Consider the following 68,200-nt stretch of genomic DNA (forward strand, 5'->3'; position numbering starts at 1 on the left):
CAAAAGATGACATCATACTGTAGGATGCTGGCGGCTCGCAGCGTCCGGGCATATTGGAAGAACGATAGGTCTCGTTTGTTGTCACATTTATTTTAGGACGATTGCCCCTGCTCGGGGTTTAAATACAATACCCTGATTGCTGTGTGTGATCTGTGGGTCAGAGTACGCTTAACGTGTCCTATTGTAAGAGGTGTGACAACATGTTACCAGCTGGCAAACCATGAGTTAATAACGTATATTAAATTGAAATAATGCCTACAAATGTAACAAAAAAAAGTGTTTTGTTTCAAATTTTGTTGGATCTCTCCTCATCTCCCTGAAACGGTATCTCGGATCGTATTTAGTGTAGAATTTAAAGATCCGGTTCGGATTCTGCCTCCCCTCATTTTAATCGCCTCTCCCCACAGACCTTCTTTCCGACAGGAGGCAGGGGGCTGCAGGTAACGGGGTATAGCCAGACGAAGGACTTGTCACTACTGGGGACCCGTACTTTAATATATTTATTATAGAAAGTCTTCAGGGCACGGTCGGCCTTTTTGCAGATCATGCAGAGCGATGGGGCAGCCCTTCCGCCTGGAGCAATTAAGCAAAGCAGAGGAATGCGCCAGGGTCTGGCAGCTGCAGTTTAATGTTGATAAAAGTGATATAATGCATTTGGGCCATAAAAATCCCGAGGCAGAATCTAGCATCAGGGACGCTGTGCTGTCAGTGACGACGGAAGAGAGGCAAGCAGACGGTGCGATGCAGGGGAGGAAACGACGAGTGGGTGTATAGGGGGGGCATTAGTAGCAGGCAGAGATATCGGGTCAGACCTCACCTATTGTATTGGGGCAGAGACCACAAATCTTTATTTACACGTTATTGGGGCTTTTAGGGCTGTAGAACCCTGTGATGCCCTCCTACCCAGCTCGTCTGGGGCTGTTGGGTAAATACTTGAATAACTGGTGGGTAAATATTTGGGGAACAGGATAAATACCTTACACGTATTGGGTAAATGCCCCCTCCCTCTGTGATTGGGTGAATACCCCCAGGGGCTGGGTAAATGCCCCCAGTTACCATTGTGTCCCCATTTACTGACTCCTTTAAACCCATCTCTAGCCTCCCATCTCTATAGCAACAGCTATCCAAGCGATGATCACACCCACTGGCACACCTGCTCGCAGCTCCACCCCTGACTCACCACTGACGTACAGGGAAGCTCTAAACACCAGAGACTAGTAAAAGGACAGAGTTCTCGGTTCCAGCAACTACACGGAGAGCCCAGACGCACTGCACCGTAGAGAACCCCCCCCCCTCACGAAAACAGGGCTCACGTGCTTAGCACTCGATCATTACAGCGCCTGCCCGACCACGCCCCTCCCTGCTCGCACGCCCTGGCCCCTCCTTTGGTCTCGCGAGGTTTACACCTGACAGACATGGCGGACGCGGTGGGTCTATGGTGAACGGAACAATGAGCCAGGGAGCCTCCGAGAGCGAGCCTGAGGCCAAGGCGCTGCACACCAAGAGGCTGTACCGGTGAGAAAGACCGGACGGGGACACTGAGGGCTGGTACCGGGGGCAATAAGTAGGACTGGCATAATGGGCATCATATATTATCTGTACCCCCATATCCCTCCCGCCCCTACCAAGATCATTTTATCTGATGCTTCAGTTATTCAGGGATGAATACATAACATGAACACAGCTGCCTTCTGTATTATATGACCAAGGAGCTTACAGTCTAGCGGTATAATGGCAGACCCTGTCCCAAGAACTTACAATCTAGCAGTATAATGGGAAGACCCTGTCCCAAGGAGCTTACAGTCTAGCGGTATAATGGGAAGACCCTGTCCCAAGGAGCTTACAGTCTAGCGGTATAATGGCAGACCCTGTGCCAAGGAGCTTACAGTCTAGCAGTATAATGGGAAGACCCTGTCCCAAGGAGCTTACAGTCTAGCGGTATAATGGCAGACCCTGTGCCAAGGAGCTTACAGTCTAGCGGTATAATGGCAGACCCTGTGCCAAGGAGCTTACAGTCTAGCGGTGTAATGGCAGACCCTGTCCCAAGGAGCTTACAGTCTAGCGGTATAATGGCAGACCCTGTCCCAAGGAGCTTACAGTCTAGCGGTATAATGGCAGACCCTGTCCCAAGGCGCTTACAGTCTAGCGGTATAATGGCAGACCCTGTCCCAAGGAGCTTACAGTCTAGCGGTATAATTTGAGACCCTGTCCCCAGGAGCTTACAGTCTAGCGGTATAATGGCAGACCCTGTCCCAAGGCGCTTACAGTCTAGCGGTATAATGGCAGACCCTGTCCCAAGGAGCTTACAGTCTAGCGGTATAATTTGAGACCCTGTCCCCAGGAGCTTACAGTCTAGCGGTATAATAGCAGACCCTGTCCCAAGGAGCTTACGTTCCCTTTCAGTGCTGGGAGCTCAGTGCAGGAGGTTACACTTTGTTACACTCTGACTTGTTTAATCATTTTCTGTCCGTCTCTCGCGGTGTATGGTTCCTGTCTGTCCAGAGTTGAAGGGGTTCTCGGATGAGGCAGGGGGTCTCCTCGTGCGCCGTTCATTCTCTTGTATTCAGTCCTGAGGGGGTGTTTTCTTTTATTTCGCAGGGCGGTAGTGGAGACCGTGCACCGACTGGATCTGATTATTAACAACAAGACCGCCTACCAGGAAGTGTTTAAACCTGACAATATCAGCCTCCGGAACAAGTGAGTTCCTCGGCTCCGGCATTCAAATTCTACCCGTGTCCCGCTACATTAACTATACATTATACGGGGCCAGCTCCTGCAGGAGAAACGCGCAGGGACCAGCCCGTGATAATGCAGCGCAGAGTTAGGGGCTTGTAAGATAATTGCAAACTCCCATTTTTACTGTGTAATCCCCTCTGACACTGTAAGAGCAGCCAGTGATTGAGTTGTATTTGCAGGGAAGCATTCCCCAGAGGTGGTAGCTAACCTGGGTAGTTAAATGCCTGCCCATTCTGGAGGTGGCATTGGCAGGGGGCTGCCCTGGTCCTGTTCGTCTCCTTTTACTGTGCCTGAAACCTATTCCTCCCCTCCTTCAGGCTGCGAGAGCTCTGCGTGAAGCTTATGTTCTTGCACCCCGTGGAGTATGGCCGCAAAGCAGAGGAAGTCCTGTGGCGCAAGGTGTACTACGAAGTGATCCAGCTCATCAAAACAAACAAGAAGGTACTTGGCGTGGGACTGTAACAGGTTTTGTTTGTAACCGCGATTGGTGCTTGGGGTAACGGAGCTTATACCATCTCCGCAGCACATCCACAGCCGCAGCGCCCTGGAATGTGCATATCGCACGCACCTGATCGCAGGCGTCGGATTTTACCAGCACCTCCTTTTATACGTACAGTCTCATTACCAGCTGGAGCTGCAATGCTGCATCGACTGGACCCACGTCACGGACCCGCTGATCGGTCAGTCACTTTCTATGTTTGTGTATTCATCTTCTGCCCGGCTGTTAGGTTGGGGAGAAGAAGCGCAGAATGCCACTGAGTGAGTGAGTGAGTGTGATGTCTGTTTCTGCCCCAGGCTTCAAGAAGCCGGTTTCCGCTTCGGCCAAAGAGATGGAATGGGCGCAGATGGCGTGCCATCGATGTCTCGTGTACCTGGGGGACCTGGGTAAGTTGGATTTACCGGCTTGTGATATACATAGCCTTATATAGATTGTCCTTTATCATTGCCCATGAACACTCTTGCCTCACCACAGCTCGGTATCAGAATGAGCTGGCCCTCGTGGACACCGAAAGGCTGGCCGAGAGATTCTATTACCAGGCGCTGACGGTCGCTCCGCAGATCGGTAAGACGTATGTTTATAGCCACATTTTCTATGGATCCCTTTGGCAGAGGAAGTGGTGACTCCGACCGCAGGGATGTCAAAAACCCAATTCCCTTCCGTCTAATGAAAATTAAAGTCCGAGCCGTCATTTGTGTCCCCTTCCTTCCGTAGATAATGGGGACGTACAGCAAAGAGTACGTCGTTGGTGCCCCGTGTCTCTAGTTCTAGGCTCTGTTGCTGTATATGTGTTAGAGCGGTGGACATAGCGCTGCATCTAAGGCTCTTTTTAATGGGGATTGTCCAATATTTTGATGCAATTCTGCGTAGTCCTAGGTCAGTTACATATCCCGACATCGTTTGTTAAGAGCCAGGTATATCGTCTGCGTCCTCCCTGGGACCGTAGCCGCGCGTTCTAACTGCAAATAAATCTTGTTGTCGCAGGAATGCCCTTTAACCAGCTGGGCACTCTGGCTGGGGGTAAGTACTATCACGTGGAGGCTACCTACTGCTACCTGCGCTGGTAAGTTCAGGCCCTTCTTCTTTAATGTACCATTTAACTTCACCATAGAAAGGTCTTGTTTGGCTTTTTGTTTTTAATTTATTTTTTTATTCTTTGTGTTTATCCCCTTAGCATCCAGTCCGAGGTGTCTTTTGACGGGGCCTACGGGAACCTGAAGAGACTCTACGAGAAAGCAGCCAAAATGCATCACCAGCTGAAGAAGGGTGAGACCAGGAAGCTGCCTCCCAGCAAGAAAAGGTGACTGGCTGCCCTCCCCAGGACGTGTTTGGTGAATAAATGCGGAGGTCATGGGACAGATGCGCATGTGGTCTCAATGAGGGGATTATGGGAGATATTTTGGATAGGCTGTAAATGTTGTCCGTGTATTAGTTTATTTAATCTCCCCTCCTTCCTTTATCTCCTGTAAGGTGTAAGGATATAAAGAGGTTCCTCGTGAGTTTCATGTACCTACAGAGTTTCCTGCAGCCCAAGAGCAGGTGAGCGCCGCTTTAGCGTACGTCTCATTTAGAGGAATATTGTCAAATGGTCAGTGGTTTCGTTTGTCTTTCTGACGTGTAATAATGTATCCTGTATTAAGCTTATTTACTCAAAGGTCATTTTCTGTGTCTAGCTCGGTCGACTCAGAGCTGACCTCCCTCTGCCAGTCTGTGCTGGAGGACTTCAACCTCTGCATGTTCTACCTACCGTCATCGGCCAACCTGAGCTCCGCCAGCGAGGATGAGGAGGAATACGATGGAGGGTATTCCTTCCTGCCCGAGCTGCTGGTATTCCGGATGGTAGCCATCTGCCTGATGAGCGTCCACAGCCTCAAGCGAGCAGGTGGATGAATACGGCCGGTGTCTGCTTAATGCCTGCGCTATTCTTGTATCATTGTATGGTTGTATGTTGAGCGTCTTCCGTTCTTCTGCAGATTCCATGCAGTACAGCACGGCCATCGCTTTCACCCTTGCCCTCTTCTCCCATCTGGTCAACCACGTGAACATCCGACTACAGGCTGAGCTGGAGGAGAATCCCGTGCCCGCCTTCCAGAACGATACCCCAGGTAAGCGTCTGTCTCCTGACGACCTCCGTGAGCGTCCTCTTCTACTTGCCTTCACACGAGCGGGGGCTGCTTGTGAAATAAAGAACACATATTAAATTTTTTTTAATAGATGACCCAGATTCAAAAGAGATTTCAGATGTTATCGCGAGAGACCAGGTAACTGAGCCGGAGATACCGGGGGATCAGGTGAACAAACAGCTGAAGCCAAAGAACGGCAAGAAGAGCCACAAGTACTCGCGCCTCTCTCGTCTCCGTAGACGTAGGCACGCGCGGAAGGTGGATGAGAGTGATTTGAGCGAGGGTTTCGACTCGGACTCCAGCCGCGGCTCAGGCAAGGGTAGCGAGAACTCGGAGAGTGCGTCGGAGAAGAGCGACGAGGAGGCTGCTTTTGATATGGAGACAGACTCTGATATGAACAGCCAGGAATCACGTTCCGACTTGGAGGACATGGATGACGACAATGGAGAGGAGAACACGAGGTCTAAAGAAGCAAAAAATACCTCAAAAACGTTGGCAGAGGAGCACGAGATAAAGCCTAGTAACGCCACCAATTCTGAGCTCCCCGAGCCACCGGCAAACGGACCGGTGCCAGCTGGCGGCGAATCCAGCATCGCCAGCAACCTGCAGGCGATGTCAACACAGATGTTTCAGACCAAGCGCTGCTTCCGTCTTGCGCCGACATTCACTAACATGTTTGTGAAGCCCACGACGGAGCCGGCCGCCCCCACCTTGGACAAGGCTGTCCCTCTAGTGAATGGTGACGCGGGGAAGTCTGTCCCGCCGGAACAAGGTAGAGGCTGGTAGCGTGCCAACGGGAGCGCCTGGATGCTTAGACCGTGGGTTTAGACATTTGTACCCAATAATTGATGTTTTTATTTGCTTTTCAAAGAAGAGGCTTCGGATTCCGAGGAGAGCGTTCTGAGTAGCAAATCGTGTCGCAATGAGAGAAGCCTCCAGGAGAGATTGGAGATTATCACCAGCGAGGGGCTCCTGACCAGCGTCAAGACCTTCCTCGACTGGCTGAGGGCCAACACGGACATTATCGTCATGTGTGCGCAGGTAGGAAGCGCTGCCTCCGCTGTAATGTCCTGACGTTAACCGTTCCTCCTGTTTTTATCTAAATCTGGATTTTAAAACATTAGTAATTGCTACACAGTGCTTTTTGTGTTGGGTTGGTTTGGGGTTTCCTGCCGCCTTTGTGCGGCTTTGAGTATTTCTGCAGAGCTTAGGATATTCCTTGTGTGCTTTTGTGGCAATAAACCCCATGCAGAAATAATTTTTTTTCCTCGTGCATTCAGAGCTCTCAGAGTCTGTGGAACAGATTGTCCGTCCTTTTAAATCTATTACCGGCTGCATCCAAGATCCAGGAATCCGGTAAGACGCGCGGTTATTTCAGTTGTTTGGCTGGCTAATAACAGTAAGAGGCATAACCACTGTGACGATTCTCTGGAACTAACAAGTCGACTCGGTTATATATATATAGAATTATATATATTTATATTCCTCCTGTCTCAGGGATCGCCCTGCGCAGTGAAGTGAAAACCCTTCTCCAGGAGGCTGAACTTCCTGAGATCCGAAACCACGTGTTGCTCCCGGAGGACACTGCCCTGCGGAACCTGCCCCCCCTGAAGGCTCTGCGCAAGAAGCTTAATTTTGAGCAGGAAAGGCCGGGGCTCACATCTCTGGAAGAGGTAGGACGCGAGTGTTACCAGAGCTGTTTCTTTACGCGTCGTCAGCGCTTTGTAGTATGTAAATGCCTCGTTGCTCTCGCAGTCGATCGTGCGGTGCTGTTACATCCGAAGCTTCGGCCACTTCCTGACTCACCTGCAAGTCAACGTCCTGCACTTTAACCCCGAGCTGGGCATCTTCACCAGCATCTCCGACTCCGAGCAAGACAACCTCCTCCATCAGGCGCAGGCTCAGTTCCGTATGGTGAGTGAAACACTTGGTTAACGTACTTTTAAGAAGATGACAGACAAATCTACTTTAAGAAATATAAACCTGGCCTTCTAAAGTTGCTGAGTATGGCACAGACCCAATTTAAACCAACCCAACACAGCTCTTGATGGTTCAGTGCCACCGAGACATGGCACTGTTTAGATGAGTGGCGTTTAACCTCTCCTTGTGACGGGCCGTAAGTCTTTCACCGCGGTGACTTGTTAGACGGCGACAGCTGGCGGTGGAAATAGTAACTGTCACTTCCGCTGGGAAATGAAAGGCGATCTTGCGCCGTCTATCCGCTGCCCTGACCCAGCCGAGTTTTGTCAGCTTATCTCTCTGTCTCTTTGTGTAGGCTCAGGAAGAAGCACGGAGGAATCGGCTCATGAGGGACATGGCACAGCTGAGGCTCCAGGTAAGTAGCCTGGTGCTTGGGCTACATGGGTGGAGATGCCTTAGGGCTAGCCGTAGTCAAACTAAGATTGCTGTCTGCGGATCATGGGCTCTGTAAACAGTCTTCATGGAAACCATCATACCCAAGGAGGCTATGGAGTGTTGGATTTTCTGTCTCGGTGAAAGTAAAGCGTTCTCCTCTTCCAGCTGGAGGTCTCGCAGTTAGAGGGCACCCTGCAGCATCCCAAGTCACAGGCCGCCATGTCTCCATACTTGGTCCCCGACACCCAAGCGCTCTGCCAACATCTGGGCATCATCCGGCAACTGGCCAGCAGCGGCAGGTTCATCGTTATCATCCCGCGTACAGGTAATGGCGGGTAAAACGTTCAGGGGCGAAGCTGGATAACTGACATATACCCCGTAAACCAGGCCTGTTCTGTGCTTGTTTTGATGTCAGTGTTCAATCTTATCCAGCGCAGCGCATGTTCGCTCGCGCACTGACCAGCTTTATGAGCAACACGTCTGCAAAACAAACTGCATAAGACTACCTTGTGTTTGGTGTTAAATTGCACACACTTCTGGTCCTCGAACACTTCTCTCCTCTTCACATCCAGTTATAGACGGCTTGGACTTCCTGAAAAAGGAAAATGCCGGCGCCAGAGATGGGATCCGATACCTGGAAGCAGAATTTAAAAAAGGAAACCGGTACTGTGATGTTTGTTACTCTATACAATTGTGTGTGTGTGTGTGTGTGTGTGTATATTTATATGTTTTTTATTATGTGGACTTGATTTGGCCCCTCAGTCACCGTTTTTCTGTAATTCAGGTATATTCGATGTCAGAGAGACACCGGTAAAAGCTTTGAAAGAAATAAGCTGAAGAGGCAAGACGTGAATGCGTGGTAAGGAACGGCAATCCTGGACTTTTCCTAAAGGAGAACAGTGAAGCCAATCTAACTTTTACCCCCAAAATCACTGGTATCGCTCGACACTCAGGTGACAAGTCATTATTTCAGGGCACGGTTTGTACGGCCGGCAGCGATAGGAATGATGGCCATTTTTTCCCTCCTCCTGGTCTCTGGTCGCAGCTCACTCTCTCTCTCTCTCTCTCGTTCCTTCAGGCTTCTGTATAAAATCCTGGACAGCTGCAGACAGCTCACCGTGTCTCAAGGGGGCAACGAGGAGGACACGGCCGGGATGGTGACGGTTATAACGGGCTTAGCGCTCGCAGACACAGACTGCCTAACGGCCGCCATGCAGGTCAGTACCGCGTAAGATGAATGGGCCACTGGGAGGCTCTCCAATGCAACTTTAGCGTTCTCGTGGTCTCTTCTGGTCTTACAGGTGCAATAAACTTGCTTTCTAGAGACTTTTGTTTGAAAATGTATATTAACCGCCTAGGTCGTTAACGTCAAAGCCCCAAAGTGTTGGTTTTTTTTATATATTTTATAGGGAACACAGGAAATCTTTGTGCTTTTAAATCCCGGATAAATGGTTCTTTTATTTGAATTTCCTCCGGCCGTTTGTTTTGACCTTAAGACTGGCTTGTGATTCTTTGGGTGCCTTCGTTTGAAGATGTGTTTATGACAGGAAGGGTCCTACTGGGGTTTAAAATATCAAAGGGTTGGGTTTTTCCCTTCGCTGTCCGGCTGGGACCCCCGCGAGCCCCATTAACAATGCGTTATTGTTACAGAGTGCTCTACAGGCGGCCTCCAACGCCAGCATCGAGGTCAAGAACGTGCTGAGCTTCTACAAGCAGTGGAAGGAGATGGGCTGAGAGATGGCCGCCGGCGCAAGCCCTGGAAGAATAATCTTGAATCTTGGGACCCCCCCCCCCTCTCAGCCACTGCGTTCTCCTTCCAAATCACAGATGGGCGACCAAAAGGTTAAACCTAAGAAATCGGAGAGAAAACAATAATATACATCGGCAGTTTAAAAAAAAAAAAACCCCAAAAAAACACAATCTTTACCTGCAAGATAACGCGTCCTTTTGAACGTGGATCTACGTGCGGCTTGGAGGAGGGCTGTCATGGCGGAGGACCGGGAGAAGCATGCTTCCCGCTGGCCACGGGCCTGATCATGGCGTTCCTGCATGACCCTCGTGTTTCACGTGTGCAGGCAGGCCTCGGACAGCCATGTTGCAGGCCTCTAACCCGCTGAGACAAGCTGCGGGCGATCTTTCCTTTCCGTGTAATGTTTGGTGATCTGACGGAATAATGGGCTCACCCCGCGATCCTATTACCTGCTCATACCCCTAACTACCCCTATTACACCTCCGTTCCCACACCTCTCCGCCCTCTCCTTTAATTCCATCCCCTGTTTTCTTTCTTTCTTTTGTTTTGGGAGCAGGCGTTCGGATGATAGAAAAATAAAGAAAACAGCAATATTTTATTTGATGTAACTGACAGTTTCTTTATCTTCTGGTGAGTTTATGAGAAGGGGATGAGGTTTAGTGACCCCGTCCACGGAAAACGGCACCACCCACTAGCGTTTAAAACCGTCCGTGTCACGTTAATGTCTTTGTCATGGTTCAGAGGTTTTCTTTGTGTGTATCATAGGGGTATATCATGTTTCCCACCACCTGCCCAGCGTTCTCATTCTGATTGGCTGTGCATGTTGCGTCTCTGAATAAAGTTTTCTTTGTTTTTTTCCCCCGCTGTATGAGAGACAAGCCTGGCACCTGTAGGGTGTTTAATGAAACTCCAGCCTCTGCCTACCTCTGGTCATTTTTGGCACATTCATTTAGCTAGAGCTTGTCATTGGAGTGTCAGCTCTGTGTGAAAGCTCGTCCGAGTGGCGCTTTCCTGCTGTTATGTTTGGGGGATCATACGGAAAGCCCCCGATAAAGGCTTTTGTTGGGCTACGTTATACCCAGTGCAACTAATCCTCAAGCAGCCGAGCCGGCGGTTTATTGTCTGCCTGCATTCCCTTGGCAACGTTTCTGTGCACAGCAATGCTGAATTATAATGAGATGTGGGGGCATCTCTAGCGGAAGAGAAGGGCATGACTTTAACCCTTGCTTATCATGGGATCCCAACACTGCATTGCTAAATCTCACAACGGAGGGGTTAATTTATCTGTATTCTCTCCTAAATTTTATCCAGATGCGTAATATTAGGCTTAGCACACAGCAGAGGATGTGTGATAACCAACACTGTGAATTAAAGGGACAGTACCTACTTATCATAAATCACAGTAGCAAACAGCGCCCCCGCAGTGAGGAAAGGATGCGAAGGGAACTGCGCTTATATGTTCTGAGAACTTAAAGGGGGTTCGCAGGATTTTGACACCGGAGAAGCTCAACAAAATTTGTTTTTGTTTTACATAAATATATTTTAAAACCTTTACAAAGGTTTTGTTTGTCTCCTTCTTTCCCTGCTGCCTGGCTTTTCGTCGTACGGATTGTGTACCATCAGGCTCTACGCCATTTTACCTGTACTGGCCAATGTCAGTCATCCAGAAAATCTGGAAATAAGTGATCTGGAAGTACTGATATAAATGTATTGTGCCGACGCTGGCGTGCGTGCGCTACAGCCCATTGGGAAATGCCATGAAAACAGAGAATAGTTTGATAGCAAATAATCTAGTGCAGTGTATAGGTGAAGCTGTATCATATATATATATATATATATATATAATTATAGTGCTGCAATGTTGTATTTAGAATTCTAGCAGATTATTAAATCCAATACGGTACGGCGTGTTCATTTTAACGTAATTGTTCTCGTGTTTATGGGTCGTTTGCGTAAAGGGCAATTCTGAACGCAGGTAGAAATTAATTGCCCTGTTCTTTTCACCCGCCCCAGTAGCGAAAAGGTTAAGAGAGGCAGGCTGCGGGGGTTCTAGCCTGGTTCTATTCATCGATACTCCGTGTAACTCTATATTGCGCCCTGCTTTAAAATCTTCTTTGTAAGAGGTGGAATACGATGCATTTGGGCTCACAGTGGTGGGTGTTTCCTGAAGGGGTTTGGGGTCAGGGAGGAATCTGGGGCCATTTCAAGGCAGGACAAAGAACCGTCTTGTAGAGTCGGATCGGCTGACTGGGAGCCGCCGGCCAATGAGAGTCCACAGAGATGGGGGGGGGGGGGGGAGTCCTGGCTTCGGTCCAGCAGCTCAGCCAAGGAATGCTCTGAAAATCCATCCGGTGAAAGCAGATCTGCCCCACGCAAGAGGGCGAAGCCGGTGTCCTGTCCTTAAACGCCTACATCACCCGCGAGGTCCGGGGAGCACAGAGGGACTCATGAAAGCCGGCACGGCCAGGATCAGGTCAGTGTCGGGGAGCGGATGGATTCTGGGCACTGGGGGCTGATCGTCCCGTCTCATTCCCTGGTGGGTAACTGTTCTGCGCGTGGCTTTGTTCCAGCCGGGCTTACAGTGTTCTCGGCACTCCGTAAATCAGAATGACTTCAGTTTCCAACAATGCAGACCTGAGAATAGCCCCGGCGCTGCGGAGCTAGCAATCTAACTGCCTGTTTTACAGGAGCCGCCAAGGAGCAGCTGGCACGGGGCAGCAGGTGAACACACGCTAAGTCAGGAGCGGAAATCTGGCCAAAGCTCAGATATTCTGCAAGCCACAGTTCCTCAAACTTCAGTAAAGGGCGTTATTCACAGCCTACCCTGTCCCAGGGGGGGTCCGGGATCCACAGCGTCCCGGGATAAATAGGGGGTCCTCGCCACCCCGAGACTATCCCTCAATTGTCCTGCTCTCATTTATGAACCACTTGACTCCTGACGTATATAGAAACAGGAGTGGATGCATGGAATGATCTCTCTACAGAGGTGGTAGAGTGACATAACTCGACTTAAATGAGCAGAAACGTTTTTTTTTCTCCTATAAAACTAACTTTAAAAATCTTTTATTCAGGACGATGTCTGGAAACAACAGGAGGGGTTTGATGCCCCGTCTCTCCACAACATGCATGCCGTAATAATTGCGATACAATAGCTCAATACATCTGTCCGAACCCCTGCGTAACAGGCGACTGTCAGCGAGGAACGTGTGGGGAGAGGGAAGACAAAGTTCTTTATATCCATACCTCCCAAGTGTCCTTGCTTAGTTTGGTCAGTCCTTCTGAGTCCCCAATCCCTATGCCCCTTGTCTTCTAGGTCAGAATGTTTGCTGGGTATGAGGGTATCGCAGGGTTCTACTGCCCTAAACGCCCTGATAATGTGTATAGAAACGGCGGGGAATGGCTTTGTAAATGTATCGCTGGACTGTGGCACGTGGTCTACAGGGGTTGGGGCTGCAGGGGCAACAAACAGGACGCAGCGAGTAGTCCGCGCGGGGCAGGGGGGGTTTGTCACACCCTATTCTATTTATGGGTCGGCAGCCCCCGATCCGCTTTCTGGCACACCGGCTGTTAATACGCTTGCGATATTTTGCCAGAACCCGGTCCAGTTCTCCAGTGAAAGCCACCAGGAGCCCAGACGGCCCCATCTCTCCACCCGCGTCCGGGGCGGCTGTATAAATAATATATACATAGATAATAAATACAGCTGCTGCGTGCTTTCCTCTGCGTGGCCCCCGTGGACCCTCTCCAGCGTCACACGGATTAGAGCGTAACGCGGACGAGACTTCACTCTGGCAAAAACATCTGGAATACATGTCTGCGCCTGGGAGCGCCAGGCGTGGAGGAAATAATATCGGCGAGAGCGTCTCGTTTGCACAATGCGTCCGATCTGTCTCGTTTCCTGACTCTTCCTCTCTCTCCATGGCCGAGCTTCTGCTTCTGGTCGTCTCGGAGGCATCTTGCTTCATTTCCTCTTCTTTTCTTTTTTAGAGCGAATGCTTTGCTGGAGCAGAGCGTCTCATCTGGGGGTTTGAAGGAGCAGAATCCGACCATCTCGACCCTCGGAGAAACTCAACTAGACTCAAGATGCTGACGATCAAACTGCCCCAGCTTCTGAGCGTTCATCAGATGCCAAGGGTGAGTGTCTCTGATTATCCTACCCCCGGTACCACCAATCCTCGGTCATCCCTCCACGTAGGTACCTACTCGCTCACTAATGAGCCTAAAGAGGGCAGAGGAACACCTTGGACCGATGTCCTTCACCTGCTACCCTTGCCAGGCTGTTCCTTAAATGAGTTAGTAAGGTGGGCAAATCGGGCCGGTGACCGGGCCACTTATTTTTATTATCTGATGTAGCGCCATCCTATTCCGTAGCGCTGTACAATGCGCTCGACCGTATGTAAGCGCGAGCCGACGCCACACTCTTATCCTATCCACGGCGTTTTAATATCCTGAAGAATGCGGCACGGCCCACGGCTTACGAGGAAGAAAATCCCGCCAACGCAAACTCGAGTGTTTGGAGAAACTCTTACTCTGATTTAAAGGGATGTTAACTATAAAAAAATGGGGAGGAAAAAAACCCCCGCCACATTGTGGGTTTGGATTAACCCCTTCAATGTTCTGCTTCATCTTCTCCAGGTGTTTTGGGAAGATGGCATCCTGTCCGGTTACCGTCATCCCAAGAGCTCGGCCTTGGACTGTCTGCTCAGCTCCTTCCAGATGACCAATGAAACTGTGAATATCTGGACGCACTTCCTGCCCACATGGTGAGCCTCGACCTTCTGTAGCGGTGGTGGGAACGAGAAACCTGTCTGGGAAAACCAGGACTCATCAGAAATCCACCAAAAAACATAACAGACGATACGAAATAACTCGCCAGGAACGGACTGGGAGACATGAAATCCCATGCGTAGCAGACAGGTAACGAATGTATAGATCAAATTTTGATGGCATGTCCGTTGCTTTGGTCCTAGGTATTTCCTTTGGAGGTTCTTGCTGCTCTCCTATACATTGGACTTCTTTGGCCAGTCCTATAACTGGCCTCTACTGGTCTACATGATGCTCATCTGTCTGTATCCCTTCACGTCCAGCTTTGCTCACACCTTCAGCAGTATGTCCGCGCATGCACGCCACATCTGCTACTTCCTGGACTACGGAGCCCTGAGCCTCTACAGTCTAGGTATGTCCATCCTGCAGTGGCCCCGGTTCATTGGCAATCACCCTAACATGGTTCCATCCAGTCTGCATGATGGCGGATTTTTTAGAATTAAGTACGGGAACATACGCCACAAGTCGTCATTGACTTCCAATGCTGGGTGTCTCGGCCGGGGGCCTGAATGTTACCGGATATTCCAACCCGTTCCAAAAATAAATAATACCCCAGAATCTGAGGTGGGACCGAGTCGTTTCACCTCCTTCCTGTGGATTAAAAAACAAAGAAAAAAAAAACAGAGCATGGAAGATGGAATTTATTGAAAAGTTCAGCACACGAGAAGGTCAGAAACCAAGCCATGTTTGCCGTGGTGGGGGGGGTTTCAGAGACCGGCCCTAGTATTATAGATGTGGCAATATGAACAATCCCATCCGTAACCAGCTTTGTAAACATGGTGTGTTCCATGGAGCTTACAATCTATTTATCCGAAGGTCACAATGATCGGTCCATTAGAGTATGGTATTGCTTTTGATCCATGCACCCTGCTTGGGGTATTTGCTGTGTATGTTCTCCGGGGTTGGGGATTCTAACATCTCGTGTGTTCCTGCGCAGGCTGTGCCTTCACCTACGGTGCCTACGTATTGCCAGATCGATGGGTAAACGGTCCCCTGCATCGCGTTTTCATCCCGGTGGCTGTTTTTAACACGTTTATTTGCACCGGTCTCTCCTGCTACTCCCGGTACGTGGGGGTCTCTGTCATGTCCCAGTGCGTCCTGACGAGCCCCCACTCATACGCTAAATCTGGGTGTTTTTATCTTTTTGTGACATACAGGTTCCTGGAAGTGGAGCGTCCGCATCTCAGTAAATTCCTGCGGACCGCGGCGTTTGTCCATCCCTTTGTGTTCGACAACATCCCCCTGTTCTATAGGGTCAGTGCTAAGGTTACAGGGGGGCAGACACTTTGTAGTAGATACCCTTACTAGGGGCAACTGAGGGATGAACTGGGATGGTGGTGGGGTACTCATTGCGCTATTAGATCGCTCACGTCTACGTCAATTTGTCTCCCGTAGGTTCTGTTGTGTTTTGGGGACGGCTGCACCTGGAACGAGGCGGTTCCTCTGCACCTGTATCATCTCTTCTTCGCGTTGCTCACCGGCTTTCTTTTTGCGTCCCACCTGCCCGAACGCCTGGCCCCGGGACGATTTGACTACTTTGGTAAAATGCACAGGGTTGTGGCATCAAATAGTAGGTGATAGAAGGTCCTAAGGGGACATCTGATTCTAGAGGACCTTAAACGGGAAGAGACAGAGGTCCAAAGGTGACCTTGGAGGACCTCACACTCATGGCAGACTATTGGTGGTAGAACCTAGGAGACATAGTGGAGATGACATCATGTGAGAAGTGACATCACACACCAGGCCACCAGGTGATACAAAACCCAGGGTAACATCAAACTATTAGTGAGGGCTGTGGGCGACTATGGGGCAGGTAACCCCAGACCCCATACGACACCACACATGGTGGATGGTGTTTGAGGTTTGAACACTTTGTTAGATATGCCACCTCAGCCCGGTATAGAAATTCAGGGAAATGTGTATTTATGGATGTTTGGGGAATGGACGGGAGGTTCGAGTGTCATCTGAGGTGTTAATGTCTCCGTGCAGGTCACAGCCACCAACTGTTTCACGTCTGTGCTGTGCTGGGCACCCACTTCCAGATGGAAGCTGTACTATGTGACCGCTCCAGCCGGGAGGCTTGGCTCACCCTCCATTCTCAGCCCGACTCCCTCTCCAGCACCCTGGGGGTCGTGGCCACCTCGGTCATCGGAAACATAATTCTAATCTGTTTCTTCACGGCCACCCTGCTGTGGTCTCCGCGGGCCAACTCCATATTACAGAGCCATGTTCCTGGAGACCCCAAATGCAAGGATCATTGAGATCTTCACAGCTCTCCCCAGGACCCGGAGGCAAGTGTGTCCGACCCGTACGCAGCTCTGTATCCACAGCCATACCTTTCCTGGGACTACCAGCGGTTTGGTCCTCCATGTATAGGGAAGCCCTACGGCTACTGGGTACAAGTTCTTCCATGTTTGTCTCTTCTAGGAGGACGGAGCTAATTAGGTAAAGATGATACATTCACTGGCTAACGGAACTGCAATAGATTGCTAGCTTTCAAGACTACTAAGGTCTCTTCTTCAGGCCTATTATCGTATAATCTGTAGTCTGAAAGGCTTGCAATCTATCGCAATTCCAGACGCTAAAAGAGATATCATCTTTACCACATTTGCTCATTTCTTATCCACGGCTAACATTGCTGTACCTCTTGGAGAAGTGAGTAAGGTGTTACGTTCTAGAAATCTATTAACCTGTTATCATATAGTATTATTGAGTATATCCGCCCCCATCTCCGCTCTTCTGCGGCCAGATTTATCAAATCCAGAGCGATTCTGAACCACAAATTGATAAAGTTTAGGTTTTACAATTTGAAAAGATTTATTCCGGGTTATAAACAATGTGGGACCGCTGGGTATCAGTGTATCTGAGTGGGGCATTCAGAAGAAGAATAATGGGGTTTATTTCCCCCGTTCAATTTATAAAGCCGTTTCCTGCTGTTTCTATACACATTATCGGGGCTTTTAGGGCATGAGGAGAGGGAAAGAGGGGCATCAATGGAGGAGAGTGTGGGGGATCAGTGGAGGGAAGAGAGGCATTAGGGAAGGAAAGAGTTGGACAAGGGAGGAAAGAGAGGCATTAAGAGAGGAGAGAGGGGCCATTGGGGTGGAAAGAGGCACACGGAAGAAAGACAGGTACAGGGGATTTGGCTAATAAAGAGGGACTGGCCAAACTGAATGGGGACACTTGATAAGGCAAGTTGTGTCTCTCTCTCTCTCTTGGAGCAGGAAACGTGTACACTGAGTATCTTGAAAAGACATATTTCTAATAAACCATCTCATTCTATGTGTTTTCACACTGAGTGTGTGTCGGCCATCTTGGTTGGGGCCTTCTATTTCCTGTCTCAGAAGGAAGTTAGTTTTATAAAAGCTGTTGAGTAAAGTAGCCAATGAGGAGAGTGGAGGCAGCTGGATAGTGAGTTGCGAGCGGCGGTTTGCACTTGGGATACATCGCTTTATCAGCCGAAGGGACAGGAAACGTGAGTGAAAAACGTTTCTTTATTACAAATACCTCAGAAACATTGTCACTCGTTATATATAAGGGGACCGGACGCGCTCAAGGAGGTCTGAGGAATGTTTTTCTGTCAGATGTCATTAGAGAATTAGACTCAGGAGCTGTGTGCCTATCCCATTCATGTTTAAACTGTATTACCTTCTACCTTTTCTGCTGGGAGGCTGTTCCCTCATTTCCCACCCTGTTAGTAAAGTAAAACTTCCCTCCATTCCACGTTAGCCTCTGACCCTCTGTGGGTCTCTTTCTGTAACTTTTCTCCTCAGTTGACATAAACTTCCCTCCTGTCCTTTGTTAAAATGCATTTTAATCTCTCTCTGTCTCACCCCTTCTCTCTCACCCTCATTCCCTCTCTGTGTGTCTCTATCTAAGCCCCTTTCTCAGCCCCTCTCTCTCGCTTTCTTGCCTTCAGCCCCCCTCTCTCTCTGACCCTCAGCCCCCCTCTCTCTCTGACCCTCAGCCCCCCCTCTCTCTGACCCTCAGCCCCCCCTCTCTCTGACCCTCAGCCCCCCCTCTCTCTGACCCTCAGCCCCCCTCTCTCTGACCCTCAGCCCCCCCTCTCTCTCTGACCCTCAGACCCCCTCTCTCTCTCTGACCCTCAGACCCCCTCTCTCTCTGACCCTCAGCCCCCCTCTCTCTGACCCTCAGCCCCCTCTCTCTCTGACCCTCAGCCCCCCTCTCTCTCTGACCCTCAGCCCCCCCTCTCTCTCTGACCCTCAGCCCCCCCTCTCTCTCTGACCCTCAGCCCCCCTCTCTCTCTCTCTCTGACCCTCAGCCCCCCCCTCTCTCTCTCTCTGACCCTCAGCCCCCCCCTCTCTCTCTGACCCTCAGCCCCCCCTCTCTCTCTGACCCTCAGCCCCCCTCTCTCTCTCTCTCTGACCCTCAGCCCCCCCCTCTCTCTCTGACCCTCAGCCCCCCTCTCTCTCTGACCCTCAGCCCCCCCTCTCTCTCTGACCCTCAGCCCCCCCTCTCTCTCTGACCCTCAGCCCCCCCCTCTCTCTGACCCTCAGCCCCCCCTCTCTCTCTCTCTGACCCTCAGACCCCCTCTCTCTCTGACCCTCAGCCCCCCCTCTCTCTGACCCTCAGCCCCCCCTCTCTCTGACCCTCAGCCCCCCTCTCTCTGACCCTCAGCCCCCCTCTCTCTCTGACCCTCAGCCCCCCCCTCTCTCTCTGACCCTCAGCCCCCCCCTCTCTCTCTCTGACCCTCAGCCCCCCCCTCTCTCTCTGACCCTCAGCCCCCCCCTCTCTCTCTCTGACCCTCAGACCCCCTCTCTCTCTGACCCTCAGACCCCTCTCTCTCTGACCCTCAGACCCCCTCTCTCTCTCTCTGACCCTCAGACCCCCTCTCTCTCTCTCTCTCTCTCTCTGACCCTCAGACCCCCTCTCTCTCTCTCTGACCCTCAGACCCCCTCTCTCTCTCTCTCTCTGACCCTCAGCCCCCCCTCTCTCTCTGACCCTCAGCCCCCCCTCTCTCTCTCTGACCCTCAGCCCCCACTCTCTCTCTCTGACCCTCAGCCTCTCTCTCTGACCCTCAGACCCTCTCTCTCTCTCTGACCCTCAGCCCCCCCCTCTCTCTGACCCTCAGCCCCCCCCTCTCTCTGACCCTCAGCCCCCCCTCTCTCTGACCCTCAGCCCCCCTCTCTCTCTGACCCTCAGCCCCCCCTCTCTCTGACCCTCAGCCCCCCTCTCTCTCTGACGCTCAGCCCCCCCTCTCTCTGACCCTCAGCCCCCCCTCTCTCTGACCCTCAGCCCCCCCTCTCTCTGACCCTCAGCCCCCCTCTCTCTCTCTGACCCTCAGCCCCCCTCTCTCTCTCTGACCCTCAGACCCTCTCTCTCCCTGACCCTCAGCCCCCCCCCTCTCTCTCTTGCTCTCAGCCCTCTCTCTGTGTTGTTGGTCTGCAGCAAGCAGTGATTTGGTTTGGAATAATGGGAGTGGGAGATATATAAACTAGGGGCGGCCATCTTGCTGGTGGGTGAAGTGCTGAACACCTTGGAGACTGATGTGTTGTAACGCGGTTACCTCCATCACCTGGCATCGGGTTTTGATGATTTATTCCCAGAGCATGTCATTGTAATTCAGGTTAACGAGTATTCGTGGGTAATTTGAGAGTGTCGATAGATTAACCCTTTGAAGCTTGCAGTTATAAGGGTCATAATTGTGACATAGGTTGAAGGAAAGAGGAATACAGTGTGAGCTGTGAGTAAGCAGAGAAACAGAGCGGCCTTTCAGCAAAGCTGGCAGTGTGGGATTGTTGGTGTGCCGGCGGGTCCCCCCGTGGCAGTGCCGGGTAGAAACGTGTCTGCTGAGCGGGAACGGAGCAGCTGTTGGTCTCCATTACTCTGTCATGAGAACATGGAGCGCAGGATAAACCCCACTCAGGGACTTCCAGGGGTCGCGCGGGGACAAGTGGGAAAGTTTAATGCAAGTGTGGAAAGTGGATTTGGTGTGGATCTACTTAACAGTGCTAGGCTGGATCGGATTAACCCTTTTCCCGTTGGGGCCCAGGGGCCAAATGCATTGTGGGTCCCAAGGCAGGGAGGGGGTTTAGTTGCCATTTTTTGGGGGTATTTTTGGATGTGAGGCTGGGATCGTTGTACGGGGCGACCCTGAGGAAGCGGGCATCGGATAAACAAGCGTTTGGGGTTTATTCTGTGGATTAACCCTTACTTGCCTCTACGGCACTCAGTGGGTAAATGTCCGCGCTGGGATCTATGGTCTAGGTTTGTACGATATCTGGATCGGGAAGGTTTTTGTTAATAAACTGCTGTGGCAAAGCCTCAAGCTGGCTGAAATAGAAGCAAATGTATAGCGCAAATGACAAAACAGGTTTTAATTTGTCTTATAAAATCGCAATTTTGTGTCGCATAGAAATGTATTTTTATATGAGTGAATTTGATAATTGCCCCATGGTGCTCTCTGATCTATCCATCTAAACTGAATTCTGCGGGGACTTTGTCTGTTAAAGGGATTGTTATGTATGGAAAATAATTTAAAAAGTATAGTACAAAAACAGGGGAGACCACAAGCCACAGTTTATCACTTTTCGGACCCAAAAATGAATCTCTAATTAATTAATGATCAATAATCGCTAATAAAGACGAGTACTGTTTGTGTGCTGTTGATGTGCCATCTTGTGGTGAAATGAGAGTACTGCAGCACATTTGACACAATGACCAATATCAAAGCTTTTAGCCCCAAATATACTCAGTAAAACTATATATTATTGCATAAACCGTGAAATGTGATTTCAATAGATGATTTCTAACAAAATCCTATTAACCCTTTGGGGCAAGCATGGTGCATGTACGACCTTTAGAACGGACTTGGGAATCATTCTGCATGTAGACAAAATCTAAAAACTAGTTTGAATCGGAATGAATCTCTTAGTTCGCTTTGGATAGTTAATCTATCAATGCTTTCCGTGCCTTCAGTTTACTGAGCTCTGTGGAATGTATATTTTGAATATTTTTTTAATATTTAAGAAAAAAAAAAAAAAATTTGCTACTAACCCGGAGAAAATATTTTCTCACAAGTTTACTAACGGCTCCTACTGATTGATTTAGTATTTTAATATGGAATATTAACATGGCATATTTTTTTTACTATATTTTGGTAACTACTGAATTTATTAACCAGGATGTTAATTGCTTTTTTTTTTTTTTCTCGTTTTCCAAGATTCTTTAGAATTTTCTGAATATTCTCAGATTATGCTGCTAATTATTTTTAATCCGTACAGTGGTTTCTAATATAACAAAGTTACGGGACATATAGTAATTAGAGGTTGTATGTTCCAGAAAAGTTTTCCATATGATAAGAATCTCAGTTTTTGGTGCTATGGTCCAAAAATACCTTTTTTTTTTTATTATTTTTTTTTTTTATTTAGCATTTCTAGAATGCATTTTTGCCTTTTTTTTTTTTTCTATATCTGAGTGTTTTTATATTTAATACAGTCTGTCTGTCTGGCGATAAACTCTAATAATTGAGTTGTTTTATAAATCCAGGGAATATTCATTTATTATCACTGTCTCTACTCAGAATACAGGAGATTTTAGGGCAATTATTTAAAGTGCTGTTTTTGTGCAAAAGCTAAATAAAAAAAAAAAAAAATGATTAAGATAATTCAAATGGCAATTTTTGCTAACGATGCCCGCGGACGTTTTTTCTCTTACTGAAGGGTGTCTGGGTTCTAAAATGATTGCAATAACTTTTTGAATGTGTAATAGTTACGTATAAGTGCTATAAGTTCTAACTTTTCTAATTATGTTTCTAACCCGCTTTGCATTTAATCTGCCCATATAGCGAAAGAGCTGGGGTATTTACCCGGATAAAGCTCATTTCTAATATAACCCAACTACAAGAGTGAAGCCGCATTCTGGAGACGTGCTGATTCTCTAATTATATTAATACCGAATACGATTTTTTTTTATTTATTTTTTTTGTGCAGTTTTGCGGTATTTAGCGAAAATTCTTATTTAACATGGAAAATGAAACTAATCTTTTTTTTTTTTTGTCCCTAAAATGTGGAATCGGTTAAACACAGTTACAGAATGTTAACGAGCGCTCCGCTGTGTGCAATGTATGGAAACGTTGTGTACACACGCTAGTCGGATTAAACCACCGTATTAAATGACATTTTGGTTCACGGTGATTTATTTTAATTAGCGCTTGGAGAATATGTGTGATCGTCCTCGTAACCAAGTAGGTTTGGTCAGTTTGTGCAAGATCTGCCTTTCAGCAGAGGCATAAATAGTGTGTATGAGTGTGAGCATGTTACTGGATATGGGTGTAAGCATGTGTTAGGGGTGAGGGAGTAAGGTGTGTTAGTGTATGTAATGTGTTTAATATGGATTTAACCCCTTCAGTCCCAGGGGTTTTTGGTCCCTCAAAGCCCGGAGCATTGTTGCGCTATGTCGGTTCAGCGATGATTCTCTTTTCCTGTGAGTAGTGCACCCACGTAAACTATATATTGTTTTTTCAAGGAGAGCTAGAGCTTTCTTTTGATACCATAGTCGGAGGATTAGCTGAAAATGTAGAATTCGAAATTTAGTAAAAACTAGCGAAAAATAGAAAAAAAATCGCCTAATTTTTTTGTTTTCATTTTCCCTCTAAATCCTCACAAAATTAGGTAAAGTGACAGAAAATTCCATCCAGATTTATCCATTCAGGTGTCCTGATTTCAGAAATACCTCATTTATATAGAATTTCCATACTTTTCCAGCACATAAAGCCAACATACTATAAGGTGTACGTTACTTTATACAAAGCCGTTGCATTTTTACATTAGGCACGATGGGACCGCAACTCTTATTTTAAACAAATAAAACAAAAACACCCACACAGGTATATATTTCTGTAAAGCAGACAACCCAGGCTATCCTATCAGAGGTATTTGGGCATTCTACATGCAGGTATTTGGCCACCAATCGCTGTCAAAGGTGGCCACAGAAATGAGTTCCTGCGCTTTTCTCACCAACGCATCTTAGTATTTTGTAGTATTCTTAGGATTTTTTGTACGGGATACGCGTTACGGCAGAGAAATCTCTCCTAAAGTGTTCAGCCGCCTCTCCTGATTACGGAAATACCCCCACATGCCTAGTTTTTTTTGTGGTTTTCTGGACATTACAGGGCACAAACGGGACCATGCGCGTTATGGATTCCAAACGTGAAATGTTCACATTTTGCTTTAGTAGACCTATGTTTCATTTGGGCCTGTTTAGCACCCCCCTAATTATAAATACCCCCATAAAAGTATATATTTCTGCAGAGCAGACAACCCAGAGTATCTCATCAAGAGCATTTGGCCAATGTTCATGCAACCATTTGGCCGCCGATCACTGCCAAAGTCAGCCGTTGCTCTAATTTCCTGCACTTTTTCCCCCAACACTTCTGTGTTGCTGAGGGTTTTTGGCACAGGGTACGTGTTGCGGCAGAGAAATCCAGCCTAAAGTGTTCAGCCGCCTCTCCTCGTTACGGAGATACCCCACATGCCTAGTTTTCTTGTGGTTTTCTGGACATTACAGGGCTTCGTCATCAGCCTGAGTGAGGAAGTCATGCGCCTCCTCAGCGCCATTGTACACGACACCTACCTACCCAATTTCTAAAGCCCTGCGCTATCCCCAATTCCCTCTAACACCCACCAAACTAAACCCTTTTTTTTTTTTTTTTGAGGATGGTGGGGAGGAAAGGGTGGGTTGATTTAGGGTAAGACAGGTATTTGGGGGTTTATATAGGATTTTGTTTTTGCACTAAACACCTGCAGCTCTGCACGATGATCCCTCTCTCAACGGAGGAGAGAGGAAGAGCATCTGCAGTAACGGTCACACGATCGCTGTGATTGGTCATCACAGCCATCATGTGACGTCACTGCCGGATGTGGGGCAGTCCCCCCCAATGCTAATGGCACACCGGAGGGAAAGCCCGATCCTAGCCAGACCCTGCAGGGATCCCCGATCCTCCCGTGAACTTTCAGGTGACGTCTCCCAGGGGCCGCCGGCGGTTTTTGATAAAACCAACAATGAATGATAATCCGTCGGAACACAAAAAAATCCTTCAGCTATTGTTTATTGAGATCCGGGTTCTACAAACGTCAGAAAGTAACATAAAATCCATCGTAACGTATAAACACATTTACACTTCAAGTGAACACGGTAAGCGCTGGGCACATGCGCAAAGCCTGCCTTTTAACTCCTTCCCTGCTGGTGCACAATGTAGTAGATTGGTCCCTGTGTAACTTCCACTGAACTAGACTACTAATACTGGCAGCGGGGGGGGGGGGGTAATTTGCCATGTTTTGAGCAGGTAAGGGGTTAAGTCGTAAGATTAGAACCCCCAGAAATATTTTATGCAATAAGAAGATAAAATGTATCTGCAGAAATATACATTTTTATTTGCTAATTAGGCCCCAGGGGCCACTGCTTTGTGTAACGCCGGACACCAAGAGCATTGTAATAGTTAAATATGATGGGTGGGATCTGGCCTTTGCTGGTCCGGACTGGTTAAACTGGTCCGTAAAACTGTCTGTACGCTTGCTGGAACCCGATGTGGTCGGCCAGCTCGTCGCAGTCCGGGTTGAGTTCGCAAACTTCCCGCTGGGATTCTAGGGGAGATCCGGCGGCGGGAGCGGCAACATGCGCCCTAAACAAACGCAAAAACCACGTCAATACACAGATTCAGGGGCCACGTGCCTATCCCACGCACGTTTAAATTCCCTCACTGTATTGCCCTGTACCACTTCTGCTGGGAGGCTGTTCCACTTGTCTACCACTCTCTCATGTAAAATAGTAGCATCATCTGCATGAGATTGAAACACAGACGAGACAGAGATGGGGTTTTACTTACGGGCCGCGGGGGTTGCTTCTCGTCTGCCTCTGAGCGAAATTACTGGACTGCTTTCTGGAGAGAAAAGCTGTGGGGAACAGAGACGGGGTTACCATGGAAACCAACACATTGTTCTGGAGTAACTTGGAGCAAAAATACGTGGTGATAAAATCTCACCGTCTGAGCCGCGAGAATCGGCCGCAGCGTCAGAAGTGTAGTGATCTGGGGGGGGGGGGGGAATAGTGATTTTAGTCAAATTCAAGGACATTTTACTTCAATGAAGTTCTAGAAAATACATTTAGAACGAGGGTTTTAAGGATGTCGTGTAACTTTATCTCTAATTCCATATTAATGCCCTCACCCCGTCACCCCGAACTAACTCTTGTATGGGAGTTGCAGAGTTAAAGGAGTAGTCCCCATACCTGTGCGCCCCCAGCACAGCGCAGCCATGCCCAGCAGAGCGACGAGGACCGCGGCTTTCATGGCTCCTGGAGATGCTGTCGATGCGTCCGTCTCGTGTTTACTTCCCCCTACGGAGCTGCAGAGAATTTATACCCCCCTGGGCTGGCTGGGAAGGGTCCACGGCCCTTCTTTTGCCCCCACATCGGGGTAGGCGGATTCAGGCTTTGTGGCACCTAAAAGCCCCAAAAAAGCCCAAAGAAAAGCTGCATCCGCTCCCAAGCTTTATTTGAAAATAGACGGCGTTTCCGGCCAAGGACTCTTAACCCTTCAACAGCAAAGGGCAAATTGATCATTTCACCCCTAACAGTTATTCCCTCGAGTAACCCTTTAAATGCATCTGTATTCTATTAACCCCAAACAGCCGCAGAATAAGAATAGAGTGCCCCCCGCCCCCCCATATCTCATAGGGGGGCACATAATCCAACTTGAGGCTAAATATTTTAAAAGATCTGAAGGGTTAACCTGTAGTTATAGTATGCAGTGCTCTGTACGGGGTATAGAGTTTGGGTACTGGCTGCCAGCCCCATGCACTCAGAGACCCCCGTGCACTCAGAGACCCCCGTACTAGAACGCAGCCTTTCTATGCAAAATATATAAAATATCATCTGCACTTCCTGTTCTGCGTTATTCCTCCCCTGCCCCATCCCAGGTTTTGCGAGTTTTGGTTTTGTTGGTAATGTTTATTATGATGGTGAAAGAGGGACTCGTTGAGTACATAGGAGGACTCGGTCTGTTCTCCGCTCGGGACCTGCGCCTCGGTAACAAGGAAGGGGTTAAACCAGTCATAGGGCACAATAATGCCACGTTATGCAGAGAGCGTCTCCTGTCCTATGGAATTATATTCCACCGGCTTTTCCTCCCCATCGCCATCCGTGTTATTAACGCGGAGAAACCGCACGGAGGAAGCGGCCCTGGACGGACAGGCGGTCAGCAGCCGTGTCCCGGGGATCCCCCTCTGGAGCCGGTGTTCTTTCTTAGTATTGTTGCATTATGTGGCAACCAACGCATTTCACAGCATACTTCCATAAAAGAAGCCGAGACCAGAGGCAGCCTGTGGCAGAATCAGCATTATGTGATCAATTTCCTGTCCGGACATTCTCTTACTCTCACCTCAGCCTCACAAAGGCTGCCTGAGCCAATCAACAACAACCAGCAGCCTAACGAAGGGAGAGAGAGCTTAATGGGGAGGAATAATCATGCAGATCCTGAGAACAGGAAGTCGCAGTTATCGCGTTTAGGGACGTTAGAGGTTCTTTTGCTGCTGTGCTTTAGAGTTAAACGTAATTCTGCTCGCTCATTCCACATCTGGCTTAGCGGATAATGACCCATCACGGGAGCCTGCGAGGGGTAAACGCCGTCTCTAACCCGCGATCCTCATCTGTATCATTAGGAGGGGACGGAGTTCGTGGAGAACCACAGGGTCCACCGCACGTCCAAACCTACAGCCTGCGGCAGCACGATCTGTATTTACACGTCTACGTGGACCAAGTACCGAACCCTGTACGCCCCATCACTTTAACCCCTACCTAACCAGAAACGCTGAGCTATGTGGGCAACAAGGAAATCCGGCCCCTACTAAAAGCTCAGTGGAGCTGCCTCCCAGCAGAAGTGGTAGAGGCTAATACAGTGAGTGAATTTAATAGGCATACGGCTCCTGAATCTAAGACGAGACTAACGGCTGATTAAGGTCTTTAGAGCAGGAGAAACGGGACAAATGACCAAAAGGGGTCCCCTTAAACAAACAAAAAAGCCCCGACAATACCCCCTCGCTGCACCGCTAACTATTTAAAATACCAGGATATAGTCTGTAGACTTCCGAAGTAGTGGGTACAGAATCTCTCCGGGCATAGAAGGTATGAGCCACATTCACACTGCAACATAACATTTATTATTAAAAAGAAAATCATTTTTCCATTTAAAAAAAGCCACGTGGAGCTCCCCAACACTGCTTAATGCCCAGGTCCGCTCCCAAGTCGACATCAAAGTGCGGCGGGGCCCCCCGGGAGTCTGGCCCTGATCCGTATAGGGCCCGGACGCGGAATATGATGTCATCGCCGCTGCTCGTCACTTGGGTGTTTCGATGGACAGAACGAGCTCCCTCTGAGCTTTACTCAACTCCTATAAGCAAACAAAACATTTCCCAGCAACGTTCACTTCGGGCGTAAGTGCCAACGCTTCCCGCCTCCCATCATGCACCCTGATTGGCTGCTTCTGGGTAAGGCGTAGCAGGCGGGCAGGATATGGTTAATTCCTGAATCAGCTGATACATTTTGTTAAATTGTCTTTTTGTGTTGTGTTTACAAAGTTGCGTTTTAGTAACGGATACTTTGTATCTAAACAAAGCGGTTACATAGTGAAAAGAACTGTAAAGCAGAGCCCACAGCACCAGGCTCATTTACACCTTGTTACCCCTAGGGTGGCCCCTCACCGTCCTGCCCGATTAACCCTAATTGCCCCCCCCCTGAGCAGACCCTCACCAGCCAGGCCTGCTTCCTCTTCTCAATCTCTTGCTGCATGTCTTGGATCTTCTTCCTCCCCGCCAGCACCGATTGCGCCAGCTTGGCGTTCTCCTCCGTGCGCTCCTTCAGTCCCTTCCTCAGGTACTCCCGCTGCTGCAGGAGGTACGGCACCAAGTGGCTGCGCAGGTCCTCCTCCGGAATCCCGCTAGGACGCCTGCGAGGGGCACAGAGCCGTCAGGACTACCCACCGCGCAGGAGAACGCGGGCCGGCCTCTGGGCGGGCTCGCCAAGCAATGGCGGCACTATTCCTTTACCGTCTCACTCACCAGGCCAGGGCGTTCGCTTCTCCTGCCTCCTTTTCCATCCTGTCGAGGGAGTCCAGCAGCTCCTCCAGATTACCTTCATTCTTTATTTCCTGAATCTCATCCTGAGGGGGGGGAGGGGCAATAGCATGTAAAGGGTAAAGGGACCCTCGGCTCCGATTTGAGTAACTGCCCCGTTGTGGGCATCTCTTGGCACTGTCTCTTACCTTGATAGACTCCTGGAGCTGGGACACAAACTGGTCGTAGATGCTCCGCGTGATCTCCGGCTGCACCTTATAGAACCGCCGGTAACAGCGTGCAAACCGCTGGTAACTACGGAGAAAGCGAGGCAACTTTCAGCCAATCAGATCATTGTATGTTACACATTTTATACTAATATCCCGTACCGTTTGACATTTCTTCTGTTGTGCCTGCCAGTGAAACGCGCTGGGCACGCTGCAGAGATTTATTACCAAACAGTTACATTGTTACAAGAAGCTTAACCCCTTGGATGCTGGGAAACAGCTGAGATCTGTGTGCCCTTTAACCCCATGTGGATCAGACAGGCAGATCCCTGGTCGCCCAGCCTGCTGCTGCGTTATAAGATTATTGTTAGATCGGCAGCTATTCAGACCGGCAGCGTGTCTCCTGAACTACAAACACGGAATTCCCTGCAGCCAATCAGGCACAAGCAGAGTCTACATCTAACTAATCAGAGTTTAGCAAAGGCAGCCAATAAACTGCGACTTAAAACAGCCAATCAAACGCCAGCAGTGATCAACCAACTACCTCCCCGCAGCCCTCTCTTTTAGCCAATAAGCGTGCAGGCAGCTGCGTTTCACCTGCCCGCCTCCACCAGCCCCTCCAGGAACTTGTCCATCAGGGTATTAAAGATCAGTAACCGCTGAGGGCCCTGTAGAGGAGGGGGCTTCGGCTCTTGGGGCTCTCCAGGGGTCTGTTCGAGGGGCCCAGCGGGCGCTATCGCATCACCCCTCTCTCCTGCCTCCATCTTCCTCGGTCCTTTCCCCTGGCCTTCCCGCCAAGCAACATCAGTCTCTCCTACCCAGTTATTGGTTGGTTGAGGTATCACTCACAGCGTAGTTCCCGCCCCCAGCACATGTCCTTTAGAGGTAACGATACATTTGTTTTAGGTGCCTCAACTATAATAACAGGAAATGTAGGTGTCCCCAGGGGCCACTAATACGGTATTATTAGAACTGCAAATGTATCCCAGGGGCCAATAGTATTATTAGAACAGGAAATGTAGGGATTCCAGGGGCCAATAATATCAGAACAGGAAGTGTATCCCAGGGGCCAATAATATTATTAGAACAGGAAGTTTAGGGATTCCAAGGGCCAATAATATTACTAGAACAGGAAGTGTATCCCAGGGGCCAATAATAATATTAGAATAGGAAATGTAGGAATTCCAGGGGCCAATAATATAATAATAAAAGCGTTATAACCGCAGCAGATGAATGGATTTAACGTTTCCATATATATCATTAGCTTATACCGAGCCGGTCTGCCATAGTTGGCGCCGTCTCATCCGGTGACTGCTCTCTCTCTGGTTACAGCGGAACATCCATTGGCAAGTAACATCTTAGTGTAAATACAGCGGATTGATGCGATGCGTGTGATCTGGGCTGCGGAACTCCACTCAAGGGCCACAAACATGCTGGGAGTCCTGCGTGTCTGTTTAATGAACGCTTCCTGGAGAGCCAAAAGCCACGGCCTGTTTGTGGCCCTCGAGGACTGGAGCTGTGTAGCCTCGGTACAGATCATGGCTTTTGGTAATTGTATTTCTGGAACTCTGCTAATGGATATCATGCATTCCTGCCGCCCCCCACAGACTCCATCCTAAAAGTCCTCGACTTATATCAGACAGTAAACCCCAAACCACGGCGTTGAAGCCGCGGCATTGTCTATTTGTGAGGCTTTACTGGGAAATGCGTCGGGTCCCCTTACATACATTTCTCATCCCAAAGGAGCGTATTCACTAACGCCCGAGAGGAGCATTTCATCTCAGCTCTTCCTCCATAACACCCAGGTAAGCGAGTGAGATGGATGACCCATTTAGTTAATACGCCCCAAACTCAGCAGTCTTCTCCAGGGTCGGTTGATCTCTGAGGAACTGCTTTCCGAGCCCTCGATGTATCAAGGCCAGTGACGTCGAGGCAATAAACGGAACCTGGAACCTTTTTCATTCCGGTAGCGCGTTCGGTTTATAGAGCGTGACTCTAGTAACGGAGAGCGAACCGGGTACTAACGGGTATTAATATCCACCGACCCACCACCGCAGAGTCCGTAAAAATGTTTATTGAAGGACAAGTAAAACGTACGCCGCCTCGAGACCAAAATACATTTAACTTGATTACTTTTCACACCTTGAAATCAAAATGTGAAGCTGGAACACTTTATTATACGCAGTGCGTGTTATTCGCGAAAAATTCATAGTGTCATACAAAGGGTTACAGGCATATTCTGCACCTTAAGGGGGGGGTGGGGTAAATGTTGCCCAGCATATCAAATCTCTTGACTTCTGAGGTCCAGTGTCTTAATAACCAGCAGTTACATGAATATTCACTATATTTAGCACAGGGATTTCTAAAACTTCCTGAGATGGCCTCCAACACAAGCAGACCTTCGGACATATGTACCAATAAACAAACCTTGCAGATAAACGTATTAAATAAAATAACCCCCCCCCCCCCCCAAGATGTCACTTGGGGTATGCAGTGTCCTGGGACTGGACATTGTCCCTCCGATCCGGGAATCCAACATTATAATGACCCTGGGTTTATCTGCCGGTAGATAACATTCCATTTTAAAGGGGGGGGGGGGGGGTTAAGAGAAAAATCATTAAATAAGGTTAAAAAATACATTTCATAAATGTGGTACGCCTGCAAATTTGTTTTGAGAAGGAGGGGCCAATCAAAACAGGAATCTATAGCGATGCTGACTCTGGCTTCTATTCACCTCTGTAAACATATCACCCTGTTCGGCCACCACATTAAATAAAACCGATTTCAATTTGTTTAAAAAAAAATAATTAAAACATAAGCCCCTTTCTAAAAACAAAAATAGTGGAAAGAAATACGGAAGGGAATTCGGGGACAGGAAATTACCACAGACTCGTGTCGCTCACGTGCGCAATGACTAAGAAAAGACACTATGTACATAGAAGGGTTAGTCCATGTATAGAATGATGGGGGGGCTCTGGTTCCCACGTCTCCCCGGTGGCTCATGTTGTCCACAATTCCGTCCAGGAGCGGTAGAGGCAGCCAACGTAGCTCTCAAACCGTCTTATCTATCCGACCAAGGTCAGGAACAAGTCAACGTTCTCCACGCCGCTTCTCCTGCCTCATCCCTTAAAATGGAACCTCCACTCCTAATTAAAGATTCCGTGCTCCTTCCAGGTTCTAGGAACAGGATCACCAATGTCTTGCGTCAACCAACTCCGGTCGGAGGCTGATCTTTTTCAAAGTCTCGTAACCCACCACAATGACTATGGTGGACGGCGTAGAGGATATGATGCGTGCCGAGAGACCTTTGGTGAGGCCCCAGGGTCCTTCTTCTGCCATCAGCTGCTTGAAGGTGTTGATGATGGAACGCTTGCCTTCCACCTGCAACAAATGAACAGGAAAGCATCGATAAGAACCATTTTCACAAAAACATCTAAAGAAAAGAAAACTCAGCCGACGTATTTTTGGACGTCCTGCATATACGGACAAGACCTCGAGGCACATTGTGGACATCGGATATCACCAATGTGTAAACCTCTGGGGGGCCGGCTACCAGCTGGTCACAACCTCTGGCAGATCTTCCATGTAATGTGTCAAGATACAGATAGCTAACAAAATCCCTAGCGCTGGGGTGTACAGTTACCCCTACGTGAGACGTGCGGGTTACCTGCACACGTGCCCTTATCACATCCATGGGGTTGGTCAGGGTAGCTGCAGTGGCTGCAGCCAGCGGCCCGGATATGGCTTGGAGGAGGAGATGAGGGCAATCCTTTGGGGATAGACGGGATAATTGTTCTAAGGGGGGAAACAAAAGATTCATTAAGACACAGAAATAAAAGGATCTACAAAGGAGATTTTTTTCCTCTGGTAACGCTGCTCCAATCTTTACTTTGATGGTGTAGCTAGAGGCATCGGCGGAGGCATCTCACCATCATGTAGTTGTAACTATTAGTGCCTGAGCAGGTCCTCTTCCAAATACACAGCAGAACATAACTTACAATAATCTATACAACCTCCGGGGTCTGACTCGTCTACTACTCACCGGCATAGAAGTGGTAGAAAGGCCACCATACTGCGCTGTTTGGGATGTAGGTGAGAAGAGAGGCAACGTAACCCCTGTAAAAACCTCTGAAACCGTCCGCTCTGAAGATCTGCTTGATGATATCCTTGGTCTGCCCGAAAGCCACCGTCTGCTTCCTGTCCGCTGTGAGAACCCGAAAGCGTCCCATGCTTTCACCCTTCCTCTGCATCATGAGGTGCTGGGAGACTACGTCTATGGGCACGGTAATACTCTGGGCCACCAGTGACGCCGAGCCACCGGCCACCAGCGACTTCACCGTATTACTGCTACTGTACCCGGACACGTACTTTCGGGTCAGTTCGTACGTGGTCACGTAGCACTGTCCAGAGATCAGCGTGAAGGTGTTGACCAGGAACCCCCGGTAAAACCCAGCGACTCCTTCCGACCTCAGAATCTTCACGAAGGCGTCGAACGTCCCATTGTAGAGGCTTTTCCCCTTCTGCACCTGCAGCCTGGTCCGGATGAGGGTGAAGGGGTAGACGCTCACCCGGATCATCATAGTCATACATACCCCGAACACATAAAACTTCTTCTTGTCTAGATGCTCCCACTCTATGATCTGGATGTTCCGCTTGTCCTCCATGGCGCCAGGAATCAGGCTTCCTTCCCCCTGCGACGATAGATTCGGTTATTTCTAGAACAAATCCCCGGGCGCATCCGGTACCGGAATACACCGAACACGGATTCTGACAGACAACACAATACAAACAAACTCTCCCGAGAAACCCCCCTCGATATTTGGGATGGTCACCGGCAGCTCTTTCGAGCGCTTTGTTCTGAACACTTAGTGCAGCCAATAAATAGTAAATCTCGGGTTACCATCGCCTACATTAAGCGAGCGAGCGACTGTAACCCCAGCCAGCAGCTACCAGTTACAACCTGTCTATTACAAGCGTCTGATGACCGGAACGTACCACACAGGTTTAACTGCGCTTGGGTGACATCATAAACTAGACGTCTGCCTCACAACATTGGAACATTCATGGAAAAACATTTTACTTATGGCGTTTCGGCACAGGGCGGTGGATTAAAGTGTTCTGATTTCATGACCACCGCACTCCATACAACGACCTGGACAAGTCGTCGGCCACCGGGAGCTCCTGCAGGACTTATGTGTGCTCCGCGTGACCTGCTAGAAATCCGCGTGAAGCGTCTGCAGGGGAATAACCTCGGGTAATAAATCTCGCTTCCTTCGGGAGGTCAGTGACCCCGTCGACTTCCGGAACTTTGCCCCATCGGAAGAATTCAATTCCTCCTAAGAACTGACGCAAGATCTTAAAGGGATCCACCAGATTTAATGCAAATTTCTGCCACAAACCTGGATTTGGTCATACAAACCGGAGCTCATAGGCGCATCATTTCCGAATAACTTTTTTTTATGACATCATCAATCCGATATGGATGCCCCTCACCGTCTGCCATTGTAAATGCTACACAACCCGTAACCATGGACAGCACCGAGACCCCCAGCAATCACCACACACGTCTCCGACGCGCAAACGGCCATCGCAATTTGGTTACAGAATTAACGCACCTTCGCTCTCAGGTACCAGGACCTTCACAGACGGACATCATCGGCTCCCTCGCCAGGACACGGCCGATGCCTACGCGCAGACGTGACGGCCGGCATCTGAGATACACGAGAGACGTGGGACGATCACTTCACGTGCCCTAAACCGCTAATCAGGAATGCCGGCGGGTGTCGGTGACTCGTAATGACAACTTCTGCTCCACAACTGTAAAGGAATTACACTGATGAGTTACAATTAAGGGATGTAACTAATCGTGGGGGGGCGGGTGTGTGTGTGTGTAATGGATCCACAGCACGAAGCTGTATAGATGTATTGATCCTTACCCCCCATAGGATCAACGCTTATTCCCACCCCTTCTGTTGCCCCCTCTGACCCCAGATGAGGGTAGTAAAGCCCCCTTGCTAATACCCCATGGTAACAGTACCTGTCCGTGTCCCTCTTGCAGCTGCCCAGGCCTCAGCCCACCCTCTCTATCCTGCCCTCTCTGCTCGGGGACACCTTCCTTCCACCACCTGCCAGCCAATGCCGGAAGTCGAGGGCCTGATTCCCACCAGCCAATGGCCGGATAGGTGATGTCAGTAGAGGTGGGGCTTCTCTTAAAAAGCCATCTGAAGGCATTAACTTACCAGAAAGGGGTCACATGACCTCACTATACGAGCAGTCCATTTCTGTGGAAGATACCACTTCTGAAATAGGCTGGAAAATATTTTTCGCGGTAAATATAAATTACAGACACCTCACGGCGCACAGTAATATATGATATGTTTATATGAATGCATATATTACAATAAAACATAGTGTCATGGCTTCTCCTGACTGCACTCAGTCCCAGTATGAATTTAACGGGTTCTCATCTTTAATTCATGGACCTCGGCTGCCACACAGCTGTCTAGCTCTGATAGGCACAGGCCGTTGCCATAGTGATGCCCTTACCCAAGATGGCCAGCTCATCATCACTCGAGGTGGAGCCTACCAGTAATAGCAATGGCTGCCCTCATCCTGGTGACATGAAATCCTGTGGAAGGGGAAAGGCTGTCACTGTCAGGAGCTCTATCCAGGCCATTGAGGGGTTACTGGGGAAGGAAAAAGCGCAGGGAGATACACTCTTGCAGGTTTGTGGTCTAAAACATTGGAAAGATACTAAAATGCCAAGGACAGCAATCTGTCCCATGTCAAAAGCTGCCTGGGCATGATGGGAATTGTAGTCTAGAGTTTATGGAGTACCATGTGTTTCATATTCCTAGCAGGGTCTAGTAAATGTGTATTTTAACATCCAGGAGACGGGTGTGCTGATTAGAATTGAAATATTTAGAATGCTAATGCGATGAATAGTTAATAGAGTTAGCGTACGGGTTATCTTTAGCTTCTATTTAATTATTAACGATCTCTTTCTGGTCTCCTAGGTGTATGCAGTCCGCTGTCTGAATTATTGGGGTCCGTGGTTAAACGGAGGGGGTTCGTGCGAAGAAGCATGGGTGCTGGCTACCCGGAGAGACGAGACGCGCTGCTGTCCTTAGCTTCCTCGGATTAGCAGAGGCCGTTGATCGCTTCGTTTTCCCCCAAGACTCGCGTCTGATTAAAGCAAGCTTTGGACAGAAGAATGGGGAACGTGCTGGCTTCCCCGCATGTGTCATGGCGCAGGAGGAGGAAAGCTTTTGCCCTCCCCAACCCTGGTAGCTTCGATGAGCTGCATAAGAGTTGCAAAGGTGAGTGACCCCTTGGATGGCCCAATATGGTAGCCATATTGACACAGCACCCCTAGGACTCTAAGGGTCACCTGGGGGCATGTGCGTCAAATCTAGTGCATGACGTCATCAGGTGGCAGTTCCCATCTCAGCAGTTTTATTTTGAGAAACACATACTTTTCACGTGTAGCTGCCCCATGTCTCGCATTAACTTTCTCCAATCCCTCGTGTATTACTCCATTGAAATACAGCCGAGATCATGGTCCTTGCCCGCCATCTTTGTAAATCTTTTTACTGAGGTTGAAGATAATGTATTGCTTGGAGTATAAGAGTGTTCTTTTTTGGTAATTATCCCTTAGACTTCGAGATATATGTATATTAATTTGATCTGTTCCTTTAATGCTTTCTTTGCTTGGTTACAGACGTTTTTCCTCTGCAGATGGAAGGGGTGAAAGTAATTATCAACCGACCTCTCAGTAGCCATTTTCAGGTAAAACAGACACTGTGGGGTTAAATGTAAAATCATTACTCTTTCACCCACTGCACTACAACAGTTGGATAATAGTTTGAATACGTTTCTGTTCCTTATGGGGCGGTGTAAGCGTGTGTGAGAATGTGACGTTAGAGCGTGTGTGTATGTTTGTGTATGGGGTTGGCGCGAGTGTGCGTGTGCAAGGCTATGGTAGTAGAGTGTAAGAGGCGAACCTGGGGTTAGTGGTGATAGCAAGGGGAGGAAGAGCGTCGGAAATTATCCCTGTCTGCCACAGTCTTTGGCACAAATAATTGCTTAATCAAATAAAAAATCTATTCATATATTTTTGCCGGGGAAACCTAATTGTCACGTGACACCTAAGCAAGCAGTGATAGGTTGCTGAGTTTTTATAATTTGTGTTTGGGTGGCCGCTGATGGAATGACGCACTTTCTCTTCTCCCCAGGTCAGCCACACCGTTCATATGAGCACAGCTGGTCTGTCCTGCTACCACTTCAACGCCAAGTACATCGGGGACGAACAGCCCAGCCCCTTGGAGGTAGCGGAAAATTCTCTGCTCGTTCTCTTTACTAACCACGGAATCTGTGTATTCTAGAATACCTAATATGTGCAAGCTTACCAAGGATAAAATATTGTGCTTAGAAATGATACCCATATGCAAATTGGTGGTTATGGGGCCTTATTTGCATATGAGGGTCCATGATAGTATTACAGCTTCTAACACAATATTTTATTCTTCGCCCATTTAAAGATTAATTCCGTCCCGCCAACGAACGGTCATTTTTGGATTACGTGTTGCGAGGAAGTGCTGGTTGGACAAGGTGTGCGGCTGTAAGGGGTATGATAGCCATGAGCGTACTCTTCAAGTGCAACTGGGATCTGGTCGTTGGTGACCGTTTGTGTTCTGATGCCCATCGTAGTCCGTAAAATATTTTTCAGTTATGCCTTCAGTGCATTAAATGGTAACCGGGGGATACTTGCTCTTTCATTAAGTGATTGTAAGGAGACATCACACCCGCATTTCTTTTTCTACAAATATATTTTGTTATGGACTGTTGAGTCCTTTCTCTTCTCTAATCCCACGACCAATACGTTTGTGAATCTTATTTACCTCTGGTTTCTTGCAGAATTTCCCGGTGCTCATCGGGGATCTGGATAGCAATGGGAGCCTGAATGCCCAGATCCAGTATCTTTTCACTGACCGCATCCGATCCAAAGCTGTATTTCAGGTAAGCGGACAGAGCTGTCCTTTTTAAAGCCGCGTCATTTAACTTGGGATTTAACTCATTTATCTATAATTTATTGTGCCGCTGTTTATTTTTGTTTGTTTCGCACACATTGTAAAAATACAGGATCCCAGAGTCCACTCATCGTTTTTTTTTTTCCCCTGTAGACCCATCACTCCAAATTCCTCACGTGGCAGATTGATGGGGAGTACAGAGGTGATAATTACACAGGAACTCTGACTTTGGGAAATCCTGACATCATCAACCAATCTGGTAAAGAATGGGTAGAACACTCATTTTATCAAATACCTTTCTACTGACTCCGTCACTCAGAATCTGTTGTTGAACCCACAGAGTACCAGAAAAGATCCAGTAGTAATGTCTGCTTTTAAACACAAGATCTGATTGTCTTTTCTGTATTGGTCATTTTTTGTTCAAGAAGATTCTTTCACAGTTTTTGTTGTCCAGCCAGTCTGAAAAACTGGGACGTTCGCCTGGTCTTCACAAGATCGTAGTTGTTACTTTGAGAAACATAACTTTGAGGTTGGGATTCTGGTCTTGGGTCTGTAAGTGGCAAAGAGTCTTCTGCCCTTGAAAGACGTATCTCAGTTCTTAAAGGAACTCCCTTACCTATAATTTTAGGACCGGCGCCAGAACACGACACCTAAAGTACATATCTAGAGATCTTAATGGAAGGACCAAACCAGTTGGCCCATCCAAACTTGAAGTCTTTAAGCACTGTATGTGCCCAACATTCTGAAGTAGAATAATATGCATTTCTCAGAATTGTCCTCGAAAAAGTAATCTCTGTTTTCGTTTCAGTAATCCTGGTATCGCACTTTCTGCAGAGCATCACCCCCCGCCTTGTTCTTGGTGGGGAGCTGGTTTATCACCAGAGACTTGGAGAAGAGGGGGCCATCCTCACGCTGGCTGGCAGATATTCTGGTATGGGGTTCTCTATTCTCATGATTTGTATCCGCATTTGCAAACCTGATTTGTATTTAGCAGCGGGCTGTGGGGGTTTTTTTGGGGGTGACCTATGTAATCTCTATTTGTGTGACTCTTTCAGCTCCAGACTGGGTGGCCACCCTAAATATTGGATATGGTGGAGCTCATGCCAGTTACTACCACAAAGCAAACGAACAGGTAAGCCTGAGAACTTCTCAAATGGTGTTCTCGTAATGTTCTTATATTAATAGGTCTGATTTTAGCCAAGCATTGTGTAAATTGCATGTTACAGCCAAGTACTCCCCATAAAGGTTATCTAGTCCTTTAAACATCTTCTTATCCCTTCATCTTGATTTTCATATTCTCACGGTGAAAAGACCTTGATTTGATATGTTCTGGCATTGTAACAGAGGCCACAGCAGAGTCTTCCTCTCCCAAGTTCTAACCTTAACAAGAAGGAATTAGATTACAGATCCCCTTACACTTCCAACGTCATGCCAGAACGCTCAGTGTTTGTTGAGGAGTAGCACTTCCTTTGAAACTGAACCCAGTCCACATTTTTAGTATGAGTCTGTCCCCTCTCTGTACAGATTCAAGTCGGCGTTGAGTTTGAAGCAAACACCAGACTCCGAGAGACGTCCTTTGCTTTCGGTTATCACCTGAACGTTCCAAAAGCCAATATGGTCTTCAAAGGGTCCGTGGACAGTTCCTGGTGTGTGGGGGGAGTATTGGAAAAGAAATTGCCCCCTCTTCCCATTACCCTGGCACTTGGTGCTTTCATGAACCACTGGAAGAATAAGTTTCACTGCGGCTTCAATATCATGGTGGGCTGAGATGGTCCTAGGTGTTGGGGTGGACACCATCAAAGGGGACTTGTGTGTTCTTCAAAGACTTGGCCCGCACCAAGGAACTTTCCCCTACCCACCTTCTTCACTTCTACACCCATCTTCCTCTAGACTGAAATCCAGAGGCATGATCAGTGGGGCAGATACAGGAACATGGGTTGTTCGGAAGCTGGCACCTGCCTTGTGACAAGGATAATGCTTCTTGTTGGCACGATAGGTTTTCAGCGGGGAACAACTATGGAAGTATTCTTCAGAGGCGGCAGAACCCCTTGCGTTCCCTCTGCTGCACTCCGCGAAGCATTTGCCAACAAGGAACTGCTTATAAATTACAACAATAATCACCCTCTTAAAAATGCCGTTTGGTTGAGATATATGTTCTGTCGGGACCAACGCATTTTGAATCCGTCTCAGGGCCATATCTGCAGGGTTTTGGGTTTTTTTGTGGCGATTCCCTTGGAATTTTAGGACTTCTTCACACTGATAACCTTTTTAGTTGCATAGAATAATTTATAGATTTAATATTTGCTGCATTTTGAGCTAGAAATGTAGATTATTAAGAGAAACGGAGAACAGAAACACAGGCACGGGTCCTTGACGGAAGATTCCTTCCATGGAGCCTCTAGGGGCAGGGTTTTATATTGAGGATTCTGCCTGGTAAAACCCGTGAATTTGCTGAGTTTTATCTACCGGGCAGAGTTTAGTTTTCCGAAATTTATCTTAAGTATCTCGTGAGATGTTACTGGGCTAAATCCCCCATAATTTATTATTTTTTATTGTATTTTATTCATGCAGCAAAGGTTTATGGGAGACGTAGTTCACGCACTGCTGGACAATGTTTCTGTTCAACTTAAATATTTACACGTTTTCTCCCCGATAATTCAGTTCTAGTGAGCATTCTGCACCAGATACTGTTTTGGATTTAGAAATGCATAAGGAAGTGTCTGTTAATCTAAATCTTGACTGTGCATGCGAATGAGACCCTAGTGGCGGAATGCAATGGTTTTGTGTACCTCCGATCTCTGTTAGGGACCAAAGGTGTGTGTGTGTGTCCGCAGCCCACCTTACCCAGCTCTTAATGGGCCACATGGCTCAGTTTAAATCTCTTTTAACTATTTCATCATTCCAGAGCAAGCCTTTAAATGTCCTCATTCCATCGCATATATTTCATGTCCCCACTTGGAGGTGCTGTTAAAACGTTTGAAAAACCGTTCCCTTATTTAATGCCGTTTGTTGTCTTTATTTACTTGCTCTGACATGTCTCTTTTAACCCCTTGTGATGATGAAAAAGTGTTCCTGCAGCATGATGTGTAAAGACTGAAGTGACCGGGCTACAGGGCATATTTTCTCTTAAAGCTGTCTGTACACCTTCCTACCGTGTTTTGAAATGTTTGTCTTCTCTAACGGGTCTGTTTGCCAGAGTTTGCTCAGGCCAGAGCAGGCTGAAATTGAGCGACTTGTCTATTCACTAAAGGGAGCACGACTGCTATCTTGGCCGCTCAAGTCAACTCGGCGAGTAACTAGCCATGAAAAACATCACAAGGTATCTGTTGAAAAATACATGACCTGAAGTAGGGCATTACCCCACAGAATCACCTCGGGTCCTCAGAAGTAGGCAATGAGTATAACCTAGAACGCCACGAAACGCAGAAGCGCAGCCCATCTTTCGTCTGGATCAAGCTGTCAGCTCAGCGTCGCATTAAATTACTTTTGTGAGTGTTGCTATTTCATTTGATTTAGCCACGCGCCACGACGTTACCTCTAATCAGACTGGCAAGGTGACCTTCGGAGAACTGGCCTGCCTGTTGTGAAAATCTACTGTCCGTCTCTGTATAAATGATAGGGCGTTGTGCTAGGAACACATATTATTCTAAATGCCCTTGGAAAACCAGGGCTCTCGCTGTCGGGCCTTGCCACGTTCAAGAGGTTTGCAATGCTGCGGTGGGTGAGCAGTGCGGCTCGGCAATTACTCCTAGGCATAGAGAGGCGTTTCCGACAAACTCTGCCCTTACTGCCCTGGGTAATGCAGAAGACAAGGGCATAAATTATGCAGGACTGCGGGACGTCTGCTCTGCTGCCTCCTCACCTGGTCAGACTCCAATGTTTTCTTGCCGGCTGCATCCAGGAGGGAAAAAAAGCCAAAAATAATATGGTCCCCCCCCAAGGGAGCAGAAGTGGGCCCGAGTCCCCAAATAGCTTCCTACATAACATGATGACGTCACAGGTTGATTTCTTCCCAGGATTCTTTTTTCCTTTAGCGCTGCAAGTCATTTGGCCGAAACCGCACTTTTCTTATTTAAATTGACCTTGAAAACTAAACCTTTACAAACGTCCTTAATATCCATCATACGCTTATATAAATATACAGCTTAAAAAATGATCCACCAGTGCCTTTAAAAAATGGATTATAAAATCCTATAATGAAGTTTTTTTTTTTCTTACTTTTAACCTCCGCTTGGTTTTTAGAACCCAGTACAGATTCTCTGTCCTTTTATCTTTATTCTTTGACATAATATCCTTCAGAAAGAGCCCCGGTTGAATCGTGCATTGCGTTAAAATGATAGATGGAGTCTCGCATTCATAAATAGAACGTTTTATTTAACACCATTTAACTTTGCATAAAGTTTAACCCTTTACGGGAGCTGCTACAATCTGGTGCAAAACTATGGAGGTCCAGGATTAGGATTTATTGTTCGTACAGCTGAATGGGAAAAGTGATTTTTTTTTTTATTTTTAAACAAAATGGCATCAATGCTTATTGTTTTGTGTCGGCACCTGCTTTCTTGCAGGGATTCCTTCTAAACCCTTCCCCTGTATACTTACCAGTAATATTCGGGAGTGGGACATGACTCGCATTCTTACAATTTACCTGTGCGGGACCCGTGGAGTATTAAGGTTTCTTTGGTATCTGGTATCCTTGCCTGGTGTAGTTTTATACATTAACGTCACTGGATTGTGGTTTTTGTTTTTTCACCCGTGGCGTTTGCCAGGAAAGCTTGATTTCATTCTTTGAACCAAGTTTCTGATGTTTCTCATCCAAGAACTCCTTAGAAGTGCAGGGACTAGTGTCAAAAGAGACTGGCTGACGGCAGTAAGTGGCTTACCATGCTGATTTACGGTATGTACAATGGCCCATACGACTATTGCATCGCATGCCCCTAGGGCAGACTAGGCATAGATAGTTCTGAGGGGTTCAACATCCCCCCACAAACTTTTGCCTAGGGAACACATATCCAACAATCCCTTTTTTGCAGTAAGAAGGTGCCATGAAGGCACTTACTGGAAGAAAGGAGATTTAGTCTAAAGCAGAGGAAAGGGTTTTTTACAGTAAGGGCAATACGGATGTAGAATTCTCTGCCTGCAGAGGTCGTTTCATCAGAGTCTGTACAGACGTTTAAACAACAGTTGGATGAATACAAAAATATAATATTCAGGGATATAATTTCTGGGGTCAAGAAGGATTCCCCCCCCCCCCCCAGTTTGTGCAGAATTGGAAAGAAACTGGGTTTTTTGCCTTCTTTTGGATCAACAGCAAGAAATAAACAGACATGGGAAAGGCTGAACTTGATGGACGCATGTCTTCTAACTATGTAACTATGATCATCGATACTTTGGTTGGTCACACAACATGTTACAAAATATATGTTGCCTTGTTAAACATGTGCAAGCCTGTTAAACATGGTATGTGTGTTGGGGGAAGCCTCGTAGAGCTTTGTCTAACTCTTACAGTGTCGATGGAATAAGATCATCAGTCACTCGGCGAGCGCTGTGCTTGATTTCGTCGCAGCTCTGGCCTGTATCCATCACTTTCGTGATGGCAGAAAACATGGGGTCCTTTATTCCTGTCCTCCGTTCAGAACCCTTACATCAGGTTTTCTTACAAAGAACGAGGACTTCCAAAGTGCAATCAAACAATGAGATGGGGTCAGGGCGAGTTCATCGTCTCCCTGAGTAACCCTTAGGAGGGACGGCTGCATCCTCATGCCCTTAGGCCGTCTCCTGTGCGTTTCAGCTTTATATTTCAGTATCGTTTTGCTTGTTTCTTCAGCAGAAAAACTCCTTCATGAGTGGGGTCATAGCCGTGGCATCCATGTCCTGGATGTGAAGCATTTGTCGGGTGTTCTCTTCGTTCAGGGTACGGAGTTCGGTCAGCAAGGACAAGAGTTTTGGATAGAGCAGCCTGTAGAAGAAGATATGTTTCTTGTCATAAAGAGTATTGGTTTTGGAACGTAGAGTTGCCCCATATTTCCCCCTCTAGTCTGCTGAGACCTTATTATTGCTTTTTTTGTGGTACATTAAAGAAGTGTGGTATTTGCATTAAACTGTCTCCTTGCAGGGGCAGGATTGGAAAAAAGTGGTAAATGGAGCTAAAAAGCATCATGTATTTAGCTCTCCCACGTCTCATTAAGTCTACATGCTTCGCAGAACAATTACCGGGATGCCATTGCTGCGGTTGCACACAAACATCGTTGGAGAAATGAATGTGCTTCAGAGGGTCAGCGTTCACCGTCAGGTGATCCAAGTCGAGCGCTTACCTGCCTTCCGGTAATGGATGATGGTAATCGATGTAGCATTTCAGCGTCAGGGCTATCTTTTCTTGGATTTCATCGATAATGCTGTGTTCCATAACGCCAGCACGGTCTGCAGACCAACAAGAGAGTGGTTTTCACTCAAATAAATAAATGTTTGGGTCGCCCGAACCCACATGTCCTTCAAGTCTTGAAACGTTTTGAATTGAGTAGATCCCTTATTTAAAATGCCAAAGAGGGAGAGCAAAGTAATAAAGCGAGGCGTTATACAGCAGGAGCCCAGAACCATTTAGATTTGTCCTTCAAATGCGCCAAGAGGTGGTCGATTTTGTACAGGCGTGAAAAGGTATTTTTGCAGTCTCTTTGTAATCTCACCTGGAGACAGGAGCGCCAGAGCTTCCATCAAAACATATTCCGCGTCGTGGAGATTCAGCTTCCGTAACGTGATGTGAAATTTCAGCAGCGGCTCTAGGTACAGTTTCTGGAAACCGCCTGGGTGTTGGAGAACAGAAGTGGGGTCTCAGTATGAAGCTTCCAACAATAAGGTGCTAGCAATGCAAGACAGATTTCCCCGTAGCTACGTTGTTTATAATAGAGCTGTTCTTATATGGTTTGGGGGATCCCAGATCTCCTCGACAGAACCCAAGCGAAACAGCCCTTTGCCCACCATAGAGACTTACTCACTGCACCATCCTCAATGCTCAACTTAATCTTCCCACATTCCCACTCGTTGGTTTCCAAATTGAAAACCCTGTTAAACTGGATTTGGCAGACCTCCATGGTGGATCCTTTTAAAAGGGAAATCTGGTCTTCTATTGGAAATGCTCTGTAGAGAAGAACAAAAAGGGGGATTCAATCTCCAGCATTTCTATGGAATCTTAGTATTGAAAATGTAAAATGCTACCTTCTATGATACGCCCATATGATGACCATTCTCCCCGAGGACCATTTATGGTTGATTCGGTAAGTGAAAATGGAATTTAATTCCATCTTTTTATATTTTAAAGTACCTGTTTTACCACTTACTGCCCACAGTTAAGTAGAACTTAATGTTTTAAAATATAGACCCACACTGTTTGTTTTTTTGGCAATTTGGCTATTGTGGTGTAGCCTCACCTGAAAGCAGGGATGGCTTTGGCAAATTTGATGACCTGCTTGATCATGAAAGTGCTAAGATCAGCAAAATGAGGCAACTCTTTGAAGACGCCTGCTTGGAAGACATGTTCCATTAGCTGCTGACCATTTGGAGACATGTCCATGTACGTCGGCTGGCTCTGGTTCGTAGACTCGTTGAAGCAATGCGGTGATACACACGGTGAATTGGAAACTGAAGAATTCTCCAGACTGAACTTCTGTATTTTCATCTGTGGCTGCAGAAGAGTAAAGAGATATTAAGGACATCGGCAAGACATGGCTGAGGAAAGTGTCCCTCATAATGGTCACCAGAAATGGCTGGAAAAGATGACTGATGACATCCTCTGCTTTGCTGGTGGGACACAAAGGCTGAAGAAGATGTCTAATGACTTATTTTTGTAATTAAGCAGGTATACCCTCATCAATGGATGCTTACTTGTCCATTATCAATGTAGTTGGCTACGGAGAGGAGGCACAGAATTAGATGAGACCAGTTGGATTCTTGACGGCACCTGTTTTGGTACGGGTTTTTTGCAAACGAAACCCTTTTCGGCATGTTAGTTGGAAATGGGAGCTGAGAAGAGTCAATAGCTGCACAGAAACCAGCGGGAATAAACACTTAAAACTATGTATATATTAAAAAATAAACATGACTTCAGTATGAAATTGTATTTTGGGTCCAAAATATTGCAGGCCAAAATTAAGTTATCCCAACTTTTGTGCTCGGAAAGGTCTTCTTCGCCAATAAACAGAGCTTGTTGTCTCTTGTTGAAATATAACATCTAAGCACTGGCCCCATGCCCTCTTTGTCAAGCCAACACACACTCGGTTAATATATAACGGTATCGAATGCGCCATAAATTATTGCGTTGGCATCGAGCTGCTGTGTGATTGGCTGACAGCCTCTCCGTGAACTAGATGACCACCTGGTTGTCTGCCAGTCACTTCAGGTGAAGGATTCTGCTTATCCAATTGAGCAACCGTTTACGACCAACATAAATCATAGAACACCAGGGTCAGCCGAGGAAAGGACGAGTGTTTTGTAACCATTATGCGGTGAGAACATTCTATGGACCTCTTCTTTAGGTTCTGATTGTTTGTGTGCAGTGGATGTTCTCGAGTTAGCCGAGCTGCTGTGCATCTGAAGCTGTTTGTTGTGGGCCTCCTAGGACAGAATAGACTCGAGACCACGTTTAGAGGGTATTCTTGTAGTCGTGCCACTTACATGTACTCACCCTATAATCCTTAAACTGCGAGAAAGATGTATCCAAGTGTTTGTTGTGGGCTTCGGTAAGAATGGAGATCAGCTGCTTCTGGTCGTCCGTCAGCGATCCAACTTCTACCACCGGCCGCGTCCTCTGCATGCGTTCCTGCTTTTTTCTCTTTCTAAGTTCGCGACGCATCAACAGAGCTTCTTCTGTCATTATCACTGGAAATAAAAAATGTAGTCATAACAGGGCATATAAAATGATTGTTGGTTGGGTAAAGCTTAATTACCATTATATATTTTACTTGATTTAGAGTAAGTACGGAGATTCTTTTTCTCTATCTTAAAAATAACCTGCGGACAATACTCCAAGATCTACGTGATGCTTGCCAATTGAGTGGGTGGTGAATTAGCCAACCGCTCCATGTCACAGGTTCATGAATTCCTCTGTTTGTATAATGGTTCAAAGAGCGAGCATTTGCAGGGTAGTAGAATGATGTACCGTAAATATTATGACTCCATGTGGATGACCATTCTTGTGTCATATTGCCCATAGAACTTCACTATGGGTCAGCAGTGGACACCTGCAATTTAATATTCATTTAGGAGAAGTGGATGGAGAGTGGCCCTCCACACCACCATTGGGAGGTCGAAGGATTGACCTTGAAGTCCAACAGTTGCCTTCCGTGCCACTGATTCCCAGGAATCTTATGAAAGATTATTGAAAATAAATGACCAAAATGTTTGTTTTGTATGGTGGAGTTCTAACACACATAACCCTAGACATCTAATCACCACCATTCTCGAATCTCTGCTGAGGGGCCGATCAGTCCGGGGGCAACTCAACCTCACGTGGCCATACTTGCCATGGTGCAGTATCCTAATTCAGCCCGAAGTGTGTTTATTAGCTGCGATGTTGCCTCCAACCAGCTGTGATATTTCCCTCCTCCACACAATATCTGATGGGCTTACGTGATTTATTCCAGAGCTGCACATTTATGGCTCTTCCAAAGGTCATGGTAAGCCCGAGGAACCTGACCGCAACTCTTCAATTCCCCTTCTCTGCAACATCGAAGGGCTCGCCGATGTCTCTCTGTGAGCACTGTGTACGTGCGTTGGCACGGTGCCCTCGGTATAGAGTCTCTTCTCGTGGCCCTGATGGCACGGGTAGTTAGGGCAAAAGGTTTTAAGAATTTGGTTGCTCAAGAGGATACTTTTGTACAACATTTTCACTCATGTAATTTTTCACCTGCATAATATTGAAGCACAGGGTGCATTTCTTTTGTGTGCGATAAACTGGGATTGATTCAGTTTTATGACGGCTATCGAATTAATTTAAAATCGAATGGGTACGTAATGGCTACCCTTTCTCGACTGATTATAATTTTATATATTTTATATATGGCATGGGTGGCTAACCGCCCAATCTTCTCACGTGCCCCCGCGTCTTGCAGTTCCTCTGGGTTTCCTCCAGGACATACGTGGGGCCAAGAGGTGGACATTGATGGTTTCCGCCTGTCTGCGTGTTGAGCGGAATGTCCTTCTGGTTACATTAATCCTCGGCGTGGCTTTTATTGAAAGAGCTTCAAAGGAATCGCGTCTGTAAACACTGGTGGGGAAGGCGGCGGGAGGCTAGGGTATTTATAGACGGTCCCCTGAAGCTGTGCACACGGCATGGATCAAACCGCGCGCTGCCAAATCAGTGCATTAACGTGAGAGCATCCCACAGGACAATTAACCTGCCACCATTGGCCAGAGCGGGAGCCGGCAGCAAAGGCTTCTGGGAGCTCGACACGGGATTATTATCTCTCTACTGCAATCAATACGGTTGCCTGCCTCTAATGCATTCTGGCCTTTGTTGGAGGCCAAAGAGTGATGGAAAGAGGGGGGAGGAAGAGGCATGACTCCGGCAATTAGTAATGGCTTTAGGTTCAGGGGCTGCATGGACCCGCGCTACATTAAAAAACACTTATGGTCTAATAGGGTCATGTTATTGTTACAAAGTAACGGCAGGGGTGCGAGTGACGGCACACAGCTTACTGTCGGTCCTCATGCCCACGTCCAGGCACTTCTGGAGTCGGCACGCCTGGCATCTCCGCCGCTTGGCCTTGGTGATGGGGCAGGTCCGGGTGAACGGGCAGGTAAAGTGTAGTCCTTTGCTGATTGAACGTCTGAGGAGCGGAGGGAAAGGAGACAATTAGTGTCCTTAGTTACCCTTTATAACACGGGTAAACCTCTTGGCTTTTTCTAGGAGGCAGAATGTGTTATTGGCACCAGTTAAAAATAATGTGTCTTTATTCCATAAAAACCTCTTTGTGGACGGACTTGTAACGTGTGATCTCCCACTATGTATATCACGAGCTATAAGAGCATTGGGACCGCTCCGTGTAGCCTTATTCTGGCTGATCCAGAGAGGGGAGATGGCGGTGGCTGCGTGGTTGATGCCGCGGGTATGCAGGCACGGAATCTCCGCTATAAGAAATGCCCGTTAAAAAAACAGAGAGTCTTCCCTTTATTACAGCAAAGTCCTGCGAGGGAAAAGAGCTCTCTTACTCCTGGTCTTACCTTCCCTGTCGATTCCTGTTTCAATCTCTGCTGTCTGCCCCCTTCCCTGTCTGTCTGTCTCTCTTACATTGTCTCCATGTCTGTCACTCTTTCCTGGTATTTTTCCCCACCCCCCCTCTCCCTGTCTCCCCGCCTTTCTCCCCTATCTACCCCCTCTCCCTGTCTCTAACCCCCTCTCTGACCCTATCTCTGTAACGCACCCTCTCACCCCCCTTGTGTCTCTCTCCAGTCCCGTTTCCCCTCCTCCCCCTCTCTTCCCTGCGCGTCTCTCGCCTCTCTGCATCTTTTTCCTGTTTTATCCTTTATTTGAGGCTCTTTGCCGCAGGGAGCTTCTCCCCAGCATCCCAAAGGAAGAGGTCGGATTCCTCCCGTCTGTCCCCCCTCCGGTACAGCTCTCCGGCTGCGACTATTAATGCAGTGATTTCCTCGCTTCTATTTTCTATCCTCAGAAGACCCCAATACAGCTGCCTCCTTTACCCCTGCAGAGCAATAAGCACTTTATTTACCCCCGCAGAGCCCTGGGCTGCCTGCTTTCCTCCTGCAAATCATTAAATAATGTTTAAATGTCAAATACCGCGATCTATTGTATGAAGACAGTCTGATGAGCAGGGGTACTATGTTCCTTATCGAGTCCCCCGATGTTTCTGGACCCGTATTGTTCCGCAGTGCTCTCACCTGAAGAAGCCCTTGCACCCCTCGCAGGTCAGGACATGGAAGTGGTAGCCGTTGGCTTTGTCCCCACAAACCGCGCACAATTTATCTTTCTCGGGCTCGTTGTCTTCGCTCTCGTTGGTCGCGACGCTCTGCACCGACGTCCCCAGAGATCCGCAGCTGCTGTTGCTGTCTTCAAACAAGGGGTACGTGGACGGGCTCCAGTCGACGTGGACGATGGATAAATCTATCTGTTCGCCGTTCATTCCAACAGGTCACCCACTGGAAAGAGAGAGAAGCCTCATATCAACCATGCCGTCCCCACCAAAAACCCCACTACTCCCAGGACAAGGGGTGGAAAAATCCCCAACTTTGGCCACCTACGAAGCTGGAGTCCTTTAGGTGATGACGTTACCCCCGTGACCTGTATTTCTGTGGAACGTTAAAATCTGTTGGAATTACTAGAGAATGGTAAAAACTCAAGAACCTTTGAAGGCTCTGGAAGCGGCCATCTTGGCTTCTAGGCAAACCTCGCAAGAGGCATATGGCTTGTTACCATTTCTTGAAAAGCAATGGTTATTTCGACCTTGATGAGAAAACATTCATCCAAAAGAATACTTTGATTGAATACACCGTGTTCCCCCCCCCGCACGGAAAAACACAGACCTCTGACCTTTGATTTGTTCAGCAGAGTGGTTTAGACATTGCCTAATCGCGGGTCGAACTGCAGGTTACGTGGGAGGTTATTACTATTATTTATTGTTTTATATAGCGCCATCAAATTCTGTAGCGCTGTACAACGTCAGGCCCCCAAACACTGCTGGTTTACACCGTTTGCCTCCCCACCGGCCCATTGTGAAAAGATATAGAAACATTGCAGTATTTATTAGTATAACTTTCAGTTCTTATGCAATTTTAAACACCGCTGAACCCTTCCCAGAGGCATCTGCTGGCTCTACCCAATTTCCTAGGTCATCCAAATTTAACCCTTTCCTAAATTAGGGGGTCAGTCAGGCCCTCTATGGAAGGGGAAATATTTGCGTAACGGAATGTACCAAAGTGGGATGATTATGCGGTCATGAATGGGTTTTGGAACCCAGAATACATTGTGAAAGTGTCAAATATTGTAATTCTCCCAGGATATACGAACCCAAAATGTAAAAAATTTGCTGCTTGTGATACTAATCAACACAGGAGTAAAGATGCTGTTCCACTCGCACTCTCCAGCATGTTAGGGGAGTAAACTTTGGAAGACCTGTCACTGTATTCCTTCATCTGAAGATTTCCAACAAATAAAAACCCTGAAACCGTTTAGAAGCTTTGTCGGTGTCTATGGCAACAACCCCTGAGGGCCAGCATTTGTGTCACATGACAATTAAGTGTTCCTGGGAAAAATATAAACGGAGCAAAATTTCATGAATACGAAATTGTTCACGAGAAGGAATGATCATTCTAATCCGTCATCTACTTATAAAAGTAATGCATTGGGCAGATTAAGTGAAAGAATGCATTGGAGTCTTTTGTCAACCCTCACTTCGATTGTCTATGATTCATTTTCCTCGTCCCTTCCTACCACCTCATCAGGAAGTTCATTCCATATACGCACCATTCATTCGCACTGCAAAACTTCAAAGAAGAGCTTTTTTTTTTTTCTTTTCTTTTTACTGATCTTTGTTCTGTGAAAGGTACACGTCTCAATTTTAAACCTGTTCTCCTAACCCTGCTTCCATTATTTGATCATCCCAATCTCGATTAGAGAGAATCAAATCTGATAACAAGACTTTGCGTCGCGTGAACTCTCTGTACCCTTGGAGTGCCTGGTATTTGAGGAACATCTTGTGCTGATGGCTTTACCCGGGTGACCATTATCAGCAAGACGGGTTCAATGAATGACGTATGTTGGAGCCAGATAGACTTTCTGCATGCTGGCATCGTGCAACGTTCCCATAGCTCTGCCAGGCGGGCTTCACCAAACCCATTTGGTCCAAGGTCCACTAATAGACTCAACCAAGTGGGTATTTTCATGTCATCGATTGTAGCAGATTGTTTTCACACTTAATTCTCAAAAAGTAGTTGTAAAATCCCAGCAAGATACAAGGTTTCAATAAAAATGAGTAGCTCCCCTCTTAAATTCAACGTGGTCTTGAAGGATAAATGCCTCAAGTTTTTAGAACCTCATCTATGGAGACATCTCCTCTCTCCAAGGTGGCTCCAAGTCTCGGCGTAAGGGTGAAACTCGGCTAAACTAATTTTTTAAAGTGGGGGCTTAGTAAGGGCTAGAGGCTGAGTCACATTTTTTGTCCCTTAGTATTGTTTTGCTAGAAATGGCGCCATACCAAAGACTCGGCCCTCATGAAGAACCGTGTTTGTTTACAAAGCCCACATTGTTGGTTTGGAGTCTGTCTCTGAAACAGGAATTCCTAGTAGAGCCACCATTGTCACCAGTCTATTGTGATGCCTCTTGGCCTCTTACACAATGACCCTCGGATGATCCTGGTGTCTATCTTTGTCTGAGAATGTTCAGCGGGTCAACGAGTTTTTGACACGGAAGGCCCTACAGAATTGTTGTTACTTTGTAACTCTCGCAGGTCCTAATGGAATGAGAACTTTCGTAATCGGAACAGAGGAGAAACGCTCTCAAAAATTAAGCTGCCACCGAAAACACCATATCTGTCCTGATCAAGAATAAAGTCGAACTTACTTGGCCCTCAAGTAATTATGACGACCTGCATGCTAAAGACTAATCTAAAGATTTTTAGGCTAAATGATGACTTTAAGGTGGGATCCGTGAACTTGGGAAAAAGCTGGAGAAATCCTGAAAATTGGCCGCCTATTTCAGGAACATTTTTGAAAACATTCCACCAGTTTCAGAGATAAATTAATTTTTTTTTTAAATATATATATATGTGGAAGAGCTGGTGGCTGACTGAAAAATGTGTGCAAAAATTGCAAAAAATGATTGCATGACCTATTTCAAAAAAAAAATTGTAACATCGGCTCGAGCTCCTGTGATAAATAAAACGTAAGTTCTTGTAAGTGACGAACAACTTTCTGCCGTGTTACGAGTTGGGCTAGTCATGGCTGTGGAGGATTGTGAGGGATGTAGTCGATTCACCGTCTACTGCTGCTTTGTAGTAGGACCAAGGCACGGGAACGAGTAATCTTGATAGTTAACGCAGCTTAGTAGATCGCTCCCGCTTTGTGCGGCAAGGTTATGTAACCCGTTGCTTATCGCGTGTTTTACAACCCAACCTATTCTTATCCGTAGGGCAAAGATCACGTTCCTGTAAACCGACCCTCCTGCCGTCTCAAGACCCGCAAATGTTTTCAGCTGGTTTTATGAAACGTCATCAGCACGCGTAGAGCGAAGCCTTCGAAGTTTGTACGTGTCGGGAAACGTCTCAATGTGCTGTGGCAGCAAAAAATACAGCAGCTAGGGGCCGTTCGCACCGCGACTACTTGTATGAAACGATATAAGCACCGACGTGACCGATGATGACCCGCCACGGACAATCAATGTCAACTCTTATAAAATGTTATCTTTTTCCCCAATTTTTTAATACTTTGCATGCCCATTTGGTATTTATCCTTACATCCTAAAGGACCATAGGGGATTAGTCCGAGGGAAACAAAAAGGAAATTTGATCTTCTGAAAGAAGATTGGATAAAGCGACCCATCAGCGGAGGTGGTAAAGTCCATTTCCCCCCCCAAAAGGGATATCGGATACGCCGTCGGCTTGCTAGCAGTCCCAGCCAGAAATACACTCTAGTGATCTGGTACCTTAAATACTGGGAGTCCCAGCAGCCTTCAACTACCTTGATGCTTAACCTCACGGGGAAAGAGGACAATAGCAGGAGAAGACTCTACAAAGCCGTCCAGCACCAGGACAGGTCCTACATGATATCATTCAGTCAAGGAGATAGCTAATTCCTTCGCCTCTGCATCATCACATTACCGACCAACCCAGATGCTGCCGGCCTTATAGAGTCCCTCTCATTGGCCAGCTTTATATCTCTGGATTTATGTTACATAATAAAATCCAGATTTCAGCCCCAGGATAGAAAATTGAATGTTTAGCCCCCGGAGAGTAGGGAAATGTTCCAAGTGGTTAACGAGGCTTTTGCACGACATGTTTTATTAAAGACAGTTTGGGTAAAAATAGCCCTTTCGTTTCTGGGAATTCAAGGCTTGAGGGCAAATCTTCGTGAAGGCTGAGGGTGTAAATATAACCGAGGCGTTCTGCCCGTACGGTCACTTAGAACACTCTTGTATTCTTTCGTCTTGAAAATAGGTGGTCGCAATCCCTAAACAAAGGATAACGATGCATGACCAGAGCTACGCGCGCCTATCGTCTCCAAAGCATTGGGTCAACCTGAATATTTATTCAACACCAAAATCCACAATGCACTAGGTGAGCACCCGCTGGCACATCTAAGGCAGCAGTGGGCCCGGCGGTGGATGTTTGTGAGACCCTTTTTTTGTTCTTGACGCTCAGCCTGTGTGCCGATCAATGTAGGGTTGGCCTAGGGCTAGTAGACCTTGCCCCGGGGTAACCTGTGAAGTACGGGGTGCATACGGTACATTTAGTCAATGCCCATTAAAAAGTCTCTAGTCCTGCAACCAGTCCTTAAGGTGTCATCACTGGGAGACAACATGGCCAAGATTTCAACTCCATCCCATCACATAGAGGTCCACGCAGGTTCCTGGAGCCCATGGTCCCGTTCGGGCGACTGTCTGTGCATCCTGGCTACGAGCTCTTGTTCTCAAAGATCCTGATAATGTCTGCCATGCTGGCTTTAATGCCCAACTCCGCAGTTGTATACTTTTAGACCATCTAAAATCAGGTCTTATGTCTGGGATGCCCCCGTAAATACACAAGTCGCAGTCCTGCTGGATCAAAGCTCAATAGGGTAACATTTAAAGGGACCCCATGTCTTTGCACAGCTTTGAGTATTGGGGGACAGCAGTGCTGGGTCCCCCCCCCTGACGCAATGAGCAGATCAGGCAACAGTGTAGCAATCTACCCCTGGGCCGAAGCGTATGCCGTCGTCTGATACTTCCCATTGTGAGTGGAAGACCCCCGTGTTATTGCGTGAAATTACCTTCTTGCCGCAGGAACCGGATCACCAATTCTCCCCGCTTTCCAGAATCCCGCAGACTTTGGATGCAGCCGGCGGGTAGAAACGTTGCCGGATACGTTCCCGTCACTTTGAATCCCCCCCCCCAAAAAAAGCAGCACTATTAACCCGCAATGGCTTAACCCTCGCTCTGTGTCCTCGCTCTACGTCCAGTAGACTGCAAGGAAAGTTAAGATTCGTCTAACACAGCGGGGGGGGCAGGTGAAAAAAAAAAGGTGTTACCCTCCACGCAATGAGAATGAAGTCAAACCTGCCCGTCCCGTCTGTACAGAACACACTGTACCTGCTACGGTATTGGCTGGGGCACCTGATCACCCCCCCCCCCGCATAGTACCTCCCCACCTGTACGCATGATAAACACGACACTCATGATCGGTAGTGGCCCAAAGCACCGTGGGAAATGTAGTGTTAACTTATTCTTTTAGAATTATCTTTGGAAGCTGGCCAAGGGAGGCCAAAGGTGGAAAGTCAAACACCCGCCGTAAACGCAGAGAAATACTTTGTAACCTCGTTAATGTTAGAATTTCCTGTTACCGAAGATAGACAGCGGCTGCAGAGAATTCAAAGAGGGTGGAAAAGGGCAGAATGGCCTCCCAGCAGAGGCGGTATGGGAGAAGACGTTCCAATAGCATACGAGGAATGCTAAACCTTAATTCATGTGTTTTGGGGGTATTTGGAGAGGGACTGAGTACAGTTAGAGGAGGTTATTAACCAAACTGAGATTGATATTAAAGCCAAGGTGAGCAAACCGACATACGACGTTGCTTTCCAGCTGTTGGCCAGGTCCTGACGTGGACCTCCATGCTCTTTCTGTGGTCCGAAGCAAGGGTGGGCAGCAGGGGCTTTAAATGGTGGGTGTTCCTTATAGCTGCCCTTCAAGATCGAGCCCCGGGAAAGTGCGATCATTGTGTGGGACCTCGGGGAAGTCAGGATCTTCTTAAGTCAGACTTCATGACCTAATCGGTAGGTGGTGACATCGTAGGTTTGGAAGACATTTGAAGACATTCTAGGTGACCTCATGCCCTTCACAATAAAATAATGAGGTGTAGACACCATATTCGGTTATTTATAACACGCAGGCAGATCCCGTGCTGCCGTGCGAGGAATGATACGTTATTATACGGCGCCAGGTACTTGTGCACGTTGACTCAGGAGCGCACGCACGCCGGCACAGGTGGGCTGAGAGCCGATTATGTGGGATAAGCGTGCCTGGTGTCTAGGCCTGGAGGTTTAACGAGAAGTGTTGGTTTATTGGTTCATTTAATCCTCGCTCTCCCAAATTAGCCTTTAAATCCTCAATCTGCTCACCCGGCTTCTCGCTTCTTTTAATTAGGAACACAATTAATGAACGTCGGTGTCGGAGCCCACGCTAGAATCGCGCATGGCCCTTATGGACGGGATACCGCAGTGCTCTGTGCACATGCAAAAAAAAATAGAGTGGGGCTTGGAGTCATTGGGGAGAGGGGTCCAGTGATTTATGAGCAATTACCTATCTACAGGAAGACTTGTGAATGCTGGGAACAGCCTTCCAGCAGAGGTGGCACATGCTAATGAAACGAGAGGTTCTGTGAATGCTTGGGATGAACACACTTCAGCCCTGGATATTGATGATACTGCAGTCCCTCACTAGGGGGCAGTAGCAGAATTGGGCCCTTTGTCTCGGGTCCACCATTGATCTTGGGTCTTGCTGGACTGAGGTCCATAAGTGGCAGCAGAAGGTGTCTCCAGACCTCTCAGCCAACTGCCCCTTCTGCCTTAACACGCAGCCTTCTGCCCCTGAGAAACCTACGGCCCATGGCTTGTGAAGGGTTAACGTCGATCACCCAAGAATAGCAGCGATGTTGCCGGCGCCTCGGATGAGTCGGGCCCCTGGGGGCCGGAAGGATCCTCGGGGTAACGGCTCTACTTGTGAACTGACAGCGGATTTAATACCCGTCAAAAGCTTCCGCTTTACCTTTGGGCCAAAATAAAGACCAAACCGAGTGTGAAATGTGTCGGCTTTCCGGCGGTCTGCTCTGCAACGTCTCATAAACCCGATGAGTCCCGACGGACGAGTGCTTGAATAGTTCCCGCGGAGGAGAGAAAGGGTTAAAATAAACTGGAATTTCTCATCACGTCAAAGAATGAAAGCAGTTCGTAGACTTCCCATTTTGGAACAGAATGCCCGGTGCCTCCCAAGTGTCCCAGTTTAGTGTGGCCAGTCCCTCTATGCAGATATGACCTAACGATACGTATATACAAACTCACCAGCATTTATAGAAATATTTCTGTTGGGGGGTACCCCTGGATTTGCTGTTACGTCCGTATGTCTATCCCATACATGTTTAAATCCCCTTACTGTATTACCCACTACCACTTCTGCTGGGAGGCTGTTCTACCTATCTACTGCATTATGACCTGCTGTTCTAACATTTCTCTTATTTGAAGACTGGAAGGAGGGTTTACTTTACAGAGAAAGTAGTGGGTTTGTGGGACAGCCTCCAAGCAAAAGAGGCGGACATCAAAACAAGGAAAATAAAAGATGATCTCTTCCCTATTTAACCTCCCTTTTCCATCCTCCCACCGCGGTCTCTCCACCCCACCTAACCCCTTCTTCTGGTCCCTCCATGCTTGCAACTTGCCCTCCCTCTCCCCGTTATATCCACCCCAGCCTCGCTCCGGTTCCCCTCCCTCTTTTTCCTTTTTATTATTTCAATTCCTTCTCTACACCTTTTTTTTCCCTCCCCCCTTTTTTTCCTCCCCCTTCTCCATTCCTTTCATCCGTTCTGCCTTAATCCCCGGCGCACGCGTTGTATTTTCCGTTGTATTCCTTCCGTATTTATGTTCGACTCTGCGAGTGACGGCAATTTAAAGTGACAAGAGACGGGGAGGAAAAAAAACCACACGCACAAAACACACAAAATGTCTTTAATCAACATCAAATCTGTAGCCTCTCGTTCCCCGGGAGAAAGAAACATGGCTTCCCGCCAGATGCGGACTCTGACAATCCAGCTGTTATAATCCCCCGTGTGATCATCAACAGAGCACGCCGTGCGACCCTTTCAGTGCCAGCGGCGGCCCTCCCCGAACCAACTTACCCAACCAGAATAGATCGTCAGCTCACCGGACTCTGTAAGAACTTTGTCTTCGACCTACCTTTTCATTTTGGATTCATTAGCATTTTTTTTATCTGATTTACTGTAGACTTGGTAAAATTCACTTCATTTTTACACAATTTGGGGAAATATCGGTTCCTGTTTTCAGAACGCGGCCGTTTTTGTGTTGGCGAAAAAGACGACAAACTTTTTTTTTTTTTTTTTCATAAAGTGTGCAATTTCCTGCCATCTCCGGCGTCGAGAGTAAAAGTATAGATCGCAAGCTCTTGCGATCACCGCTCAGTAGCAAGCCATCCTTTCCTCCAGCAGACGGAGGGTTAACAGTTTTGGGAAAAAAAAAAGGGTTTCCATTCACTAAACGAGCGCCGCGCACCCTTTTTTGGAAATGCAGTAAACGGACTAGGAGGATCCCATTGGCTGCCAAGAGCTGCCACTCAAAGCCCCGGCTCCCTGGGGAATCTATATATATACGTGCGTGCGCGTACGAGAGCGGACACCGGCGGAGCATCCTCTCGCAGAGCAGTCCAGCTGTGCACAGGGTCACCATGAGCGAGGTGAGCCTTCCGTTGGTGTGTCGGTGTGGTCGGTGTGTGGTGTGTGTGTGTGTGTAGTGTGTGTGTGTGTGTGTAGTGTGTGTCGTGTGTATGTGTGTCGGCTCGGAGGGGGATACGTTGTAAGTTCCGCTTGGCATTCCGCTCACATTATGTTGCAGTGTTTGTTACAATGTGTCTGAGATCCTCCAGCGACACGCTGGGGCTGCCGCAAACACAAGGGTGTCTGACGACAGACCGGCTTCGATCCCATGAGCCGCGCAGCCGGGGCTCCTAAAGTATTACCCCTGACAGGCAACTTTGTGTCCTTTTTGATGCTGGTCTCCTTTTCTTGGCTCTTTAAGAAAGGAAGGCAGCATCGGAAGTCTTCTGTCGGGCTCCTCGAGATGTGAGGAATGAGCCCCGCTGATGGGAGTTGGAGGGGTGAGGAGCTGTATGTGGTAGGGGGTACCTAGAGGGAAGGTGAAAGGGCTAAGGTGTGGGAAAAGGTGAAGGAGGCGGCGGGGTAAGAGGGGTAACATGGGGGGTATCTAGAAAGGGTTCAAGAAGGAGCACCTTGCTTGGGGGAATCAGAGAGACCCCAGAGAGATGTACTTTGGGGGTTCTTGATAAGAGAGGATCACCCTTATATAGAATGCTAAGAGAGTGCTCTGGGGGTCCCTCTGTATTACACACAATGACAGCGCTGCTTCCCCCATAGACTGTGGACCTGTGCGCATGGATCAGGTGTGATGCACGCTCGGCCACCTGCTCGCGGTGCAGGGTTAGTATGCTAATTGTTGCGGCTCTGTTTGCGGATATTTGCACCAAATCCAGAAGATCGTTCCTCGAGAGTCCGCGCAGGGAGGGGGCGCGTTCCGCACGGCGATGGGATGATCTCACCATTGGTTGTAGGAATTTGTGGTTTTACCCAAAGCGACCCAGAATTATACCCTTTGATGTTGTGCTGAGCGTTTTCCCCAGACTCAGCTCACAGAGAGTTTATTGGGGATTTGTGTTTTATCCTACACTGGCAGACTGTAAGCTCCTTGGGACAGGGTCTGCCATTATACCGCTAGACTGTAAGCTCCTTGGGACAGGGTCTGCCATTATACCGCTAGACTGTAAGCTCCTTGGGACAGGGTCTGCCATTATACCGCTAGACTGTAAGCTCCTTGGGACAGGGTCTGCCATTATACCGCTAGACTGTAAGCTCCTTGGGACAGGGTCTGCCATTATACCGCTAGACTGTAAGCTCCTTGGGACAGGGTCTCCCATTATAACGCTAGACTGTAAGCTCCTTGGGAGAGGGTCGGTCATTATACCGCTAGACTGTAAGCTCCTTGGGTCAGGGTCTGTCATTATACCGCTAGACTGTAAGCTCTTTGGGACAGGGTCTTTCCATTACACCGCTAGACTGTAAGCTCCTTGGGACAGGGTCTGTCATTATACCGCTAGACTATAAGCTCCTTGGGACAGGGTCTGCCATTATACCGCTAGACTGTAAGTTCCTTGGGAGAGGGTCTGCCATTATACCGCTAGACTGTAAGCTCCTTGGGACAGGGTCTACCATTATACCGCTAGACTGTAAGCTCCTTGGGACAGGGTCTGCCATTATACCGCCAGACTGTAAGCTCCTTGGGACAGGGTCTGCCATTATACCGCTAGACTGTAAGCTCTTTGGGACAGGGTCTCCCATTATACCGCTAGACTGTAAGCTCCTTGGGACAGGGTCTGTCATTATACCGCTAGACTGTAAGCTCTTTGGGACAGGGTCTCCCATTATACCGCTAGACTGTAAGCTCCTTGGGACAGGGTCTGTCATTATACCGCTAGACTGTAAGCTCCTTGGGACAGGGTCTGCCATTATACCGCTAGACTGTAAGCTCCTTGGGACAGGGTCTCCCATTATACCGCTAGACTGTAAGCTCCTGGGGGCAGGGTCTCCCATTATACCGCTAGACTGTAAGCTCCTTGGGAGTGTCCCATTAAACATGTAGATTGTGAGCTCTTTGGGAGAGGCTCTGCATTCCATGTTCTCGTACCATCCTCGCCGCTCCTTCTTAAGAATGAAGCCCTGGAGATTCTGTAAAAGCCCAAAGCCGACCTCCGTGCTACAAAAGAAAATCTTATATAACGTTAAGTGCCTGTAAACCGCGAGCCGATGAATAATTGAGCGCGATAGAGACGGATTCCCAGAGACGGTGGAATCTCCCTCCCAAACACAGGGGCCGGACCCCCCCGACATCCGAAACTCCATCAAGCTGCCTTCCACTAAAAAGGTTCAAGTTGATTTGCCCTGTCGGGGGCCGAGGGGTGCGATCCACAGTCAGTGGCTTAATCCTCTGGAATCGGCTACGTTTTGGGGCAAAACACGCGGCTGGTATTTATTTTAATCTCCCCGGCGAAGGCGACATCAAAATCTATCCAATTAAAATCGGTTATTGGAAGAGGCGGCCATTGTTCTTAGAAGTCACCTGATACTTAATAAAAATGCTATTATTTACGAGCAGTGGGGTAAAAGAAATAGTATAATGGATGCTGGGGAAAAACGTGTTTGCCGAGACAACCACTAATAGCTTGATATACAGAGAGATTAATTTACCAGAGGGGAGGGGGCGCTGCAGAGAGCAAACACGGGGATTAGTGCGCGATCAGGCAAGCGGAAGAAGAACAGAGCCATAGAGATGCAGGCGGCAGGTGATAGCAAAGCAAACCCTTTGATCGCTAGAGAAGGGGGGCTTCGGGGTAAATCACGCAGGGCAGGCAGAAAATGCAGGCTACGGGTCATGCTAGGAATCGTGACTCACTGGTCTGCGCTCCGGGTGTGCGATCCCGTCACCAACATTAAAGCATAGATCAGCACAACCGGCCGCGCTTTAGGTGCTACTGCTCCTTATCGCTGTCAGGGTAATATTGTATTAAATTGGTGAGTGGCGCACCCATTGAGTGCTCCTTGCCGGTCGTCGCCCGTCATTCAGTGCGAGTCCCCTGCCTACAAAGCGAGGGTTTGACATGCGAATGACACCATATGTAACGTATAGGCTGCCGGTATGGGAATGTATGGAGCAAATGTCACGTTCTTCCAGGGGCTCTCCGCTCAGCGGCTGCAGGAGCCCTTTGAAGGCTTCTTGGTTCTCTGGCTGGGGGTCAGCGAGTTATGAGCCGGGGGCTATCGGCTATTCTTGTCACGCTGGGGACTTCAAGAACGCATGAGACAAGTAAAGGGAAGAAAGGCGAGGATGAGAAAGAAGAAGCCGTCTCCGGCGGAGAGCGGGACTCGTTATTATGGAAGACAGAGATCTGTGACGCTCATTATCTTCTGTAAGCACACCGAGCGAGCGAGCGCCTAAACGCTTCTCTTCCCGCTCAGCCGGATTCCCCAGGCGCCCAATCTCATTTTTTACCGTTATGAGATGAGACAGAGCGTTTAAACCTGCGCGATGCTGGCTCTCCCCGTAATATGCCAGAGCGGCTGGCGGGACTCGGGGAGCGCAGATCGAACCCCCCGGCCGGGGATGGCGGTACGTCGCCCTCATCTGTGTCTGAGGTGATTTACGTCCCCCTTCGTCACCGGGGTTATCCGCCGTGCGCTCGGCCGTAGCGCCGTCTCGATGAACAACGGAGGTCGTTTATTGAAGTTTAAAAGTGATTCTATCACCGTAGCAACCGACAGACTGGATCACTGCAAAGCCAAATTGGAATGCTTTGTGGGTGAAGCAACAACCTCTGGTCCCATATGCAGTCAGAAGGATCACTGGCCCTCAAGGGCCGTGCTGTGCTGAATATATACAAGTATACAGTATGTACCGTATATATAAAGGTAAGTATCCCACTGTGCAGCGCTGCGGAGTATGATGGCGCTATACAAATCAATCAGCTTCCGAAATAGTACGGGGTTTTCTGATTGGTCGGATTAGTGAATTTCCCGCGGGATTGGGCCGGTAATCTCGTAGACCCCTCCATCCTTTTCATTACGTGGCGCGTCTCTACCTGTTACGCTGGAAAAAGGATTAGTTATCGATCGTTAGCCGTTACGGCCCCCGTGGAGTCTCCTCATCGACCGCATCCGCTGCGGGAGATGACCGCTTCGTCCATTCGTGGCCCTGACCGAGAACAGCCAAGCTTGGGGGCTTCGTTATATCTCCACAATAACTCCCATGAGCCACAGCCTGCGTAGCTTTTGCTGTTGATACCGGATTGTTTCACGAGCCGTTTCCACGAAAATATGGCAGTGAATGGGGAAAGCCACTCACAGTTTAGTGATTAAAGCCCTACATTTGGTATAGTCAGCCTCTACTGAGGACTCCTGCAAAGTGCTGGATGAGTGTGTTGGGAGTTGATCCATGAAGGCAATCAGTAATAATGCCTTCTACGAGGAAGACCCTTTCCGATGCGTTTTGTGGTTATTGATACGATGCCGTTCCGCCCGTCCCGAAGTAAATGAGTTCTGCGGCAGATGACGGCGTCGATGTGCGATATATTGGGGGGGGGGCAAAGACCCCATCAAACTAACTACAGCAGAACCTCAATTCTAAGGACAGTGCTGTATTTCTATTAAATAATTTAGTTACCTGGGCAACCGCTGTTGCCACGGCAACAGCAGAGGACAATATGAGAAATGTAAATAAATATGTATTTATATTATAGCTATATATATCTCTATATGTCCTTTTTATTAATATCCCAAGTGTCCCTGTTTAGTTTGCGAGTCCCTCTTTCCGTCCCCTTAATGTAGGAAAGAAGAGGGAGAAGAGCCAGGGAGAGAAGAGAGGAGCTGGGGTGGGAGAGAAGAGAGGAGAGGAGCTGTGGTGGGGGAGAAGAGATGAGCTGTGGTGGGGGAGAAGAGGAGCTGGGGTCAGAGAGAATGGGAGCTGTGGTGGGAGAGAAGAGCTGTGGTGGGAGAGAAGAGAGAAGCTGGGGTGGGGACAAGAGAGGAGCTGGGGTGGGAGAGAAGAGAGGAGCTGGGGAGAAGAGGAGCTGGGGTGGGGGGAAGAGAGGAGCTGGGGAGAAGAGGAGCTGGGGTGGGGGGAAGAGAGGAGCTGTGGTGGGAGAGAAGAGAGGAGCTGTGGTGGGAGAGAAGAGAGGAGCTGGGGTGGGGGGAAGAGAGGAGCTGGGGTGGGAGAGAAGAGAGGAGCTGGGGAGAAGAGGAGCTGGGGTGGGGGGAAGAGAGGAGCTGTGGTGGGAGAGAAGAGAGGAGCTGTGGTGGGAGAGAAGAGAGGAGCTGGGGTGGGGGGAAGAGAGGAGCTGGGGTGGGAGAGAAGAGAGGAGCTGGGGTGGGAGAGAAGAGAGGAGGTGGGGAGAAGAGGAGCTGGGGTGGGGGGAAGAGAGGAGCTGTGGTGGGAGAGAAGAGAGGAGCTGGGGTGGGAGAGAAGAGAGGAGCTGGGGTGGGGGGAAGAGAGGAGCTGGGGTGGGAGAGAAGAGAGGAGCTGGGGTGGGGGGAAGAGAGGAGCTGGGGTGGGGGGAAGAGAGGAGCTGGGGTTGGGGGGAAGAGAGGAGCTAAGGTTGGGGGGAAGAGAGGAGCTGGGGTTGGGGGGAAGAGAGGAGCTGGGGTGGGAGAGAAGAGAGGAGCTGTGGTGGGAGAGAAGAGAGGAGCTGTGGTGGGAGAGAAGAGAGGAGCTGGGGTTGGGGGGAAAAGAGGAGCTGGGGTGGGAGAGAAGAGGAGCCGGGGGGAGTGGTGTATCCATAAAACCTCCCCGTGTTACAGCAGCGCGCCCTCCCCTCGCCCTCGTCCCCAGTAACGTCCCGCGTCACAGGCTCGATGTCTATATATGATGTCTTGGCCACCGAGGGCCGGAAGCGCTCAGTGATGCTTTCTCGGGGGCCCTTAGCCCTGTATGACTGCCCTGTCCATGCGATGACGTTAGGGAGCGGCTCCGGGGTGGAATTAGGGGATATATTTCATTCATGTTATTTTGTTGGTTTGGCTTTGAATGTAAATGACGGCGCGGCGGGTAAGACGTTCCACGTACAGAGCACCTCTTAGCACTAAACATATCCCATTCCACGCGATAAACCGGCCTCTCGACCTTGAGAATCCATAGAGTGACCTCAAGACACTCGCATTTTGAGAGGGTGGCAGGGTGGAACAGCCTCCCAGCAGAAGTAGTAGAGGCTTATTTTTGGAAAGACGTGGAACGTTCTGTTTTGTGTGTGTCACCTTGGGTTTTTTCCTCCCCACGTGCGCGTCACGCCTGCTCTTGCGTGTCTCTGCTGGGCTATTTCTGTGATCCCTGCTGGAGATGAGGACGCTGTGACGCGGGGTGAGCCTCGGGGACCGGAATAGAAGGAATTGTTATTGGGAAGGACGAGTCTGCGACCTTTTCAGCACCGCGGACAGTAACCCACGCAGACAAGGTGCATGATGGGATATGAAACCATTGTAAACACCGAGTGGTGGAAGCGTGGAACGCCCTTCCAGCCGAGGTGTTACGGAAGCGCTTAAGCATCAAACACAAAAGAGGGTAAAACTAAGCCTTAAGCCTAAATTGGAGTTCTGGTGCTAAATGTGGAGCTATCACCATGGAAACCAATAGAACGTTTAGAAGTGAAATGAATCACATCACCATGGTAACCAGCGCTGCTCAACCACAAGTATTTAAGAGGTTAAATTAAAGATCAGTGGCAGCGCTATGTGGTCATGTGACACAGGGATGTAACCCTTTCAGTGCCAGGCCCTGGGCAGTTCTCCATTCAGTTCTTCGAGGAAAGTGATTGGATGATGCTGGCTCTGCCACCGGCTGCCACCCATCTCAGCTCACTTTATCTCCGAAAACACGGAGCGGGTTTACCGGCGGGAGGGGGCGAGCGGCCGATGGGCTGTTTGGGGGCTCTTTAATATACGCATTTCTTTGCATACGTTGTGTTTATCCTTTTTTTAACCCTGTGTGAGCCGAGACACGCAGCTTCAACGATTGGTTCATCACGATAATCAGAAGAGATAACTGACTGGGGAGGAATAATCTTGCAGATCCTTTTGTCACACGAGGCTCGCGTTACAGTGCAGCCGTTTGATAATCACATCGTTAATACACAGTGGGGGGAGATGCTCAGGGGGTATTTTCCCTTGTAGCGGATGCTTTGCGTCGCCCGCGGGCCGCATCTCGAGACGCTCGGTGTTTGAACGCTGAGCCGCCGCGCGGGATGATGGAGACGCCGCCGACTTGCGCAGGCATCACCCGACAGCTGCTCGGCGCGGCGAGAGACGGGAGATGATTACGAACGCAGACGGGGGATTAGCGGCGCGAAGGGCACGTTGGGCACGCGCGATTATCCGGGGGAGGTGGTGACAGGTGGCAGCCTGTGGCAGAACCAGCATTATCTGATCAATTTCCTGCCCGGAAGTTCTCTCCCTTCCCCTCCCTCGGCTTACAAAGGCTGCCTGGACCAATAAGCAAGAAGCAACAACTTAACAGTAGAGATAACCTAACGGGGAGGAATAATCGTGCAGATCCCGAGAACAGGAAGTTAAGATGCCGGCTCCCGTGTGTCTGATGCGTGTTGATATTGGTAATAATGCAAGCATCGTTCCGCTGCGTTATTAAGTGGATGAACGTGTAAAATGTGAGTGCGAGGCCCCAGTAGGTGTGGCGGCCGAGGGGTTAATAATCGTTTCCGGCGGTATATATATATTTATGTACGGCAGAACGGCCCCATCCGGCCCCCGTCTAGTCGCACGTTTCTCCTGCTCTAAAGACTTAATCAGTCGTTGGTCTCGGCTTAGATTCAGGAGCCGTATGTCTATCCCATGCGTGTTTACATTACCTCGCTGTATTACCCTCTACCACTTCTGCTGGGAGGCTGTTCCACTGATCACGTGACTGACAATAATGGCAGCCATTACTGTATACAGCGCTGCGGGGTTATATTACTGTATACAGCGCTGGGGTTATATTACTGTATACAGCGCTGGGGGGGTTATATTACTGTATACAGCGCTGAGGGGGTTATATTACTGTATACAGCGCTGGGGGTTATATTACTGTATACAGCGCTGGGGGTTATATTACTGTATACAGCGCTGGGGTTATATTACTGTATACAGCGCTGGGGGGTTATTACTGTATACAGCGCTGGGGGTTATATTACTGTATACAGCGCTGGGGGGTTATATTACTGTATACAGCGCTGGTGGGTTATATTACTGTATACAGCGCTGGGGGGGTTATATTACTGTATACAGCGCTGGGGGGTTATATTACTGTATACAGCGCTGGGGGTTATTACTGTATACAGCGCTGGGGGGTTATTACTGTATACAGCGCTGGGGGTTATATTACTGTATACAGTGCTGGGGGTTATATTACTGTATACAGCGCTGGGGGTTATATTACTGTATACAGCGCTGGGGGGTTATATTACTGTATACAGCGCTGGGGGTTATATTACTGTATACAGCGCTGGGGGTTATATTACTGTATACGGCGCTGGGGGTTAATACTGTATGCAGCGCTGGGGGTTATATTACTGTATACAGCGCTGGGGGTTATATTACTGTATACAGCGCTGGGGGTTAATACTGTATGCAGCGCTGGGGGTTATATTACTGTATACAGCACTGGGGGTTTTATTACTGTATATAGTGCTGGGGGGTTATATTACTGTATACAGCGCAGGGGGTTAATACTGTATGCAGCGCTGGGGGTTATATTACTGTATACAGCGCTGGGGGTTATATTACTGTATATAGTGCTGGGGGTTATATTACTGTATACAGCGCTGGGGGGTTATATTACTGTATACAGCGCTGGGGGTTATATTACTGTATACAGCGCTGGGGGTTATATTACTGTATACAGCGCTGGGGGTTATATTACTGTATACAGCGCTGGGGGTTATATTACTGTATGCAGCGCTGGGGGTTTTATTACTGTATATAGTGCTGGGGGTTATATTACTGTATACAGCGCTGGGGGGTTATATTACTGTATACAGCGCTGGGGGTTATATTACTGTATACAGCGCTGGGGGTTATATTACTGTATGCAGCGCTGGGGGTTATATTACTGTATGCAGCGCTGGGGGTTAATACTGTATGCAGCGCTGGGGGTTATATTACTGTATACAGCGCTGGGGGTTATATTACTGTATACAGCGCTGGGGGGTTATATTACTGTATGCAGCGCTGGGGGGGTTATATTACTGTATACAGCGCTGGGGGGTTATATTACTGTATACAGCGCTGGGGGTTATATTACTGTATACAGCGCTGGGGGTTATATTACTGTATGCAGCGCTGGGGGTTATATTACTGTATACAGCGCTGGGGGGGTTATATTACTGTATACAGCGCTGGGGTTATATTACTGTATAGAGCGCTGGGGGTTATATTACTGTATATAGTGCGGGGGGGGTTATATTACTGTATACAGCGCTGGGGGTTATATTACTGTATACAGCGCTGGGGGTTATATTACTGTATACAGCGCTGGGGGGTTATATTACTGTATACAGCGCTGGGGGTTATATTACTGTATACAGCGCTGGGGGTTATATTACTGTATACAGCGCTGGGGTTATATTACTGTATACAGCGCTGGGGGTTATATTACTGTATACAGCGCTGGGGGGTTATATTACTGTATACAGCGCTGGGGGGTTATTACTGTATACAGCGCTGGGGGGTTATATTACTGTATACATGCTGGGGGTTATATTACTGTATACAGCACTGGGGGTTATATTACTGTATACAGCGCTGGGGGGGTTAAACTTCCCTTGAAAGTACCCCTCCCCGGGGCAGGTAGACAGCTGGTTACAGCCCGCACCCCCTTCTGTCAGGATTATGTGTTTAGACCGGGAGCTGATAACCTGCTTTGTTGTTTTTAAATAGAGAAGCCGGTAATTATCTCGCCCCTGACATCGTTAGCATGCTACAAATTACCATTTAAAAGGGTAAGGGTACAGACAGTGACAGAGGAAGTCTAAGAGTCTCCCTATACCTGACAACTGTCCTTATCTAGCTT

The 68,200-nt window shown here is 48.3% G+C and overlaps 7 protein-coding genes across 9 annotated transcripts; 3 read left to right on the plus strand and 4 right to left on the minus strand.

Annotated features, from left to right (window-relative positions):
* The first annotated feature begins 1,450 nt into the window (after positions 1–1,450).
* On the plus strand, positions 1,451–9,447 carry LOC149280494 (nonsense-mediated mRNA decay factor SMG5-like). Of its 2 annotated transcripts, XM_089500517.1 has the most exons (22): positions 1,451–1,515; positions 2,599–2,697; positions 3,054–3,177; positions 3,260–3,416; positions 3,532–3,621; positions 3,710–3,799; positions 4,220–4,298; positions 4,410–4,535; positions 4,706–4,774; positions 4,909–5,117; positions 5,209–5,340; positions 5,450–6,130; positions 6,230–6,399; positions 6,639–6,714; positions 6,856–7,031; positions 7,114–7,272; positions 7,634–7,693; positions 7,879–8,038; positions 8,286–8,376; positions 8,498–8,572; positions 8,792–8,930; positions 9,364–9,447. In XM_089500517.1, the coding sequence occupies exons 1-22, from the start codon at positions 1,451–1,453 to the stop codon at positions 9,445–9,447; spliced, it is 3,111 nt and encodes a 1,036-aa protein (XP_089356643.1). The 2 variants fall into 2 exon arrangements, with proteins under 2 accessions (XP_089356643.1, XP_089356644.1); XM_089500518.1 differs by lacking the exons at positions 1,451–1,515; positions 2,599–2,697 and having other exon boundaries at positions 3,064–3,177; positions 5,450–5,829; positions 5,869–6,130.
* Positions 9,448–13,546: 4,099 nt separating this feature from the next.
* Positions 13,547–16,548, plus strand: LOC149280495 (membrane progestin receptor delta-like). Its single transcript, XM_089500485.1, has 7 exons — positions 13,547–13,597; positions 14,099–14,226; positions 14,434–14,639; positions 15,225–15,351; positions 15,445–15,541; positions 15,683–15,827; positions 16,277–16,548. Exons 1-7 carry the CDS (start codon positions 13,547–13,549, stop codon positions 16,546–16,548), a joined length of 1,026 nt encoding a protein of 341 aa, XP_089356611.1.
* An 8,242-nt stretch (positions 16,549–24,790) lies between these two features.
* On the minus strand, positions 24,791–25,595 carry BGLAP (bone gamma-carboxyglutamate protein). The gene is made up of 4 exons (XM_089500427.1): positions 25,535–25,595; positions 25,290–25,334; positions 25,158–25,200; positions 24,791–24,944 (listed from the first exon to the last, which is right to left on the minus strand). The coding sequence occupies exons 1-4, from the start codon at positions 25,593–25,595 to the stop codon at positions 24,791–24,793; spliced, it is 303 nt and encodes a 100-aa protein (XP_089356553.1).
* Positions 25,596–27,638: 2,043 nt separating this feature from the next.
* Positions 27,639–29,344, minus strand: LOC149280497 (polyamine-modulated factor 1-like). The gene is made up of 5 exons (XM_089500486.1): positions 29,178–29,344; positions 28,563–28,668; positions 28,360–28,460; positions 28,052–28,247; positions 27,639–27,692 (listed from the first exon to the last, which is right to left on the minus strand). The coding sequence occupies exons 1-5, from the start codon at positions 29,342–29,344 to the stop codon at positions 27,639–27,641; spliced, it is 624 nt and encodes a 207-aa protein (XP_089356612.1).
* Positions 29,345–31,769: 2,425 nt separating this feature from the next.
* Positions 31,770–33,247, minus strand: LOC149280498 (solute carrier family 25 member 44). 2 transcript variants are annotated; one of them, XM_089500549.1, is made up of 3 exons: positions 32,623–33,247; positions 32,248–32,375; positions 31,770–31,961 (listed from the first exon to the last, which is right to left on the minus strand). In XM_089500549.1, exons 1-3 carry the CDS (start codon positions 33,242–33,244, stop codon positions 31,770–31,772), a joined length of 942 nt encoding a protein of 313 aa, XP_089356675.1. In that variant the 5' UTR covers positions 33,245–33,247. The 2 variants fall into 2 exon arrangements, with proteins under 2 accessions (XP_089356675.1, XP_089356674.1); XM_089500548.1 differs by having other exon boundaries at positions 32,248–32,393; positions 32,620–33,244.
* A 2,546-nt stretch (positions 33,248–35,793) lies between these two features.
* LOC149280499 (mitochondrial import receptor subunit TOM40B-like) lies at positions 35,794–39,376 on the plus strand. The gene is made up of 8 exons (XM_089500516.1): positions 35,794–35,899; positions 36,301–36,368; positions 36,815–36,907; positions 37,497–37,598; positions 37,763–37,868; positions 38,418–38,540; positions 38,665–38,741; positions 39,134–39,376. Exons 1-8 carry the CDS (start codon positions 35,794–35,796, stop codon positions 39,374–39,376), a joined length of 918 nt encoding a protein of 305 aa, XP_089356642.1.
* Positions 39,377–43,429: 4,053 nt separating this feature from the next.
* Positions 43,430–49,737, minus strand: LOC149280500 (nuclear receptor subfamily 1 group I member 3-like). Its single transcript, XM_089500487.1, has 8 exons — positions 49,496–49,737; positions 48,296–48,426; positions 46,284–46,477; positions 45,031–45,284; positions 44,604–44,740; positions 44,290–44,406; positions 43,921–44,026; positions 43,430–43,565 (listed from the first exon to the last, which is right to left on the minus strand). The coding sequence occupies exons 1-8, from the start codon at positions 49,735–49,737 to the stop codon at positions 43,430–43,432; spliced, it is 1,317 nt and encodes a 438-aa protein (XP_089356613.1).
* Between the last annotated feature and the right edge of the window lie 18,463 nt (positions 49,738–68,200).

The sequence above is a fragment of the Sceloporus occidentalis genome, unplaced genomic scaffold, assembly GCF_023333645.1.
Source record: "Sceloporus occidentalis isolate IW3139 unplaced genomic scaffold, rSceOcc1.0.p SCAF_155, whole genome shotgun sequence".
NCBI classification, from domain to species: Eukaryota; Metazoa; Chordata; class Lepidosauria; order Squamata; family Phrynosomatidae; genus Sceloporus; species Sceloporus occidentalis.

Coding starts and splice junctions, on each gene's coding strand:
- LOC149280494 (XM_089500517.1), top strand. CDS start 1,451: ATGAGCCAGGGAGCCTCCGAGAGCGAGCCTGAGGCCAAGGCGCTGCAC. Junction 4,299..4,409: donor ACCTACTGCTACCTGCGCTG/GTAAGTTCAGGC, acceptor TTATCCCCTTAG/CATCCAGTCCGAGGTGTCTT. Junction 4,536..4,705: donor CTGCCTCCCAGCAAGAAAAG/GTGACTGGCTGC, acceptor ATCTCCTGTAAG/GTGTAAGGATATAAAGAGGT.
- LOC149280495 (XM_089500485.1), top strand. CDS start 13,547: ATGCTGACGATCAAACTGCCCCAGCTTCTGAGCGTTCATCAGATGCCA. Junction 14,640..15,224: donor CCTGAGCCTCTACAGTCTAG/GTATGTCCATCC, acceptor GTTCCTGCGCAG/GCTGTGCCTTCACCTACGGT. Junction 15,542..15,682: donor ACATCCCCCTGTTCTATAGG/GTCAGTGCTAAG, acceptor TGTCTCCCGTAG/GTTCTGTTGTGTTTTGGGGA.
- BGLAP (XM_089500427.1), bottom strand. CDS start 25,595: ATGAAAGCCGCGGTCCTCGTCGCTCTGCTGGGCATGGCTGCGCTGTGC. Junction 25,335..25,534: donor GCTGTGCTGGGGGCGCACAG/GTATGGGGACTA, acceptor CCCCCCCCCCAG/ATCACTACACTTCTGACGCT. Junction 25,201..25,289: donor CGATTCTCGCGGCTCAGACG/GTGAGATTTTAT, acceptor TGTTCCCCACAG/CTTTTCTCTCCAGAAAGCAG.
- LOC149280497 (XM_089500486.1), bottom strand. CDS start 29,344: ATGGAGGCAGGAGAGAGGGGTGATGCGATAGCGCCCGCTGGGCCCCTC. Junction 28,669..29,177: donor GGGCTGGTGGAGGCGGGCAG/GTGAAACGCAGC, acceptor CTTTCTCCGTAG/TTACCAGCGGTTTGCACGCT. Junction 28,461..28,562: donor AGCTCCAGGAGTCTATCAAG/GTAAGAGACAGT, acceptor CCCCCCCCTCAG/GATGAGATTCAGGAAATAAA.
- LOC149280498 (XM_089500548.1), bottom strand. CDS start 33,244: ATGGAGGACAAGCGGAACATCCAGATCATAGAGTGGGAGCATCTAGAC. Junction 32,394..32,619: donor CTACCACTTCTATGCCGGTG/AGTAGTAGACGA, acceptor TCTTAATGAATC/TTTTGTTTCCCCCCTTAGAA. Junction 31,962..32,247: donor TGATAAGGGCACGTGTGCAG/GTAACCCGCACG, acceptor CATTTGTTGCAG/GTGGAAGGCAAGCGTTCCAT.
- LOC149280499 (XM_089500516.1), top strand. CDS start 35,794: ATGGGGAACGTGCTGGCTTCCCCGCATGTGTCATGGCGCAGGAGGAGG. Junction 36,908..37,496: donor AACAGCCCAGCCCCTTGGAG/GTAGCGGAAAAT, acceptor GGTTTCTTGCAG/AATTTCCCGGTGCTCATCGG. Junction 37,599..37,762: donor GATCCAAAGCTGTATTTCAG/GTAAGCGGACAG, acceptor TTTCCCCTGTAG/ACCCATCACTCCAAATTCCT.
- LOC149280500 (XM_089500487.1), bottom strand. CDS start 49,737: ATGAACGGCGAACAGATAGATTTATCCATCGTCCACGTCGACTGGAGC. Junction 46,478..48,295: donor CGTGGGCATGAGGACCGACA/GTAAGCTGTGTG, acceptor TTTTATTTCCAG/TGATAATGACAGAAGAAGCT. Junction 45,285..46,283: donor CGCAGTTTAAGGATTATAGG/GTGAGTACATGT, acceptor ACTCTTCTGCAG/CCACAGATGAAAATACAGAA.